Below are 50,972 nucleotides of genomic sequence, written 5' to 3'. Positions count from 1 at the left end.
CGCCCCGATAAGCAGAGCCTATGCTTCGGGCGCTACCACCCCACGCGATTTTACACGAATATTTCCAACCCTGACTTTAAGCCGCCGACCGGAAAAAAATGCAGCCGGCTAACGATTTCAATGTTCAATAGCTCTCAGAAAATAGGGCATAGGATCATCAAACCACTGCTAGAGTGTTCACAGACAGCGGCCCCGAGAAGCAGAGCCTATGCTTCGGGCGCTACGACCCCCTGCGATTTTACACGAATATTTCCAACCTGACTTTAAGCCGCCGATCGGAAAAAAATGCAGCCGGCTAACGCTTTCAAAGTTCAATAGCTCCCAGACAATACGGCCTAGGACCATCAAACCACTGCTAGAGTGTTCACAGACAGCGGCCCCGAGAAGCAGAGCCTATGTTTCGGGCGCTACCACCCAGCGCGATTTTACACGAATATTTCCAACCGTGACTTTAAGCCGCCGACCGGAAAAAAAGGCACCCGGCTAACGCTTTCAAAGTTCAATAGCTCCCAGACAAAAGAGCCTAGGACCATCAAACCACTGCTAGAGTGTTCACAGACAGCGGCCCCGAGAAACAGAGCCTATGTTTCGGGCGCTACGACCCTGTGCGATTTTACACGAATATTTACAACCCTGACTTTAAGCCGCCGACCGGAAAAAAATGCAGCCGGCTAACGCTTTCAATGTTCAATAGCTCCCAGACAATAGGGCCTAGGACCATCAAACCACTGCTAGGGTGTTCACAGACAGCGGCCCCGAGAAGCAGAGCCTATGCTTCGGGCGCTACGATCCCGTGCGATTTTACACGAATATTTCCAAACCTGACTTTAAGCCGCCGATCGGAAAAAAATGCAGCCGGCTAACGCTTTCAAAGTTCAATAGCTCCCAGACAATAGGGCCTAGGACCATCAAACCACTGCTAGAGTGTTCACAGACAGCGGCCCCGAGAAGCAGAGCCTATGTTTCGGGCGCTACACCCGGCGCGATTTTACACGAATATTTCCAACCCTGACTTTAAGCCGCCGACCGGAAAAAAATGCAGCCGGCTAACGCTTTCAAAGTTCAATAGCTCCCAGACAATAAGGCCTAGGACCATCAAACCACTGCTAGAGTGTTCACAGACAGCGGCCCCGAGAAGCAGAGCCTATGTTTCGGGCGCTACCACCCCGTGCAATTTTACACGAATATTTCCAACCCTGACTTTAAGCCGCCGACCGGAAAAAAATGCAGCCGGCTAACGCTTTCAAAGTTCAATAGCTCCCAGACAATAGGGCCTAGAACCATCAAACCACAGCTAGAGTGTTCACTGACAGCGGCCCCGAGAAGCAGAGCCTATGCTTCGGGCGCTACGACCCCGTGCGATTTTACACGAATATTTCCAAACCTGACTTTAAGCCGCCGATTGGAAAAAAAATGCAGCCGGCTAACGCTTTCAAAGTTCAATAGCTCCAAGACAATAGGGCCTAGGAACATCAAACCACTGCTAGAGTGTTCACAGACAGCGGCCCCGAGAAGCAGAGCCTATGTTTCGGGCGCTACCACCCCGCGCGATTTTACACGAATATTTCCAACCCTGACTTTAAGCCGCCGACCGGAAAAAAATGCACGCGGCTAACGCTTTCAAAGTTCACTAGCTCCCAGACAATAGGGCCTAGGACCATCAAACCACTCCTAGAGTGTTCACAGACAGCGGCCCCGAGAAGCAGAGCCAATTTTTCGGGCGCTACCACCCCGCGCGATGTTACACGAATATTTCCAACCCTGACTTTAAGCCGCCGACCGGACAAAAATGCAGCCAGCTAACGCTATCAATGTTCAATAGCTCCCAGACAATAGGGCCTAGGATCATCAAACCACTGCTAGAGTGTTCACAGACAGCGGCCCCGATAAGCAGAGCCTATGCTTCGGGCGCTACCACCCCGCGCGATTTTACACGAATATTTCCAACCCTGACTTTAAGCCGCCGACCGGAAAAAAATGCAGCCGGCTAACGCTTTCAATGTTCAATAGCTCCCAGACAATAGGGCCTAGGACCATCAAACTACTGCTAGAGTGTTCACAGACAGCGGCCCAGAGAAGCAGAGCCTATGCTTCGGGCGCTACGATCCCGTGCGATTTTACACGAATATTTCCAAACCTGACTTTAAGCCGCTGATCGGAAAAAAATGCAGCCGGCTAACGCTTTCAAAGTTCAATAGCTCCCAGATAATAGGGCCTAGGACCATCAAAGCACTGCTAGAGTGTTCACAGACAGCGGCCCCGAGAAGCAGAGCCTATGTTTCGGGCGCTTCCACCCCGCGCGATTGTACACGAATATTTCCAACCCTGACTTTAAGCCGCCGACCGGAAAAAAATGCAGCCGGCTAACGCTTTCAATGTTCAATAGCTCCCAGACAATAGGGCCTAGGACCATCAAACCACTGCTAGAGTGTTCACAGACAGCGGCCCCGATAAGCAGAGCCTATGCTTCGGGCGCTACCACCCCGCGCGATTTTACACGAACATTTCCAACCCTGACTTTAAGCCGCCGACCGGAAAAAAATGCAGCCGGGTAACGCTTTCAATGTTCAATAGCTCCCAGACAATAGGGCCTAGGACCATCAAACCACTGCTAGAGTGTTCACAGACAGCGGCCCCGAGAAGCAGAGCCTATGCTTCGGGCGCTACGATCCCGTGCGATTTTACACAAATATTTCCAAACCTGACTTTAAGCCGCCGATCGGAAAAAAATGCAGCCAGCTAACGCTTTCAAAGTTCAATAGCTCCCAGATAATAGGGCCTAGGACCATCAAAACACTGCTAGAGTGTTCACAGACAGCGGCCCCGAGAAGCAGAGCCTATGATTCGGGCGCTTCCACCCCGCGCGATTTTACACGAATATTTCCAACCCTGACTTTAAGCCACCGACCGGAAAAAAATGCAGCCGGCTAACGCTTTCAATGTTCAATAGCTCCCAGACAATAGGGCCTAGGACCATCAAACCACTGCTAGAGTGTTCACAGACAGCGGCCCCGATAAGCAGAGCCTATGCTTCGGGCGCTACCACCCCTGCGATTTTACACGAATATTTCCAACCCTGACTTTAAGCCGCCGACCGGAAAAAAATGCAGCCGGCTAACGCTTTCAATGTTCAATAGCTCCCAGACAATAGGGCCTAGGACCATCAAACCACTGCTAGAGTGTTCACAGACAGCGGCCCCGAGAAGCAGAGCCAATGTTTCGGGCGCTACCACCCCGCGCGATTTTACACGAATATTTCCAACCCTGACTTTAAGCCGCCGAACGGAAAAAAATTCAGCCGGCTAACGCTTTCAATGTTCAATAGCTCCCAGAAAATAGGGCATAGGATCATCAAACTACTGCTAGAGTGTTCACAGACAGCGGCCCCGATAAGCAGAGCCTATGCTTCGGGCGCTACCACCCCGCGCGATTTTACACGAATATTTCCAACCCTGACTTTAAGCCGCCGACCGGAAAAAAATGCAGCCGGCTAACGCTTTCAATGTTCAATAGCTCCCAGACAATAGGGCCTAGGACCATCAAACCACTGCTAGAGTGTTCACAGACAGCGGCCCCGAGAAGCAGAGCCTATGCTTCGGGCGCTACGATCCCGTGCGATTTTACACGAATATTTCCAAACCTGACTTTAAGCCACCAATCGAAAAAAAATGGAGCCGGCTAACGCATTCAAAGTAAAATAGCTCCCAGACAATAGGGCCTAGGACCATCAAACCACTGCTAGACTTTTCACAGACAGCGGCCCCGAGAAGCAGAGCCTATGCTTCGGGCGCTACCACCCCGCGCGATTTTACACAAATATTTCCAACCCTGACTTTTAGCCGCCGACCGGAAAAAAATTCAGCTGGCTAACGCATTCAAAGTAAAATAGCTCCCAGACAATAGGGCCTAGGACCATCAAACCACTGCTAGAGTGTTCACAGACAGCGGCCCCGATAAGCAGAGCCTATGCTTCGGGCGCTACCACCCCTGCGATTTTACACGAATATTTCCAACCCTGACTTTAAGCCGCCGACCGGAAAAAAATGCAGCCGGCTAACGCTTTCAATGTTCAATAGCTCCCAGACAATAGGGCCTAGGACCATCAAACCACTGCTAGAGTGTTCACAGACAGCGGCCCCGAGAAGCAGAGCCTATGTTTCGGGCGCTACCACCCCGTGCAATTTTACACGAATATTTCCAACCCTGACTTTAAGCCGCCGACCGGAAAAAAATGCAGCCGGCTAACGCTTTCAAAGTTCAATAGCTCCCAGACAATAGGGCCTAGAACCATCAAACCACAGCTAGAGTGTTCACTGACAGCGGCCCCGAGAAGCAGAGCCTATGCTTCGGGCGCTACGACCCCGTGCGATTTTACACGAATATTTCCAAACCTGACTTTAAGCCGCCGATTGGAAAAAAATGCAGCCGGCTAACGCTTTCAAAGTTCAATAGCTCCCAGATAATAGGGCCTAGGACCATCAAAGCACTGCTAGAGTGTTCACAGACAGCGGCCCCGAGAAGCAGAGCCTATGCTTCGGGCGCTACGACCCCGTGCGATTTTACACGAATATTTCCAAACCTGACTTTAAGCCGCCGATCGGAAAAAAATGCAGCCGGCTAACGCTTTCAAAGTTCAATAGCTCCCAGACGATAGGGCCTAGGACCATCAAACCACTGCTAGAGTGTTCACAGACAGCGGCCCCGAGAAGCAGAGCCAATGTTTCGGGCGCTACCACCCCGCGCGATTTTACACGAATATTTCCAACCCTGACTTTAAGCCGCCGACCGGAAAAAAATGCAGCCGGCTAACGCTATCAATGTTCAATAGCTCCCAGACAATAGGGCCTAGGATCATCAAACCACTGCTAGAGTGTTCACAGACAGCGGCCCCGATAAGCAGAGCCTATGTTTCGGGCGCTACCACCCCGCGCGATTTTACACGAATATTTCCAATCCTGACTTTAAGCCGCCGATCGGAAAAAAATGCAGCCGGCTAACGCTTTCAATGTTCAATGTGTGTAAATACCAAACATTAACAATCATAGGAGTCTACACACAGACACATACACACACATGCGCGCGTGCACACACAAACACACACACACGCTCCTCTTAACGAAATAATGTGCAGTGCTAAATCACTGATCTTCTTTATCTTCATAATATAATATAATATAATATAATATAATATAATATAATATAATATAATATATACTGTATATGTAGGTTAAGTATAATCTGTGAGGTATCATGAAAGGTATTTCAACTATGGCAAATTCAATATTTTCTGCAGTATGATCTATATTAAATAAAAAGTCCTTCATCTTCAGAAATTCATACATGTGACGTGACAGCTCCAGAAAAGCAGCTTCTGTCTGCTAATTTGAATAAGGAGACTTTTCAACACAAACCCAACTGAAAAATGAATAACAGAACAAGCATATCAAAAGCAACAGAACGTGTCCTTTTCGAGCCACAAGCAGCTGCCACTTTGAGCACAAATGAATATATCTATGCAGTTTCCACAATAAGCCTGCAACCTAAATGATGATTCACACGAGCCTCTTTCACTGAAAACATGTGTGACCTTTCAAGGTCAGAGTGATGCACAGCCCTCTCTGGGCTGAGTTCAAAGAGGAACTGTTTTCACAACTTACTATCGGACTGATTTACTTAATCCCTCATTATTTCTAGCGAGTTATTTTTACTCTAGTTTTTCTTCATGTATGACACTTTCATACTATTTGATCTTCATGTGAAACAATGTCCACAATGTTAAAACAAATTCAACAAAAATGTATGGTCACCATTCATCATCATATTTTCCAAACCATTCTTTGTATGACCAAAAGCCACCATTTATTGTGAATTTTTCATACATAAAATGGAAAGCTGATGTATTTCTCATTTATTCTCATGACATTCCCAATGGCATTTATATTTTTTTCTGAACAATGCATTTTATGATAAATTAGATTAAAATTCATTTTTGGTAAGGGAATGTCAAAAATGTTTGTTTTCCTTCAACTAACACACAATTATATAATTAGGAGCATTAAGCCATACATCAGTTTTAAACAAAAATATAAATTAAAAAACTGTTTGCATGAAAAAGTAATAATTGTATTTATAAGTGAAAGTTGTTCCAAACAGTGCTTTGAAATCAAATGCTGATGGAAGGCAGAATTGTGTCTCTCTCAGTAATGTATTAATTTATAGAGAAATGATGAAATGAGAGAAAAAAAACTCTTTATTTCAGCTTAATTCTATAAATGAAATGTTGATCACTGTGTTACATAGAAACAGACCCTTGCATTTCTTTAAAAAAATCTCTTAACAATTAGAGGAATCACGCAATGGAGGTGGTGCTAGAATTTGTCTTTGGACTGTCCAGTGACAGTAAATGGTAGTTAATAGAGCTACAAAGTGACATATGTGGGCTGAGGATGCTGTAACCACGGGAACAGCTGGAGAGTCAGGTGTGGCCAGTGGACGGAACACTCTAAAACGTTGCCAATGTCCATTTATGGTTAAGCTGGAGTAGTGGGATTAGGGACAGGCACGTTGGCAGGGATGAATGATCGGCTGAGGCATTCAGTGTAATTTCCCCGATTAAACATTTAAATGCTTCCTGCTTTCATATGGGCAGCCGATATTAGACCATTCTGTTCTTTATTTCTGTTGTTCTACTGTGATTTTTCCACAGTCACTTAAGTGATTGCAGGTACATCCCCAATGTTGCACTCGGTTTCCACCTTCTGTATCATGTTATTTTTTAAAAAGGATCTGATTACACAACAGTCACCCAGTCGGTGCTGTTAATGGCCTGTTTCCACAAGGTTAAAGCACATTATCACTCCGACTTCACCATGCATTTCAGTCGTGTGTGTGGTGGGGGGGGGGGGGGGGGGGGGGGGCATTGCTGTGGATGTTACGAAAGCCCACTAGTAGGTAGATGTCAATAAGGGCATTAGTAGGACTCAAAAAAAATGCATTTCTCTGCATTAATAATCTCAATCGTCCCCCACAGACTAACATCATGGAGCCAGGAGGAGTGGAAATGAGGTATGAGACCTGTGGATCAGCCTCTCCTTTACGAGATCTTCGCTGTTTTAATTCACACTATGCACGTGTCCAACCATCTACCACAGTAAGGAATCCATTAGCATGGCTCTGTCTCCCACTAGAACAGGAACGAGGAACCGTGCACGTTGTCATCCTTACCAAGATCTCACCCGCTACAAACCGGCTCTGATCCCTCAGACACAGAGCTCACAGTTTCTCATACATCCTGCTTCACTCTTTACTCACTTAGGTGCACTCAAACAGGGAAGACAGGAAACCTACTGGCGACTGAAGATATAGCGCTCATTATGTGAAAGCGATGCATGAGCTGTACATCTCACTTCAATCAGAAGTGAAGCGTACATGGGAAAACATGTCTACTTCATGAGCATGTTAGCTGTCATGAGCACACAGTCATACGCTGGTTTTTGTCTGAAATATTGGGGAGGTATCACTTAAAATTGCTCCAGTATTCAGGGGGAGAGAAGAATTTGTTTAGAAGTACATAAATTACACATGTACATATGTATGTATATCATGCAAAGGGGTCAGCCGCTTACAGGAGTTGGGTTTGAGTGATTGGCAAAGGCACCAAACACTGATGCTAAATTACATCCACCATAGAAACCAGCTTAATAATTACCCCGTGTACATTTTCTGGCAAATGTAACATTAGCTTGTTGATCTATGTTGCAGGCCAACACAAATGTCAAAAAGGCCAAGCAGCAAGTGTCAACGTGCCTCAGTCAAGGCTGTTGTTGGCTATTAATAGCAGTCAGAGGACAATCAGCTAATGGGTCCAAAGGTTGGGGAAAACACATTTCCCTGAAAGTGCATTGTGAAATCTTCTGCACTCAAGAGCATCAGTGGGGGTCTAACATTGTGCGCAGGGTCACATTTTCCACATTACCGCACCTCAAGGTGACAGGCACAGCATTGTTCCATTTCCGTTAACTTCAACCCAAAGGGCATGGCTGCAAGGTTTCTTCTGGGCAGACCAACTCTCTTCTGGGAGGAGAAATTTTGGAGAGCATGTTAGGATTTCACATAAACACACCGCACTCTGGCAGAGAGCACTTATGGACCCATTTTGCTTTTTTATGCGTGATGCACCTGGAAGGGCATATGTCAGTTTCCATTGGCCTGTCTCAGGGCTCATGGTCACAGCTGGTCCTCTGGACATCTCTGTGAAATGGCTTCAGTTGGTTGAAAATATGCAGTTCATTATTCTAATATATTGTTAGTGTTTCACCATCAACATAGTGTGTTAAACAGTGGTGAAAAAGGACAAATCAATTGTGTTATAATAGATAAATACAGTTAAACCGCCTGTTCACATAGCATAGCATTTCACAAAAACAAGTAGCTGTTGGAAACAGGAAGAACCCGGATTTGCTAGTTACCCGGCCACAGTTTAAAGCTGAAAAATATATTTCATACACAGTCGGCACCAATGAATCACTTCTCACGAGTGCTGAGAAACTTTCATCTAAAATGAGGCAGACTGAGCGTTGGCATTTTATGTGTGGCCAGCAGATGGTGATATGGAGCTGTGGAAATTTCCACTACGCTCCCTTCCTGCTCCACTTGTCTTGATTGCTTCCTGTTGGATGTAAATCTTCAAAATGGGCATAATTATAGCCAACACTTGGCACTGCCATAAGCTTGCTGTGAATGGTGCTGTAAAAGCTTCTATAACATTACAATAATGCTGTGTTTCTTAGAATACCCTGTGCTGGCTGGATGAACCTTTGTGCACTCATTCAAACACAACAAATATTTAAATGACACCATATCACTGCAAATGCCTGGAATTTTAAGACCCTGAATACAGCACTTTAAACTTTCTTAAATCAAACACTTTTCCCATTTTTTTCTCAAAAAGCTCATGAACAGGCCTTATTTCATTACAGTTTACAGTGGCCAATATTTATACAGGGAAATATCTTACCCGAGTATTAATGACCTATTTATTCAAGTGTCTGCCTCTCTATGTGGGGGCAACCTACTCCAGTATGGAGATTCCAGGGGGTCACAGTCACTTTCCTAATATATCCTACTGCCATGGCAAGCAGGAAGCCCAGTCTGGAAAGGCAGATTGGGCTGTGTATGTGTGTGTGTGTGTGCTTCTCTGCCTCGTGGTTTGTGGATTCTGGATCTTTCTCTGCCCTAGACTGACACAATGATGAGGGAAGACTCTTTAGAGGAGACCCAGATCAAATTGGATGACGTGGAGATTCCCCTGGAGGACGATGTGGTCTCCACACAGAGCGACACCAGGCCACTGCTCAATGAGAGAGACCCTCGCGGAGTCAATGAGTGCCTCAAGGTAACTCAAAACGCATAGCACACACTGGAATAAAGCGCATGTTCATTACTTGTACTGGGACAGCTTTGTTATATACATGAATAACACAAATGCTCTTTGGTGACATGAGAGGATGGAATCATTGCTATAGTCACTTCAATGAAAATATGCTATGCCATGAAACCAACACATACCAGTTTTGTCAAATCATTTTGGTTTTTTCAAAGCATAAAATTATTTTAGTGAGCATACGTGGCTTGTGGTTTTGCTGCTCCCTTGTGGCAATGTTGAAAAGTGCAGCACTTTATGTGCTATATGACACCTGTTCACATTTGTATTTTGTGTCTGTGTGTGTGTGCGTGTGAGTTGTGGTCTGGGGTGCATTCCATTACACCCCATCTGTTGCTATAAGAAGTAAGAAGTATATCAAAATCTTCATTAAACACCATATTAAAAAATTTAGACTGCATTGATTTACTTTCAGAAACCGGAAGCCAATATGGGTATGTATTCAGTTTAAAAACATGCTTCAGAACATCTTTCCATAATTTAAATTTTTTTAATTTTTACTTCATATTTTGGAATGTGTAGTTGTGCAGTCTGTAGATGCACCCCTAGTCAGGGCAGCACAAATTTGGGCTCTGAAACACATGATGCCAGCTGCTGCTTTTTTTCACCTCTCATATGTCCGGCCCACTGGGCACAAGTAGGGCACTATTTACAAAGTGGGTGCGGGCAGATTGGCAGGGGCCTGATTAATCAGAGGGGGCACACTTGATGAGGTGGGGGCTATCCTGCCCTCCCAAACCCGTCCCTAAGGGACACTAGGGTCAGTCACATGCTGAGAGCTCTGTCAGTACCGCACAATAAGGATGTGTGGACCATTCAGCTCATCACTGCACTGAGAATGAAACCTTCCGCTGGATGTGCTAACTTTTGTGTTTCTCTAAAACAGATGACAGCATATTAACCACCTCAGTCCAAAAGCTAATATTTCATTTATTTAATGGAAAAGGTCAACCGACACACATATCACCCACGTGAAAAAGTAATTGCCCCCCTACATTTAAAAACTGGTTATCAACACCTTCAGCAGTAATAACTGCAACCACACTTCCTATAATTTTATGTCAGTCTTTCACATCGCAGTGCAGGAAATTTAGCCCGCTCTTCTTTGCCAAATTGCTTTAATTCAGACAAACTGGTAGGCTTTCAAGCTTGAACTGCTTGTTTCAGGTCCTGCCAGAGCATTGCTATTCGGTTCAAATCAGGACCTGACTAGGCCACTCCAAAACTTTTAATTTTGTTTCTTTTCAGCCATTCAGATGTGCACTTGCTTTTGTGTTTTGGATCACTGTTTTGCTGCATAACCCAATTATGCTTCAGCTTCAGTTCATGAACAGATGACCAAATATTCTCTTTAAAAGTTTTCTGGTACAAAGCAGAATTCATGGCTTCAATAATAGCAAGATGTCCAGGTCCCGAGGCAGCAAAGAAAACCCCATGCCATCACACTACCACCATTTTTGACTGTTGCTATGATGTTCTTACATAATGCACCTGTGTCATCCAAAAAGTTCCACTTTTGACTCATCTGTCAATAGAGCATTATACTAAAAGGCTTGGGGATCATTCAGGTGCTGTTTTGCAAATGTGAGATGAGCACTGATGTTTCTTTTGGCTGGCATTGGCTTCCCCTACTCTCCCATGAATCCCTTTTTTGCCCAGTCTCTTTCTTATTGTGGCAGCATGAACACTGACCTTAGCTGAGGCTAGAGAGGTCTGCAGTTATTTGGGTGTTCTTCTGGGATCTGCCTTATCGACACCTGGAAATAAGCGACAACGTTACTATATAATATAATTGTCAACATGATCATCATAATTTTTATAATAGCAATTCACCTGGTAAATCAACATGCACAAACTAGCTAGCCAGCCTCATACACCACTGACTGCTCGACAGACTCCCCCGGTTGCCCGGTGCTGTTCTGGACTTACTTCTGAATGAATCGTCACCACACATAATATCTTCACTTTTAACACTCAGTCAAAATGAACCACACCTTGAAACTGAAAATGGGAACCAACTGTCTCTCCTAAAGCCCACCCCAAGCCAAGGTCAAAAATTTGATGAAATTTGGTTGAAGTTGAAATTGAAGATTTGAAACTGAAAAAGTAAGATTTCAAACTGAAAAAAACAACAACATTGTAAGTGAAAGGAGAAGGTTAGAAACAGAAAACAAGATATTTGATCAAAGAAAATTCCACAGTAAATACATTTATTCTGACGTGATGTTCAAATTGTACTAATTTTCATGCAGTGTTCTTGATTTTGTTCATAAATTTCTTTTCAATTTCGAGGAGTATTTCAGTTTCAACATTTTTCATTTTCAGTTACGTTTCTTTGTTTTAAGTTGCAAAATTTTTTGACCCTACACTGGCTCCACAGACAGCAGCCAAATGAGTTTAATTTCCAAGAATATTAGGCCACATTCCTCAAAGGTCTAATTTGCACATCAAGGGACATTACAGTATGTGGCAGTGCAGAATTGCAGGCTCAGTCTGTCCTATGTAGATGAAGATGACTTTAGATTCAGTACTAAACAGCTAAGAAGTTGGGGCCTCCTCCTAGTCTGGAGTCTGTCATTTAAAACAGCAGGAAAACCTTCTGAACTCTCAAAATCTGACTCTGAAGGCCTAAAAAGCCGAAACATAAACACAGTCCCTAACTGTTTCAGATCTGTCTCCATTAATGTTTGGAGTTAGAAATACTTTTCAATACACACAACAGACTTTGTGCATAGACAGTTTCAAAGTGTTCTGCTCTTCAAAGCCACTGAGACAGTACTTCTGGGCATAGGGACCAGAGCTGAAGAGTCCTGACGGACTGTGACGCAGGCACTGTGATCTCTCGCTGATCCACCAACCCATTGTAAAATAGAAAGACAGGTTAAAGTCATCCACTTTAAGTCAAGCAATTATCTGGATCAGCACCATTGTAGCACTGTTGCTCTCCAGAATGAGGGTGGGGAACCTGATCTAAAACCTTCATGTGTAGGTAATAGGTTCTGGATCATCTGTCTCCATCTCCAGGTCTCCTTTGAGGATGTGATTGCTGAGCCACAGTCAGTGCGGAGCACTGACAAGGTTTGGATCTGCAGCCATACCCTGTTTGAAGTCTCCAGGGTGTGGCTCTACAGGATCTTTACCACCTTGCTTGCTGTGCCTGTATCTCTGATCAGTGGCATACTCTTTGCCATCCTGACCTGCCTCCATATATGGTATGTCTGGCAAAGAGCCAGTTCACAATAGGAATGGGAGCATGAAGCTAGCTATTATTATTATTAGTCTATCTATCCTCTTGATATGAACGCATGCTCTTTGCATTGAGCAGTGCACTTCCTGAGTCCCTGCTTCGCCGGTGGTACATATTTTCCTGTTTCCCCTCCAGGCTCATCATGCCATGTGTGCAGATCCTCCTCCTGAACACGCGGTGCCCGCGCACCCTGTGGAACAGCGTGCTGGAGGTGTTCATCTCACCACTCTTCAGGAGCATAGGGAAGTGCTGCTCAGCCGTCGGCATCCACCTGACGCGGAAGTGACCGCAATCCACCGGATGAGGGGCGGGGCCTTCCTGAGGAAAAGGGCGGGGTTCAGCAGCCTGTGGCTGCAAGTGTGGGAACTTGGAACTGCCTCTATACTGAGTATAGCACAAACACCTAAGGATGAACCCGTCAAACTGAAGCTGAAAAGCTGAGAACGGAAACGTTGAAATGCCTTAATTGACTGAATGTTTCACAAACTGAAGGTTTCTCCATGGAAATAGGTGGGGAGATTATTTGTATGCACTGGTATGAATTACTGGTTGACAGCTATCATGGTAAATTGTTTGGTATCATGCAATCATTGATTAAGCTCTTTTCTATTAAGTAAAGTAAAGGTGCCCCAGCAGGAGATTGCTGATCAGAGAACGACATCTACTAATTGGCATTGACACAATAGTATATTTTAATTTTATTCAGACATTGAATGAAAGACTGAGGACGTGAAGATGGGGTCTTCAAAAGCACCCTGACACTGTAATGGGGGTTTCTGCCTGCTTGGTATGAGAGTGAGCACTGCCCCATACTGGCTCACCCACACCACTTCCAGCAGAAACCTTTTTCCCACAAGGCTTTATATCCAAATGCTAATCATGTTTCACATTAACCACCATGGATTGAACAATTAGGTGAACTTTTCCTTATACAATCTTGAAAAGAAAGATGCTTTACAGATACATTAATATGTTAGCATAAGTGAATGGGTGGATTTGTCAGGTCTTTGTTTTTATTTATTTATTTTTTCCGGCCATTAGTAATTTCATTGTTTGAATAAAATGGATAAAAGGAACTCGTAATTGAGAATGGCCAAGATATAATTTAATAAGTTCAAATGTCTGAAAGTTATTTTAATCAGTTAATTAAATCCGTCGTTTTAATTAGCATGAGAAAGCATATTTTAGAGTAAGTCTAAGTTTAAGAAATGGCCTTCATTCTCTAAATGAATTCATCACAATGAGTCTGTCCCTGTTTTTTTGTCTGTCTGCACTGATATGAGTGGGCTCAGTTTAAAGCATGGATTTAAATGGGACTCGTGGCTATGTCTGACATGTCTTGCTATTTCTATCTTCCCACAGGACTAAGAGCCCATCCCTTCTGTGAATACTCTGTGAATGCTTCTCTAATTAGTTTGGTCCACACCCACCCACATGCACTTTGACCCCAGCCCACTACTCTCTACAGGCAAACCACTGTTCATTACCATACCAAGCTATTTTGGGGGTGGCTACTATATAAAACAGCCCTGGGTCACTAATCTTACTGTCTATATGCCATGGAGATACACCCTGTGATCTTTGTAAAGGGAGTGTATGAATAAGTGGGTTGTATTTTTGGTCAGGATCATGTTTTAGAGGAGTGAAATATATCAACAGGCATTGTATTTCATCATGATACATTGATCTTCTTCCACATTATAAAAATGGAAGGCTTGCTTGACACAGGATATGCAGTGTCATACAGATGGCTAAACATGATTCACGGTCTTGTTTTCCTTTCCATACAAAAAAAATCCTTATTATCTCAAACCATTTATCATCACTGAAATGAATTCATTTGTGCAGTGAATGGATTTGATTTGAATGGATTTCACTTAAAAAATTAATGAGAGAATGCAACAACCCTCCCAGTAAACCTCTTTGCTTCTCACCATATGTGAAACCAAATGTTTCACAACTGGCCACCTCTACACAAACTTATTTCTCTCCTTCACACTGAAGACGAAACTGTAGTTTTCTTGCCAAAACGTCCTTTTGAAAAACTTAATTTGAACATCCGTTTTGTCAGCTTGGTGTAATGATGTTCATTTTGATGTAAATGTGCAAAAGAAAAGAAAACTAAAACTGACCCACAGGAAAGAGAGAGAGGGATATGACATGGTAGGCATATTTCCAGACCTCTACATCTAGCAGGCAGCACTGCTGTAAGCTGTGAAAGGGGGAATCTGCAAAAATAGCTTTCTGAGGTCAAGTGCCATTTCAGACTTCAATGCTGTCACGAAATATAACAATGGAGACTGCAGCGGTTCAAAGGGCAGAAACAAATATGCTTAGACTTATGAAAATATGGGGAGAGGATATGATGCAGGAAGTTTATGGAGCTCAGGTCCCAATGGGGCAAAATGCCGAGAGGGTGGAAGAAATGATTCGGCTGAATTATTAACAGTGCGCTGTCAACAGCAGTGGCATACCTAGGATTTATCATTTTGGAGGCACAGCTCACTGAACAAACATACACATTTCAGACCTACACATTTGATTATCTGCACATTGCTGTCTATAACATGGGCTAATACTGGATGACCTAGCTTATGTTTATGTTCTATGGACCACACAAACAATCAAATATTTTCCTGCTTTTCTCCTCCGTGATATTTGTTGATACCAAAAACGTAATCCTCTGTTTACACTGCATAAGGGCAGATAGCTAGTTTGTTTAGTATGTTGCCTTGGCAACAACCTTTTTATATCAGAGACACCAGCATTTGGGATGAGGATGGCATCTCACAACTGTTATAACCTCCCATTATCTGTCCCAGCGCTTCGTCAGGGGAAGTGCACTGAATGCTTCAGTCAGTTACACAGCCCAGGCATTGGATCTCTGCATAGCTCATATTTTTTTATGGATTACCTTACTATTACATATACTGCACATAGCCTACATTATAGACACCGTTTCAGATTACTCCCACTTGCTACATTTGCAGAAAACTGAAATATGATAAACGGAGGAAAGCATGGTGCTCCACTAGAGTATTATAACTATATTTGTTTCACTAATATTAATATATAGTGTACCAAATGTTACTCAGATGAAAATATAAATGAATGCATGTATGAGGGTACATTTATAAGTAAATACACTGTCTATTTAATGTTTTAGGAATACAGAAAAACTGATGCCTATTCATGATTCCAAAATCATTTGAAGAGTAAATGGTAATTTTGTGATAAATTAGTAGAGGAAACATTGTATTACATATTCAATTACAAGTTCACTGTTTTAGGATGCCTATGTAGGCCACATACCATACTATTTGCACTGTCAATATGCCACTTTCAGTCAGGGGTGCCATAAGCGGGGGTTAAGATGATTACAAGGGCCCTCAAAAAATATTAGAAATTACTGTAGGAGTTCCTGGGGTGGTGGGGCCCAATGTGGGGTCTTTTTATGGGGCCCAAAATCCCTAGTGGAGCCTCTGCTTCCAGTAATGTGTTACTGTTAGAAATATATTTATGCCAACTGCTTTTTTTGTAATGAAATTCAATATCAATTGTATGTAATGTACTGTAAGTAATATTCTCCATCATTGTGTGTCATATCTTTCTTTGATCCTGTTTGCATGCTCCAGTAGAATTTACAAACTTCTAGGGTGGAAACTGAACCCTGTGTTTTGAGGGCAAATTCTCTGTCTGTAAGGTCGCCTAGGTGGTGCCGAACTTTACACCTAACAAATCCAGTTTTTCTCTGTAAACATTTATGTGTGTGTGAAAGCCATAAGTCCTGCTTTTCTGGCTGTATGTGTAACCAGTAGAAATGCTTCATGTGAACCTGTCACCAACTGAAATCTCCAGATAATTATCCAAAACTCCAATATAATTATTCTATAATGCCTTCAGCATAAATATACATTTACATTGGGACAGTTATATAACTGCCACACCTAAATGAATTTCAAATAAATCCATACAATAGCATCGTTGACCTAAGCCAAATACAATTTGCTGTTAAATTTTGGAGGAATAGACATGTGAAGATATAACGTATTTCCTGCTCCAGAAACCCCTATATTAAGGTAATAGAATGAGCTTACTATTAACATGAGGTTGTTAATAGTAAGCTCATTCCACTGCCTTAGCTAGTCTTTGACTTGACATGAGTAGCACACTGCTGCAGTGCAGTTCTGGTTGTGCAGTATGGACAGCAATGTGCAGACTGTCTATGGGAGTGCCCATTCTGAATGGCATGTAGACCCTTTGTAGGGCGAAGAAAACTCCTGCAATTACAGTTGGGTGACCTAGCACCTCTGTATGAAATGTAACACAGCCTGGTTTCCTCTTCAAGAGACACTTTTGGTCTCTGTGTGAGTTATGAGTAGTGCATGGGAGGACCTAGTGGAGCAGGGTGGGGCAGGGAATATGTGTGTGTGTGTGTGTGTGTGTCTGTAGTGTGTGTGGTGTGTGCGTGAGTGTGTGTGTATGTGTGTGTCCTTGTATGTTTGTGTGCATGTGAGTGCATGTGTGTACGTGCATGGATGTGTGTGTGTAAGCACGTGTGTTCATGTGTATGTGTGCTTGTGTGTGTTTGTGTGTGTGTCTGTAGTGTGTGTGGTGTGTGTGTGTGTCTGTAGTGTGTGTGGTGTGTGTGTGTGTATGTGTGCCTGTGTGTGTTTGTGTGTGTGTGTGCGTGTGGAGGGAGGGGAGGACAGGGAGGGGTACACTATCTGGCCGTGCCCACTTTCGACAGGAGGGCTCCGGCTGTCGGCTGTGGCAGCTGTCTGCCGGCATTCCAGGAGTGACATCACTCACGACAGGCTCTCAGAACCCCGCGACAGCAGCACAGAGTCCCACACCTTATTCTGTCCCGGCTCCGCTGCAGCTCCCCTGCCCTGCCTCACACCGCCAGCGCTGTGCTCCAGACCGGGACCCCAGTACCGCCATGGCGGACCAGTACAACACCAACGAGGAGAAGATCCTGAGGGACAGCCACAACAAGGAGATTGATCTGATCAACAGGGACCCCAAGCAGATCAACGAGGACGTGGTCAAGGTACAGTCCTCCACTGCACAGATCTACTAATACAGCAGGCTCTCTCCGTGCATGTCCAAAGACGGGGCCCACGGACCCTGTCCTTCATCCTTTACATTGCAGTGTGCGTTGTGTCCTGTTGCAAGGTTCCCAAAATAGTCATAGGCCAACACTGCTATGCCACAGCAAGAGATACATTTTTGGAAGAGGGCCGAGGGCGTGACTGGTAAAGTTTAGAAAGTGCTTACTTGGTTTCCTGGGTGTTGCTAAGCCTTAAAAATGTAAATGTTTTGTATTCTATTTCAAAATCATTGTGGGAATAAAATCAATTATTTGATAGACTGCAGTGCTAAATGTACTGTTATGGGATCATTATCTGATTGGCTGAAGACCAAAGTTGAATGACTAATGCTTTAAGTATTGCTGGCAATACAATTTGGGAGCATACTGAACATATATATGTATTAAATGTATAAAAAATAAGAAGATTTTTTAATATAGTTTACAGTTACACAAAGGTCAGCAATCTAAGACTTTAAATACATTTACAAAAGTCATTTTAGTATGTCATTTTCTGGAGGCCTTCCACTGAATTACATGCAAAACCACATATGACTAGACACACAATATGATTAATGTATTTTCTGAACATTTAATATGATGCAATATAACTTGTAATATGTTTTAAATCGGTATACAGTACAAACAAAATAAATCAGTTTATAATTCATGCTTATAGAGTCATCTAGTTACTGACTGAGATGCTACAGCACATAACTGTATTTGATATTCAAATCACTTATCACTCACAACAATTAAGGAATGTTGCTTCCTGACAAATGACTGTATTTTTTATATTCAATCCCGACATGGTGGCTGAGTGTTATATGTGCAATAATTAAAGTACCATATACCTCATGTTTACCATAATCATTATGTTCTAAGTCTTGAAATGGAATGGCAAGTGATTTATTTTTGTTGAACATTTCTATTATTGTTTCTGTTAATCAGTTTCATTCATACACTAGATGATGCAGCCAACAATTCATCATATCCACATTATCTTAATTTAGTAGCATTTGTTTTCTAACAAAGAATGCCTTAGTGGTAAGGGAAACAGCATTTGAGTAACACTTCAGAAATCACCAGTCGGAATTTGAATCTTTATGCTTGCAATATATGCAATTCATAATGAAATTTGAAGCCAAAATTTTGGAATTACCTTGTTAACAAGTAATTTAAATGTGAAATATAACATAAAAATTCATACAAGGAATATAATAAATTAGTTTAGTTGAATGCATGTCCTTTTATGCACACATTGAACACATATTTTGTAGAACATATAGCATTGTAAAAAATAAGTATAAGAGTTGAACTCTTCGTACGGATGACTAATTAGCTCAACTTCACTTGGACAGTCACATGATGGCAGCACAGTAACATTTCAGAGCTGACCATTATTTGAAGTTGTAGCCTCCAAAAACTGGTCTCCCTACTCCCTATAATGTGATTTTACCTTGGAATACTATAGAATAACTCCCAACAAAAATGTGTTGCTACATTGAAAAAGCGCTAAGGGGTATGTGTTGACCTTTGTTCTGAAAAACTCATATAACTTATAGCTATGAACAGCAATCTTTCTTCAAAACTACCTCTAATGAACGGAAATACCAGATGGTTGACAGAATGATGAGGAATCATATTTATACATTGTATGCTTATCTGATTTTTATCTGAAGATTGAGGGATTATGGTTTTTTGTGTGATTTATTGGCAGAGCCGGCTCTAGGATTTTGCTGGCCCTCAACAAGAATGTTTGGTGATGAACCGATGGCGGTGCAGTTAAATTAATCGATTAAGCGACTGCTATTCAAATGAACTTAAACTTTGTGGCCCAGAAATGGTTGTGGCCCTAAATGACTGCATACAGCGTTTATGCCAGCAGCTGGCTCTGTTTACTGGTCTCAGTAACAAAATCAATATTCATATGATATATGATTTATGGACAAACTCAGTCTTTATGCGTACCGCACTTAATCAGGTGAATAGTCATTCCGTTTTCATAAGAATATTTTTGATAATTGTTCTAGTCCGTTGATGGGTTTTAATGACAGTTTTGATAAATTATATGTATGCATGCCGCCTGCTGATTTGGTTCCTACCCTTTGTAGGTGGATTTCGAGGATGTGATTGCAGAGCCGGACGGGACCCACAGCCTGGATGGGGTGTGGAAGGCCAGCTACACCACCTTCACCGTCTCCAAGTACTGGTGCTACCGCATACTGTCAGCCATCTTCGGCATCCCCGTCGCCCTGCTGTGGGGCTTCCTGTTCGCCTGCATCTCCTTCTGCCACATCTGGGCCGTCATGCCCTGCATCAAGAGCTACCTGATCGAGACGCAGTGCCTGAGCCGAATCTACTCCCTCTGCATCCACACCTTCTGCGACCCCTTCTTTGAGGCTCTGGGCAAGATCTTCAGCAGCATTCGGGTGGCCCTGCGCAAAGAGGTGTAGATCTACGGGGCGCGGCCCGGTTCTGTCCTGTCATACTCCCCATCTGACACGTACCCTCATATAACCCTCCCTGCCCAGACCTGCACCTACTTATCGACAGCCCTGGAACTTTCCGTACGGCTGGGAGCTTCAGTGCCTCTTCTCAACTAAAGAGCGTTAACAGCTTGATCCAGTAGCAGGCTTGACTTGGCCCTGCCCAGTATTTTACTAAATGAAGCGCTGAAGGCGGTGGCAGTGGCTGCTATGTGTCACCGTGCCTCCATATGACATCAGTAAAAGGCGGGCAGGTCTCAGTACATGGCCTTGCGAGTCAGCTCTACATGTGTAAACCAAGAGTAACAATGAGTTAGCTTCAGAGGAATCTGAATTTAGAAGATACAAGATTTATATTTATGTTCAGAATATGCCCAACTTAGATTTTTTTAAAGTCCATTTTAAACTTTTCTTGAAATAAATATGTAAAAATATAGGAACAATTTACAGAATGTGATGTTTCATATTTCATAATAGAAATAATAGTATTTAATTTTTAGAATAATTAAACCCTTATCAAGTGTGTGGATAACAGTCTGGGATTTTATTCACTGTACTACAATTAATTATCTGTGTCACTAAAGTCAGATCAGCTAAATAACCTACAAATGAAAGGATGACATAGAAACCTCCCAGAATTAGCAACAGTAAGTGTTTGGAAGAAAACACTGGCTAAAACATCAGCTTAGAAAGATCAATGCAAATCAAACAATCAAACAATCAAATCCATTAGTATTCAACCAACTACTGAACTCCACTCTACTGTATGTAAAACTGCGTATTCATTTTATTTCATTCCAAATCTGATTTTAAAAAAGCAGCATAACAAGCAGCCCTAGTCAAGAGATAGGGATTTTGGAGCCATATCTGTTTGTGAAGCAAAGTCAATATTTCACCCTGCCACCATGGTGCTACTTTAGTCCACTAGAGGCTGACAAGAGTCATTAGAATGCTGCTGTTTTGAAAGCCGTCCAATTCCAACACCTAGTCTGGCAGCAAGTAATAAACCAGCTTGTGCAGCAAATGCCACTCTCCTGAAATCTCAGACATGTTCTATGGACAGACACAGACAAGCACACACACACACACACACACACGCACACACACCCACACACATGCACACACACACATGCACACACGCACACACACGCACGCACACAGACAGATATTATTTGTGAAAATAGTTACTACTGGCACACTTCAGAGAACACAATTCATTTTAATAAATAGGTCTTAAATTTCATGTGAAATATATCCCAGTAAATGAAAAAGATATTTATTTACAGAACTGAGTTTCAGAACTGCACAGATACAATACAAACCACAACAAAATCAGCAAAATAGCCATAATTCTTAAAGTTGCCAGGTATTACAATCATCAAACAAAATAATTCATTTAAATGGATTACAGAGTTAAAAGTAAATTCCATTCTAAAAACAACTGCGAAATGTTTACCTTTGCGGTAATTTAATTTAGGCCATGGGAATACCCCAAAGATGCTGTTCTGTTCAAAGAGAATCCACTGGGGGAAAAGTATATAAACGCATGATCATTATCTCTTAATAAATCTACTGCGGCTGAAAAGTTCTTCTTACGCATCTACATGCATGGCTGGCTGCGATAATGTCATTGTGGAATTTCATTCTGGAAGTGAAAGGCTAAACCACAGGGAATCTGTTCAGTGTCGAGAAAGCGGAAACAGATAGACATATTTCACCTAAATTGCATTACGATTGGTATTTTAAAAGCAAACAAATCCAAGGGCCTGTAAATCCCTTCCAAGTGAGACGAATAGGGCAAGGGTTTTGGTTGTCTACACAAATCAGCGAAATGTTCGTTTGTATAAAAATATTTTACCAGTACTTTGTAGAGCAGATTTATTTCGCATGCGCAAGCATTAAAATTGTCTTATGTACTGCAATGCAAGAATTTAAAGAAAGAAGAACACTCGGGTAATTAGGAATGAGAAATTGCATGTGCACAATAGGGACACACATAAATTACAATCAAATCAAGAGCTTTATCCACATTTTCTGTTGAGCAATACTACTTAGTATGGTGTCCTTGCGCACGCAGGGTAATAAACCCTGTACATTGGACAAGGTAATTACAAATCACATGATGTATGAACTGTGAAGCAGGGTGCTCTGATAAGAAGTATTAAGACCCAGCTCTATGCACACTCAGCATTGCCATTCTGTCAACTCAAATCTCATGAGCATTCATAGCACCTTTGCAATGCTACTCCACTGTTTGAAATATTAAGAAATCTATATACATGAAACTGTAAAAATCATCAATCTGCTTTACATCACATTATTACAGTAGGTAAAAGGAAAAAATGCTATTTATGTATGCATCACATGAAATGGCATATATATATATATATATATATATATATATATATATATACACAACATGTCATTTGTAATTTATGTTCAATTCTACTATTTGTGAAGAAATATATCAAAAGAAATGCAATAGTCTTTAGTGAGCCCGGCTGACCTCACGTGGTGGAGGTCTGTGTGATGCTCTTTTGGCTGCTGGTGCTCTTGATGACATAGGTGGAGGAGTTGCTCTTGCGGCTGGACTGGCGCTCACACTTGGACTGAGAAGACTTCAGGTAGCGTGTAGAGCAGCAGACAAAACGCTGCATGAGGTCATGGAACAGGTGCCCCGCAAAGAACATGTAGATCCAGGGGTTGCAGCAGCTGTTCAGACTGGCCAGCAGCATTGCAATGATGAAGGCCATTGCTGAGAGAGAGAGAGAGAGAGAGAGAGAGAGAGAGAGAGAGAGCATAAGGGTTGTAAGTACCATATAACAATGCCCATAGTATACAGTAAAATGTCCAGTGTTAATTCAGCTCTGACAGATAATATTTGGTTCCACTCTCGAATAACAGTGGTTGCTTTATGCAGTCGGGGGGTCAATATTTTGCTCCCAACATCCTGCAGTTTCTTTCACACTAGTTAATGATCACCATTTGTCAAAATGATTGCTATAACCAGGCACTCACTTCACTCACAATCATTGCATTATTCTCAGAACAGAATTATGAGGAAATTATTTCCATCCATAATTATTGTGTTCATCTGCACAGACAAGAATTAAAAATTGACAAAAGCTACCCTTCAATTATCTCTGATTTTTTACTGCACCACATGCACACAACACACACACACACACATAATGAAAAATCTAAAGGGTACAGTGGGGAGACCAGGATGTATGTAAGTAGACCACATTGTATTATTCTGAGGGTCTGACATTTAGCCTCCAGTGGCAAACCGGCATTTTGTAAATTAATTGAAGATTAATAGAATTGGCTCACATGCTATATTCAACATCTCAGCACAGATAGAGATTCTGTTGACTCGCACTGTGGATTGGCTTATATAAGCATGAACCAAACAGTACCTCTCAGCATTTAAAGTGAGATAAGTGCAAGAGAAAGGAATTATCAATTTTTCAGTTCTGGGCCTTTGAGGACACGTATGCTTTAGAGAGGGACAATGGACATTGGGATTAAAGGTAGAGCAAAGGTCGTATTCTTGGCATTTATTCTCCCTGTGTGGCTGAACATTCCTTATACGTTATCTTCCTTGATGAAAAAGGGAAATATACAGACAAAGTATAGTGCACTGCAAGATTAGGTGATGCTGATGATCATCACATCACAATTTACAATTTAATCATTTAATATACGTATGCTTTTAGCCAAAAAGCATTATAAAGGTGCATTTCACATAGTAAGAAACACCAAAAGGATATGATTATAACTTTGAGATAAGTTCCAATCATATAAGCACCACTGTGAAGGTGCATGCCTCAGGACCTATTCAAAGGGGACAGCCAGAGAATCTACCTTTCTGCATGTTTGAAGAAGGACATTTCCCAGCCAGAGAGCAGAGAAGAGCAGTGGCTGCCAGGCGCTCAAAGAGATGGGACAGCCTGCTTAACGGGTCCTGACAGGATGCTGTACAGACAGGGCTGGCTGGAGTGCATGGTGCGCTAACTGTCTGAGCATAGCAAGGGACATTACCATTTTCAGCTTGTTATGCCAGTGCGCGATTTCAACTGAATGTGGGCAGCAGCCATTAGCCAGTGAAGGGTGTTTAGAATCAATATGGCATGTGTGAATTCGGGCAGGTTGAAGACCAGGTGGGCATATTCTGGATATGTTGAAGGGCCTGGAGGCACAGGTTGGTAGACAAGGGTTCAGACCAGAGAGTCCAAGGGCTTGTATAGCCGCTGTGTTGACTCTTGGGTAAGAAAGGAGGTGATTCTTCTGATGTTCTGAAGGAAAAACCTGGAGTGCTACAACAAGAAGTGTATTTATACTTGTGAGGACAGTGTTTTCAGAAGAAAAAAAAAAACATACTGAGGAACTACCAGATAAGGTCTAGATTGGAATTTAAAATAGTTTTGGATTTTATTGTCTTCAATGTGGTTTTCAGTTCTTATTTTCCGTATATAGTAAATTTGGGATCATTTCACATTTCAAATCTAGTGAATACATTTTCTTTCAACAGCTTGGATAATCGCCTACAAAAATAAGGACTAAATTTGAGCATTGTATGTTCAGTTGCAGTTACAGAGTCATAATGTCATCCAACTAATTTTACAAGCATTTGACAAGCATGTGAAAGGAAATTAACTTTGCCTTCAAACCGACCATAACATGCAAATACATTTAATTATGGGAACAGAAAATAGAAAAGGGCAGGATTAATTATGAGCTATTAACCCAAAACAATGACATCATAAGATAATTCCCTTTACATCCATCCTTTGCCAACAAAATATAATTAAGATTTACTGAAACCTTATCTGAAAAGCAAACATCTCTGCATTGCAATTCACAGAGTTTGTGATTTTGTTAATTTTATCTCACTGCACACCAGATGAGCTAAAACACATTTTGTAATGGCTTAATAAGTCTGTTGTTTTTTCCACCCTTCAGTGACCTTTAGTGCTCGCTGTACGGAACACGGTGTTAAATACATGTATATATCGCTGCTGAAAAACATCATTCAGATTTAGGATGCCTGGAAGTTAAATTTACAATTGTGTTGGTTTTCCCTCCTGTGGGCCAGAGATTTACTGACCAGGGCTATCTGGTTTCACTCTGGTAAAGTGAAACAGAATTCTGGAGCAGTGCCATTAAGCAGAATGTTAATCTACAACCATTCTCTGCAATGTTATTTCACTGGTAGAGTGAAATAAAGTTCAGCAGCAGTACCATTAAGCAGACTGTTAATCCACAACCATTCTCTGCAATATTCAAAAGGGTATTGATTTTATCCTTGATTTAGCACAGCCACGGTTTTTAGGCTGGATCCTTTCTTTTATTTCAAGGTCTAGGCCAAACTGAGAATTTTAAATTATCAATGAATCAATGAAACTGAAACATCACTAAGGTAACACAAACTATGCTTTGATTGCATTGTTGCAGAAAATTTATCTTGGTACACTACCAGCTATATAAACAATTCTTATATCGGCATAATAAACTTGCATAAATTCACTTGTAGCTACAGCTAAAAATTAGGATGTATGTGAGGTCCTCACTTTAAATTAGCTATAGAAATTGGGTTTGCTCCCATTCACCTCACTCTGGCCATCAAGTTCCAAGCCAATGTAAATATATTTGATTACACTTTTGATGAATGATCCTTCATAAGAGCAATATAGCTCTTTCACAGCACCTTCATAAGCAGTACACTGACATTTATTGCTGCATCAGTGGTGGAACAACACACCAAATACCTATTTGTGGTTATTGACATAAATTCTGTATTTCTTAATATTTTCATTATTCTTATGAAGGTGATAAGCATTGTTCATTAAAGAGCTATAGTGCTCTCATGAATGAGTATTAATAGAAAGTATGACCACATATTGAACAGCAGGATCTCAAGACCTACAGCATAGGAGGAGGTGGGAGGAAAATAACCTTTGCAGGATTAGCTCATAGCATCACTGCGCAGTTGGGAGTATAAATCACATTAAAATGAAAGAATAATGTCCAGTGTTCTGCACATGAATAAATCAAGGGGCCATCATGAATTACACTGACAAATCGATCCAGTCTGACAAGGACCGTAGCATTGTTTGCAATTAATTGAGGCAGAAAACATAATTTAAATGGTTCAGGGAAAGGGGGGAGTGTGGTGGAGGAATGGAAATTCAATGATAACATAGGCTACTCTTCAGAAGAAATGGGAAGAATCTTCTTTTATTGGCAGTGGGTTGACTTATATTCCGACATGGGGGGAAGGGTGGCATGTGGCTTGAGTCTCAGCTGTCTGAAAAACCCTTTGAATGCTGTCTCACCAATTTTTTTCCACTACAGATGATGTCATGCCCTGTGCCATATGTGGAATGGAAATTGCTCAAGCCACAAATCCAAATCCTCTGCACCAGTTCCACCTTCAATTAATCAGACACCTACTGTTTCAGTTTCTTTCTGACAGGGCCCTCACTGCAATCACACCTCTTGTCTTATCAAGGGAACCTGCAGCTGACTGAATGGATTGGTTCGGCGCATGTAAAAGGGAGGCCGTCAGCAGACACGGGGCTGGTGTTACGCCCTGTCGATGTGACCGTAGCTTGGGAACATGGACAGAAATATACACCTCTCTGAAACCACAGAGCAGGGTTTCATGCAAACCTCCAAGCCCTGAGCAAGGCACTTTCTCTACATCACTTCATTGCCTGCAAATAATAGCTTGAGGCTATTAGTATCAATGGCTAAATTGCTCTCCTTCTTGAGATGTGGGTTTTGAGGAATGTTGTTGATGTTACCCTGACTTTAAATGCCTCAAGGTGTTACTGATAATGCTGATATCGACAGGAAAACATTTTTTTGGGTTGGTAAAAATGTTCCGTTTTTTTCTCCAGATTTGGAATGGCTAGTTGTATTGGTAATCCATGCTCAATGTTGCATACTGCTCTGTCAAACTAGGACAGACCAGATTCGATACCAGACCGCGGGGCCCATCTACGCCTTGGAACATTGCCTTAACAGAATGCCTACTCAACAGCCCCCAGTGAGTCAGATTTTACCAAACATATTGCACTGGCTCAATTTTGTGTAAGCTAATAATTAAAAATGACACAAGAATACAGCATCCATTATCGAAAATGACAGCAGAATGATCTCTTTCCCTTTCTGTTTATATCACTGTAATAAAGAACAGATGAGTGTAGTGCTGTGCACATATAAATAAGGGAATTAAGTTCTTTGGAGCTCCCCAGAGAGGTGCCAGCTGGTCTCTCTTGCCCAACATCTTTAGTGCTGTTTAGTTCAGTGAAGACAGCAGGGCTATGTCACGTGTCATTAACATCATTGACAAGTTTAATGGAGACACTCTTAGCGTGAAGCAAACCAGTCATAGAGCATTCTTAGGGTACCATTTGAGATGACCGGCAACCTTCTGGCCATAGCATCAGGCGTATCTTCTCTGCCCTACTTTGCTACCCACACCAGACACTCAGAAAAGCAGGGTTTAAAAGAGGACAGAAAGTGAGAAAGGATTGTCATCAGGGCCAGGTTTCTTTCAAAGCAGGGCGAGGATCGCCAGTCAGAGCTCTGAATCTTCTCAGACCAGCACACCAGGTGGAGGTAGGGTTCCTACATTAGCTATCCCAAAATGTTATTGCAACCTTTTACAATGTTGCATCTATAAGTAAATGTGTTCAGATCACACGCCCACTTTTTTTCTTCAAGAAAATGCTTTAAAGATGTTTTTGCAACCTGGCAAAATCACATGATGACATTGTTTACATAAAAAAACCTTGAGTGTTTTAAAAGGTTGGTGCGATGCTGTTGTTCACCACAACCTTTCTACAATGTTGTGAATAGTTGCAACATTTGTACTAGTTGGGATAAACTTACAGTTTCAACTTCATTTAGTTTTTTCTGCTTTAGTTTTTAGCTGCTTTCGATGAGCTCATTCCATTTTAGTGGAAGCAACAGAAACCGATAACTTTTCCAGTTTTTTCCTGGCTGGCTGTTTAAATGATGGGAAGAGTGAAAAATAACACTCTTCCCCTTTCATCTGGGAAAAACTCAAGAGACACGAGACTAATAAATAAAAAACTAAAAGTAGTTTTCTAGGAAAATGTAGCATTAACAGGCTTTGGACTGCTACAGTCAATACTGAATTTGATACAGTTCACAAAATTTAGAAGATCTTTCTGTAGCTGCTGCATGGTGTAAGATAAGCAGGAATTGACAGGTGTTTAAATTGATTCACGGGACAGGACTTAAACCAAACTCTCAGCCTGAACAATACACTCCTGTCTGGCCAACTCACTGAATATCAGCATGAAGAAAAATATGGGATAACGGAAGGAGACGTTCAATTATTTCCCTTTCTATGAAAATGTAATGTTTGGCAATCTTTTGAAAACTACAGCTCAGATAAAGTGACTCCATAAATTACTGTAATCAAGCACCAGTGACATGGATTTCATTGTTACAATATCACAATCCATAAAACTTGAAAGCAAACTGTTCTCAGCCTTGAATCGCGATTGTAAACATTTAGTACTTATCATCATCGCTAACACAAATAGTTTATGTTTGCTAAAATTCAGAGAGATTGTGGATAATGTAAAACTTTTGTCTTATTGTGCTTTTTTCTGATAGCAAATGACTCCAATTTTGACAATGATGAAGATGATAGTTGTTATTTAATTATATATTTAACAGCACTTATAATCTAGCAGTAAGTATTTCAGCATTAGGAAGATTTTACTGCATCAGTCCAACAGATGTATTTCTGAATATTTAATTGAATTTTTAAAATCCTCACAGCAGCAAAATGATAACTATGGCCACGCACAGTTTGAACCTGCTGCAAAACCTCCGACAAAGCTTCCATTAGTGTGCCCTGATGTTCCATCAGCAGAATAAGGTCCATGTAAATCACGGGGGTTGCTGTGTTAACATCCCCCCTCGCTAACATCTCTTCCAGACAGCATCAATATTCCCAGCGCACCGCACGTGATGCTAATGCTCACTTTATCTATATAGCACTACAGCTGACTGTGAGGGAATCAAGACAAACATTCGCTAAGTAGCATTGCTCAGACAGCACATCATGTGCACACAGTCACCAATGTTGGAACGGGCACAATGCACACGCATGATGTAACGGACAGCCAACATTTAGCCTTACCAGACTTAATATACAAATACGCATAATTCACCACACTAATCAAAATGGAGACAGTAAATTGCCCATACGAATAACCCTGACCAAAATACAACAAATGAACTGGGGCGTTAGACCATACAAGTGCTTTCAGGAACAGTGTTTTACAAAAACAGTGGCAGCGGAGGCGCAAATACAACAGGAGTAGCCTATCCTATGTAACAATCACACGTTTCATTGCTATGGCAGTCTGCCTGCCTGGCAACAACAATGCCACTCTGTAATCAGCAGTCACAAACAATTTAAAGAATGATAAACTCAAAACCGTCAATAGTTGCCTGATTGGGTCCGAGATAAAAATAAAATAAAATAAATTTTAAAAAAAAGGTTCGTGCCAAAGCTTGTCTTTGCTGTCTGCCTCAAGCGGACAACTTCCTCATGAGGAAGTGAGCATGCAATTATGGATGAGCTGGGTTTAGGAGCAATGTGCCGACCAACAGGAAGGGAACAGGAACGTTCGCTATCGTCACCATGTATCACATAGGCTGTGTGTTGATGTGCTGTGACTTCCAACTTTTTTTTTGCTGCGACCACAGCTCTATAGCTCTGTCGGTCGGTCCACAAAAGTGTCCCACCCCGTAGCGGCCACAGTTTTCGCCCCAGGAGGCTGAAATTGGCCTATCACAAAAAGGCGCATAACTCCCGAATGGATTCACATATTTGCACAAGATTTTGTGGAAAGGTTGATCATGCGCCAAAGAACAGGTCACGTGTTTGTGTGAGGGGGTGTGTGTGTGTGTGTGTGGATGCATGCACACATGGATGCATGCGCGTGTGCGGTCGCAGCTATTGCGGATTCGCGCTTGTTATTTTCTGGCCCTCGTCCACTTTTGTCTGGATCTTTCATCACATTTCTTGATCACGCAAAGGTGGTAAATATGCAATGAACGTAGCTGAGTTGGCACCACAACTAGTAGGGCGCTCCTTGCTTTGTATCAGTAGCAACAGATTACTTTCCAACGCATATCCTTCCGACGCGCAGACATACATTGGGAGTTGCATTAACTTCTTCATGTGCGCATTACTGCAGGTGTTCTCTCTTTGTCCTTGGAAAGAAATGGTCGCATAGTAATTCTTTAATAGTGATCTGTGTCATGCTCTGGAGGCTGTGGTGTTGAATTCGAGTTAGTGCCAGCTATGGCTGCTTTTTGCACAGAACAGCAAACATGACACTTTGCATCTGTTGTCATTTTAGTTTGAGATGCTCGTTTATTAACACGTCCGTATATATCCCCTGTTAATATTTATTCAAATAGGCCTGAGTATTTTACACCAAAAACTGGGCAGGGACATTCGCCTTGGTTATTAATGCTCCCATGAGTCACTGAAATTATTCATTCATAAGCACTTTAAACATTAGAATCTTTGTTCCACGTTTGATGTGTTTATGTACAATCACACAGTAAAGTCTTGCTCTTCAAACCTTGTTGCTACGACACTGAGGTCACGATTTATTTAAACCAAGCACTGAATACTTTTCATATATTTGAAGAACAATTTGGTATAAAATTTTAAAAGATCATTAACTAAAACGTAGGTATTACAATTATTTCTAAATGGAAAGTCGCAGTAAATGCTTGTTTTACCCATCGAACGGGTTTCCAGAATTAAAAAATATGAATCGGCTACTGTCATTTTGATTCCGTTTCATCCCAGCCTTCTTTCGTTATCGCGAGGTTAAGCTGTATTTATAAAGCACAGAATGTACTGCGGATAATATTCAAGATTTTCACGTAAAAATTGTATGATTCATTCATTTTCAAATTTCCAGTATGTAGCTAGGCAGACGTGCGACACACTCGTCCATTTGAAAAGAATGTTTTTGTGGGGATTTTCTTCTCAAAATTCAGTGTTCGAGAAGTCCATTGGTTTCAATTACCTGTAGTGATTATTACATCAGCATTAATGTTCAATTAATAACATGTTAATCACATAGCCTATCTGTGATCTTACACTTTTAAAGACTAAGTCAACACTTTATAACTTTATAAAGTAACAATAGCTTGTAACCAAGAAGCTAGATTCATGCAATTGCTTTCAATCCACTTCATACTGTGCCACAATTACGCAGCGTAAAAAGTGTCCAAAATAACGAATTCCACTGCTAAGCAAATATACGTTCAGATGAAGAACTTTGGAAGTTACATTTTGAAAAAGTTTATAAATCAAGCTCTCTCAGTGACTGCCATGAGACAGAGATGCCATAAAACATAAAATATATATTTGATTTTTGGTCCCCAAAAATTAATTAATTAAAAGCAATGTGGTCAAAATAACCCAAATGTATCTTACTGATTCTAATCCATATCATGCCTTGTTTATAACAATCAATTTTACTACATTTTCTTTAGAGGTGCACGCGAATAATCCTTTTAACAAGCTCGTGTTATACAGAACATGTGACATAGGAGTGTGAATTCGTCACAAGAAAAGTTTACCTTCTCTGGGCGCCGCTGGGTCCCAAGCCGACCACATCTGTACGGAGAAAAAGGGCGTCCAGCACACGATATATGCAACGACTATGACAAAAGTCATTTTAACCGTCCTGATCTTTGCTTTGGAAATTAGCCTTACGCTGCTCACGCGAGAAAGCGCAGCACCTTTGCATGGCTTCGGGGTAAGAGTTATACATTGGTCCCTCCTTGTTTTCAGTTTAAAGTTTTGCCATATTTTAAAACTTATAAGTCCGTAGCAAATACTTAGAATGGCAACAGGTATGATATAGATGGTCAGAGTAATCCACGTCACGTACGCTTTGGCACCCCAAGGCTGCACGAAGTCTCCCCAGCAGTCATAGACTCCGTTTCCCACTTCTTTCAGGGAGAAGATATACACTTGTGGGATGCTGAACAATAGGCTAAGCATCCAAGAAACAATTACGTAGAAACGGTCTTTTTTTCGGTGTAAAGAGCGCAGTGGCTGGCATATCGCTAAGCATCTGTCAATGGACATCAAAACAAGCATATATGTGGAGGCAAACATTCCGACGACCTGCAGGTATTTCACCAGCCTGCACAAAAAATCGGGCCCGTAAAATCGAAACGTAATGTCCCAAATTAGTTGTGGCAGGACCTGAAAGATCGCCACCACTAGATCCGCAATACTGAGATGTTTCATAAAATAGTACATACGAGAATGGCTGTGCTTGGCCGTGTGAATGGCTAGCAGGACGCACAGGTTTCCAGCAAGGGCAAGCAATAAGACCAGGACAAGTACAGTCACTTCCACTTTGGCCACTTCTTCGTTCCGCTTCAAGGGGTTCACCGTCTGGTTTGCTCCTTCAGTTTCGTTGCCGAGACTCGTATTCCTCCAGGACAAATTCATTCCCCAAAAATCTTGCTCCTTGAAAAGACTCTCCATCTCGCTACGTTGTATGTCGGTGGTCTCTCTATTTGAAAAAGGCACTTTAGCCGCTACTTGTCACCCACTCGTTATCATTGGTGAGTATTTGCATGCGTTTTATACTTTGCTTGATTTTAAAGACATTGACGTTTACATCTTGGGTTGTCAATCGACGAGTCAATTTCGTTAATACAGGAGTGTCTCCCTTTGTCCACCAGGCTTAATCACAGAGAAGAGCTAAACGAAATTAAACGACATACAATAATTATTATGTATGCTTCATAGATGACATCATTAAGACGAAGCAAAAATCATTATGTAAAATTTTAAAGTAAATCTATATTCAAATACAATTTAAAAATAGCAAAGGTAACAATAGCTAACGAATGCATTTATTGCCACTAAATAATTTAATTGTGTGAAAAAAACATGAAATCAAGATAAAATGAACAACCTCATCATCATTATCATCAACAACAATAATATAATAATATAAACATACCTGCAAATTCGCTGAGAAAAAAATCTATTCCATATTTTTATTTGTAAAATCATACATAAACTGTTTTCCCAGATGCAACGGAATCGTTCTGTAGATTGTGCTGCGTCTAAACCTCTTAGGTGGCGTTTAGGTTCAAGTCCAGGAAGTTAAAGAAACCACCAGCCTCTCTCTCTCTCTGTATATACCCAGCATCTTGATATTTATACCGGTTGTACGTCTTCATGGAATATCGGGAAGGAGCATGTGTTATACATTTCTACCACTCGGTGGCCCTGTGCGCTACAGTATACTGCAATTACTCGCACGTACGGAAGTCTTACTGAAACAATGTAACTGTAGGGAAAATGAGTCTCGTTTCAAACTGAAACGCACAGCTGCTTATTTATTTAACCAGTAATTTCGCAGACCCCATGCAACTATCAAATGTTGCATTTACTTACATTTCAGTAGAAGCCATATTATGCATATCATAAATTTTCATATTGCACCAGTAACAGGAAAATATTGTTTAAACATAACATTAAAAACAACGTATAAAATAGCCTATCAGCATGAGTTTGAAAACACTTACGGTCCTAACTGAATGCACGTGGTACATCCACGAGAGAGGCAAATCTCATAGCCTATTTATTGACATGCTCAGAAATACACTATGCATGACAATATACATATATGCAATGCAAATCTACGAAATAAGTTTCGGAAACCAATTAACATGAAAATGTTGTGGATCAGAACTGTTGCCGATGAAACCCAAGGCATGATTTTCGCAAGAGACACATGAGCAGTGACGCAGCATTGTGATTTGCTGAGATGATTTTGCACTTAAATTCTTTTTTTGTTCACGTATCTTCCCGTAGCCGTCTAGGTATTTGGTATCGGTAAATCATGGCCGATTATCACTGCGTTCTTTAAATGTGGAAAATTACAAGACAAGAAGAGCTGAGAGGGTCTTGCACAATGCGATCCACAACTTATACGTAACATTAAAGCTTATCTTATTAATTATTGGTAGCTGTTTCCGTCGGCAACGATACGCAAAGAAAATAATAATGACAAAGCGAACAAAAAACAATATTTTAAGCGCAAAATTAGTTGCTATTAAGGACACACCCAACTGGTAAAAGGATCGAAATATTTTATTGCGAGCAATAAGCACTTCCCAGCGAAGAAACTGATTTGTATGCCCTTGTGGAGCCACTACCCGGCTTCTCGTGCTGAATGCTAGAGAAGGGATATGAGTCAGTGTCTCAGCAGACGGTGCGCTTTGTCAAGAGCAGATAAAATGGCTTGGAAGTCAATAAGCACACCCTAAAAATAGCATCTATTACCACCTGAAAGAACACAACAGATAGAGTATTATTTAAGTTCTGTATTGTAGGTTGCAAAAAAAAAATGTGTCAGTCATGCTGTTTGTGCCAACTAATCTATGTCCATCATCAGCTTTCAGTATCATTTTTATACCTTACTATTTCGAAAATGAGAAGCAAATACAGTTAAATGGACTACGATCTTGACACCGGGGGAAAAATAGGGTTTCCTGCGCACTCAGGTGAAGAATAAAAATGAAGAATTTGTTGATAAAACCGACACAACACAAGGTGGCTTCATCAGGGATACACATACAAGAGGCAAAGTAGGCCTACTTCTTATAACCTATCCAATCATATAATAATTGCGTGGATACGCTATAATTAAAAAAAAAACAAAAACAACCAATAACAATCTTATAGACTTTAATCCAACCGTCTTAGAGACATCACAAGGTGGGAGGGTAACCAATACGGGGTAACAGGCTGCTAATGGAATTATTATAAAGTGCACCTGATCTGGCTAGCTGATTGGTTTGTTTGGAAGAAAGATAAAGTTCCACAAATAGCATACACAGTATAAAGCAAGAATCAAAAGACAAACTTTTTAAAGGACAAACATTTAAAAGAAACTGGAAAGTCTTCATTCATGCCTTTAGGAAATACATTTTGACAATTATGAATCCAGAAAGTCTCTTTTCATTTTCTCAAATGGTTCATGTCACCCCCTCTGTGGCTGGTTTTAATTTGTTCACTGCCAAAGAAAGTAGTGGGAAAAGGACGGTGTTTAACCTCTTTGAAGTGTCTGACCACAGAATTTTTCATATCATTTCTTTTGATTGAATTTTTGCACTCAGAAATATTGTGTTTTTAAAGATCTGGCAGTTTCACTGACACATTTTAGTACACAGGCCTTGGATTACATGAGCCAACATTTTCAGTGTTACATGTAGCAAAACCTTCAATATTGAGTTGTTCCAAACTCACAATTTGCACAATGACTGAATGAACAGCCTAAAATCAGCAGGCTCTAACGATCCAATTCCTTTTATTTCTAGCCCTTTCAAAAATAATGAGTGATGAATTTTTAAAGACATCATTTAGAGATGGGTCATTCTGAAGTATATGTCACTAGGTTCTTAATATTGCTTGTTTCAGGAGGAAAGGCAGTGCAATAATTCAACCCTGGAGGCGATTTCCCCCATAGTTTTCTGTAAGCAAGGATTTTGAGTTTTTTTTTTTGTTCCAACCTTAGTTCAGGAAAAAAATCACCCAAAATCAGAATTCACAATATAATTTGATCAACACCTCAGAAAACATGTCAGTGAAAGTATCATGCCAAATATGGGAAGTTCTCTTTTCCATTTGGACGCTTGTATGAGGAGGATGTATTGATGTTTGGGACACACTGTGGGTTGAGCAAATGGGAAGTAGAATTAAAGTTGATCTGCTGCGAATCAAAGCTCATTCTCCTCAGCCACAGTTGAACATATTATTTAAACTTTAACACAGGGAAAGATCTGGACCCACTAACAAGGCTGTATTAGGCTTCACACAGCTGCATTGTACGGTTGTTAGCTCAGTCTTCCTCAAAGGCAATTTTTTTGTCTCTTTCAGTACATTTATGAATGCACACCTATAGTAATACATTCAGTCCTCTCCCTGCTTCAGGCACCTGCCTGGAGCTGTAGCCACAAGATTGACCAAGCACCCCGCTCCTGGCTCTGTGGGTTCAGCTCCAGCACCACACCCGTCATCTGCCTGACACGGTCACCCATTGGGCTACCAGCCCGTCACATGACCAGAGTCATCCTTGCCCGGCTCCAAGGACATTCTGTACTGCCATTTTCTTTGTTCTGCGTATTATGTAATTAGCCCTTTTAAATTAACAGGTGCCAGCCAGTGGCAGATGGCCTGAACCAAGTCAGGTTCTGCTCAAAGTTTCTTCATATTGCTAGCCAGGGTGTTTTTACTTTCTGCGGTCACCCTAGGCTTGCTCTCAGGGTATTTAGGCCTTTTCAGGTACATTCCTGATAAATTCTGTACTCTGCAGTTCACCAGTGGCCAGGCCTCATTGAGCCTCGTGTTCTGGAAAATGGAGTCTTTCAGCAGGACGTTGTACACCTTCTCTACTCTGTGCGCTCTATTTATATTTTTCTCTTTCAAGTCCACTTGAGGTGAGCTGTAGTATATGACACAGGTTTGCCTGAGGAGCTATCTTAAATATGTGGTTTTTCTATTAAGATGAAGAAGATGAATTAATGAATTAAGATGAAAAACATTGTAAATATAATCAAATAAATAGAATTATGTGTAGGTAGTCATTTAAGATAATATAAAATGACTAATCCTTGCAATAATCATGACCATACCTCCAAAAATATAACTTGCCAGAACACTAACATTACTGCATTCCTAACACAAACAACAACTAGCAAGAGGTGAATAAAGCAGTCATTGTATATGTGATTATTTTTTTATCATTAAAATGGGTGATAAACTAAATGCCCTGCAAACAATGAACCTTTTTACAAGGAAATGTGATTGAAGTAATTTATTATGAAAAATGTCATTTCACTGAAACAAATAGTGAAAAAAGGGGGGAAAAGTTATCTATCAAAAAAAGAAAAAAGTTAAAAATAACCCTATGGAGAGCTGCTGATCATTCCCTAAATCATGTATTAAATTCACTTAATTAATAACCATAACCCTAGTATCAGCCATATTAATATAAACATGCAGAAATGCAAGTAATTATTTCATGAAAAGCATAACCAGCCACTCATTTGGTAATTAAATATTAGCTAATTTGAGGTTTCTCTCTGAACTGTTTGAAGAAAGATACTGAGGGAAAAGATGCATGTCTAAAGATGAACAGACAAGAGAACAATTTAAATTTCTCTTTTAAAAGTCACTTTGGTTGAAACATTCCTTTGCTTTGTTTGAATTTACAAAAGATTCCTTCTTCAAATCTGCATCTGAAGGGCACCGCTTCATTTGAATTGGCACTCAAAGCTGTATAGTGAGGCAGGTGTGTTATAGGTCAGACAATGCTACGGAGCTGTCTGAGGACTTAGCAGAGGAATGGAGGATTAGCAGCCTTCTCAATGAGGCTTTCATCCGCAAGAACACTTGACAAATCATGACATTTTAAGTGAGTGTTAATTATACCACAGGCCCCACAAAGGGGCTGAATCCATAGATGCCAGTTTACCAAACACAAGACCAGAGCAGACTGGCACAAATGAGCTCTCCATAATTTCCAGAGTTGCTGCCAGATCATTGGACTGGTAGAAGTCCAGTTGCAATGAACACTTTGATGAATGCATTTCACCCAGTGCCAATTCACACAATCCATCTTATTTTATTTTGAGAGGGGGAATTTTTGGAAAATAAGTGGCAGGTTTAAGCTATGCCTTTAAAACAAGGGCTAGGATAAATTCATTTTGAGTGTGAGCTAAACATGCTGTAAATGACTGGCACACATAGCTCCGCCATGATGTATTATATATGCCACTGGCACCATTTATACACATTACAATGTATGGCTCTTTTGAGTGGCACAAAGGTGTGGAGGGGCTTCACCGAACCCAGAGGGTGTAAGGTCAAGTCCTAGGTAAGCAATTGTGACTGCAGATTTGACCAATTTGACCAACATATTTAACCAGAAGTGTTTCAGTAAATAAGCAGATGTATGAATAGATAAAAGTAAAACATGCAGCTGTTTAAGTTGCTCTGGCTAAGTGAGTCTTCCAAATAAAAAACTGAAGGAAAGTTATGCTCAGTACGTTGTAAAAAATCCTCTGTAGGATTTACCTGTTGAACAGCAGTAAAATAGCAATTAATAGCTTTGCTGTTGTTACAAAGTGGAATCATAGCAGGTGTGCAATTACAATGAATGTCAACCTGCTTGGAATAACAGTGGCCTTTTATGTAGAGTAAAACAAAAGTCTTCAAAATTTTAGGTTAAATGATAACTGAGCCAGATTATGCATTGTGACTGGGGATGGGCACACATGAATTCTACCTTATTCCTGTAGCACTTTAATATTACACATGTACCGCCATCCAGAACTTATATTGCATTTGTATTGTTATCTTGATGTTGTAGCTCGTTAACATGCCTGCTAGTTGAGCTTAACATTACTTTCAGACCTAGCCTATGCTTACTGTGTGAACTGGACTTACTGTGTTCATGGCTATGAATTACTGTTATATAATGCGTATTGTACCTTATCGGACATGTGTTTTGTAGTTGTTCCAATAACCTTCGGTATGCACTTATTGTATTTCGCTTTGGATAAAAGCGTCTGGCAAATAAATGTAATGTAATGTAGTGAGCTAAGAAGTCTGGCGTTAGTTTTTTGCAGGATTCCGAGACATTTTTCATTGGTTCTTACAATTACTGTCTGTTAGAATCATCTTTTGGTTGCATGAATAAGATTATGAACAAAAGTCAACCAAGAGTACATGAAACAATATTTTATTTATTAAAACAATATTATTAATTTTATTACTGGTACTTTTCTTTCCGTAAGTTAAGACGCTATGGCTATTTTTAGAATGTTCAACTCATTAACAAAACAGGGAACTGTCGGCATGAATAATTTTTGTTCATATTCTTAAGGGTACAACGTCTCCAGATCCCTTCTATTTTCACTATTTACATAACAAGCAGTCACTGTTTCCCCTCCTGTTGCCAGGTGCTTAATTGATATAAATACTGGGCAAAGACAGGACTGTGAAGCCTTGCATTCATTTGTGAAACAGAAATAACCACAAAAACCTACAACCTTTGGATTAATACACTTGGGACTTTTCACAGGCATCATTTTATCTTGCAGTGATATAAAAGAGCATATAAACTAACATTTTTCTCTTATTTATATTAATGTGGTAGGATCATTACGTAAGTGTCCAAGCTATGATCTGCGAAGCACAAACCAATTATTTACCAGATGTAAATGCAAGTAATGAAGGTACATTAAAAACGTTAATATTTAAGTAGCTACTATCACATTCCTCGCACTCTCAAGTGTAAAAATGGGAAATAAAAAATGCGCAGGCAAGGCAGATTTAGCCAGTATTATTAATAAAGGCACATTCTAATGTTGGGGCAAAGTATCTGTGGAAGGGATCTCATGTGGAATGCAGTGTAGCGCATAGACAGGAAAATGGTAATGACTGACTGCAGTGCTTCAGCTCTCATGCAGTTAGCATAATAAAACGTGATGAGGAAATATTAAGGATAATGAGGATATTAGAGGAACATACTGTATATTCTACCTTATAACTTGCAGAGGTAAAAAAATACCATTTACATGTTCTGTTTTTAGGGCATGCAATATGACATTTAATGAGCCATACACAAAGCTACCATGACATGCACAGTTATCTGTAGAGAATCTAATCAGTGTTACAGAGTAAGGGATCAGAACAAAACATGGTCATTAATGGAGAGTTAAAGATGATATAACAAAATATCATTTTTTAAAATAGAAAATAACATTAAAATAGGACAGACTTTGTTTTTGTGTACAGTACAGGTTTATATTTCTGTGTTAAATTGTGTGTAGCACTGGCCCTAGTAAAATGCCATACCACTATTCAAATAACACATAATTATCCATATTTATTTGATTTGTATACTTTGTGATTCTCATTACCCTCCCTCTGGCAAACATTCTGAAAGCATCAGTTCAAAAAAAGTAAAATGTTCAAAAACATGGCCATCATTTAATATGACCAATATGCAGCTCTTGAACAAGCAACAAATAAATCTAAATGCCAGAAAATCAGGAGCAGGTGGAACTTTAACTGTAGTTACAGTGTGGTGAGGACACAGACTGTAGTTAGCTTTGGCCTGGAGAATACTGACCAATCAGATGGGATGTTAAAAGGTGGCCATTACTGAAAATATAGCCAAAGGACATTTTGTTTTTGCCAATCTTTTGATAAATCATTCATGACAGTGAGCTAAGCAATGAAATCTCATGCGGAATCAACCAATCAACATTCCCACCATTGTCTGGCTCATGAACATATGGTGAAATGAGCCTGTCCAGGTTAAAACTGAAGTGAGATACTGTATGTTCGCCAAACATCTGGGAGATGCACTTTGCTAATAAACAAGTGATCTGTTACTTCCTTTGAGTAATCATGATCTTGTATAAGTGGGGTTCCAATCAGAGGCAGTGTCTCAGGCAACTCAGACATTAACCTTCTGTACAACACAACACTGCTGCTGACACTTACTAGAACCAAACAGAAAACCAAGCTCAAAAACTGTAGCTTCCCTTCCCGGGTGCTATAGAGTCTGAGGTTGAGGCAAGCAAAGCCCTGCACTCCCAAAACAAACCAGCCAAGCACTAAATTTAAAACAAAAAAATGTATAAATATCTCAGCTAGACAGCTTCATCATGAAACGATTATGAGTGGGACCCAACTGAGGTGGAGGACCCAATCTAAGGCCATGGGCTTTTGAAGAGACTGCTTACCAAACATGTCAACAGTATTTTCACATCTTACGTTTTGCTTGTTTACTGGTGAAGTGTTGGATTTATTTCTGCTGATGGTTTAGGTGTTGGCCACACAGTTTGTGTGTTCTCCCACTTTTCCATTCCCTGCTTGTGCAAAACCTCACAACCCTAACCACAGTGGAAAGGTGTTGTTTGTCTGGAAGCCATCGACTGTTTACATGGATTAAATGGCAGAGCTTTTCTCCTGAGTGGATACCATTGATAGCTTATGTGGTTGTCACAGTAACTCTTGTCATCATCTGCAGAAGATGTGATAGAGAAAGAGCATGTGACCATAAAGAACATGTTGTCCTGTAGTACGCCTGTGCACACAATCTGTAAAACGCACATTTGACGCAGACCAGACAGATTAGTGCGCACCATTTGTTTCTGCTTTATAGAGCAAGGATTACACAACGATCAATGTGCACGTTTAAAAACGTCACTGTTGCTTGTATCTTTTCTAATTGCTGCCCTCTCATATGTTTGGTCACTTTAGTCTTTGTAGAATTTACCCTAAATTTCAAATCCGTTTCCACTTCTAATCTTTACAAGGGGCCGATTTTCTGAAGAATGCAAGCGGGTAAACGAGCATGGTTTGCAGCTGCACTCCGCTTACGTTCAGTCGTTGATTTTTGAAAGTGGCGAAATATCCACTTAATATTCACCGAGTGAATATGGTTATGTTGTATTGTTACATTTTAAATGCAGATGATTCCCCCATGTTTTGTTGGACCTAGGCAATGGGTGGTGTCGCTTTTAACTCAGACAGGAAAACCAACAGTACACAATCAAAAACAGCATGTGCACATTCAATACTAAGCAATTTTCTGAGCAATGAATACATGAAATACAATGAATACAAGTAAAGAATAAGGCCACACACTATGCGGCATAGTGTGCAGGTGCAACAGAGTGTGTGGGTTTAAAAGATTTCTTTTATTAGGAAATTCTTTTCTTCAATGATGTGAAAATGATTTATCCTCTCTACCATGTATTTTCTTTTGTTGGCATTTTTTCTACTTGCAATTTATGATTCATAAATGTGAATCGGACATTTTCAATTTAATTAATATTTCTGTTTGCACGGGCATTACATACTCCAAGATTACTGTTGTCCCTCCTCAGCTAAGTCACTCACACTTAAATTCTAATTCGAATGTGTGTTATTTGTTTAATGCAAATAAGTCACACGAATACAAACATTTCCTGGTTGTACCTGGCATAGGTATATTTATAGGTTGCCATAATAACCTAATTGGTACTTCAGTGATGTTGAGCCTGTGCCTAAGTGTTCTCAGAGCCTGTGTCATTGTTGCTCCTAACTCAACTGGAAGCACCACTTGTTGTCTGACCCATTGTGCATAAATCTCTGGATAAGAGCATCCCCTAAACAAATGTATCCACTGTGACCACTGGCAAGCTCTATTATACTCAATGAGTCAAAACCCAGGTGAACAACAAGTGCATAATTTTGGTGCATTTATTGCACTTTCTTCTGAAAATAAACTCCTGTACTTGCTCGTTTCAAAGCCTTGCTCTCCGGAATGCAGGTATTTTAAGCAGTGAGATTACGGGACTGAACGTGCTAACTGTTGCCGTGAAATAAATAGAATTTCTCTGCAGAAAACAGACCTTCGGAACACAAACACGTCAGTGATTAACGTAGGCCAGATTGATTTCGGCTGTCCATTCTCTCTGCAAACATGCCGCAGCTCTGTGCTGAATGCTAAATACTGCTAGGACGGGGTGGTGTAACAGCCTCTGATGTAAAGCAGATGGCCTTCAAATCTTCGCGGATCTCAATGCGAACCTTGCTCCGGGTACACAGCTGTATGCGCTCCGTTTCCCGCTAATGTCAGAAACCTCACGCGGAGAGCCTACCGAAAGAGATCAGGTGCACACACAGGACGTGAGATATGAAGTGGAATGCCAGGCTGAGTTGGTTCAATCTCTGCGTGTTAATGGCACAGGAGTGAGATGTGTGCTGACGTGTATCTCCAACTGGGTCCTGTGATGAAGAAGAGAAACATGCTGCAATACAACAGATGCACAGAATAAGTCTGTATCCAGGTTAGCTGTGGTGCTTTTTCTATTACCTCATTTTAGAGGTTGGAATAAAAGTGTAATAAAAACACACTCATTAAGGAGAAAATCTGAAACGATGCAAGACTAATAACTTACTATTTTGAACAATATAAACCTGCAAGAGGTTTTTCAAAAGTATATGGAGCAGTGAACGCAAAAGCACAATGAGAAACAATCTGGGAAAATCATAGACTGCACTTAATAAAATAAAAAATAAAAAGTAAATCATTAAAAAAATAATGTTTGTGTGCTGCTTGAATGTCTAACATCATATTGCATTCCTCCTAGAGTTCTTGCTGAAGACCAATGCATATGCAGTACTTGTCATTAGCTACATTTTTTGGATAACACAGCTTGTGCTAAATCTGCTTTATGTCTCGAGAGATCTGTAACAGAGCAGTAAGTCATTTGCCTGTTTTACTGTGCCCCACCGGCCCGGCAGTTTTGAGTGGAGACTGGTAATGAGGGATGGGGGAGATTTCTATGACATCACTCCTCCCTTCTGAGCTCTGTCATATATTACAGGCCTGTTCTCATCTCTAATATAGTGAGGCTTTTTCCTGTTAAACCAATGGCATTGTTTCATTCATTCTAGGAAATCCCATTAGGAAATCCATTTTTTCTGCTGAAATGTAATTTAAGCAAAAAAAAAAAAAAAAAAAAAAAACCTCGTGAATACGTAAACCTGTGACACTGATTTTTGAAAATATCTCCAGGGCTTATGGGAAGGTGAGGGACACCTTGCACTTTCCCTTTGCTCTGTTATAGTTGAGATGAGTTACATTTCAGTTAGTCACTCATACAGACTGACTCCTGACACCTTCTTTCATGGATGACTAAAGATCAGAGTCTGTCATCATGGACATTATCACCTGTTCTTTCTTCAGACGTAATAAAGTCAGAAAGTCTCCTATTGAGTGACACACACAATGTCTCAATGTTTCCTGCTTGCACATGATGAGCTATTATCTTGTCTAAATTTTAACCGATTAATTGAAATTTCTGTAGGCCTTTGGTAAGAAGCAGAGAGGTAGAAGTCCTTGGTCATATGCAATTAAAAGCTTCGGATATTTGATGAGTACCAATAAATGTCCCTGAAGTACAGTTCACTATCAAAGAGTGCTAAAAATAAGTTAAAAAAAAAAAAAATTAGAAATAAGATCTGTAGTGATACACGTTAGTGGACAATGCACGGCACTCATAATTTCCTGTCTTGTTTTTTAATCAAATATTTATTCATTTTCAGGGAAAAGGCTACAAGGCCGAGTAGAAAAAAGGAATCACATTAGACAAAAAAAACTTGGGATAATGAATGGCTGTTCTGCACTACCTAAGGAATAAATAGATCCAGCGGGGGCAGACAGAGGAACGTGGTGGCTGCTGACTTATTGGGCCTGCTGGCATCTAGCTGTCACCTCAGCCCTCATAACTGTAGCTTTGCTGCAGTGTTATGACTGATGAAGGGTAGTCATTCAGGTTCAATACCACGGGGGAACAAGGTATGTCAGGATGTAAAAACACCACCTTCAAAGTGACACACCTGCAGTATCTATAAAAATGAAGACTTTGCCCATAAAACTTTGGGCATGTATCACCTCAGTGTCCACTGAGAACAAAAGTCACACAGAAAAGCACACAGTAAAATAAGCAGTGTTAAACTATGATAGGATACATTCTATCAATTTTGGACTTATTTAAACTGTTAAGAATTTAATTACCATTAACATAATTACTGTACATGGCACGGGCTTCATTAAATTCAATAACTACTGACAGCAGTACCCTCGGGTATTATGACCATGGAAAGTTGCTCTAATACTGTGCATCTGCACATATTTGCAGGCGAGTATGATGCAAATTTGTTGAAAATGATGATTTCTGAATCTAGCAGTTTTAACCATTATGCCCATATTTAATGCCTGGCACGGAGCACAAGCAGCATTAAGCGCAAACACGCCTCATTTATCCAATATGTAAAATATATTTTTATTTGATTTAATTTGTTAATTACCATCAAGGATGATCTAGGCCACTTAATAAAACAGCTTTTCAAAGATTAAAATAATCCTCTCCAGATGGAGACACCAAATATTGCTAGGCTGGTTTTCGGGAGAGATAAGATTGATTAGTAATTTTATTTATAAGGTGTAGGAGTGTGAGGTTTCCCAGGGAATTGCTGAAGCCACCTCTATCCCCCTGGACACACACACGCACGCACGCACGCACGCATGCGCACACACACACATTTTACACAGCATGCATTGTCATATACAGAACAGCTATACACCAGATCTGGGCTAAGATAGGTTCCTAGAGCCCAGAACAGGTGATGTCTCCATGGACAGGGCCATGTACAGTATAGCTATCCTGGCAATACCATGCCATTGTTGGTGATGGCTATTGTAGGTATCGCTCTTTGAAGAAAGAGATACCTACAATACTAAAGCTGTTGTGTAAGGACAGTGCAGAAGCCAAATACCTATTGTAGTTTCCTCTATCTAGTACTGCAACGTAGTGATGGGTGACAATTTAAAGCAAAACCTGAATAAATGAGTGGTGAAACATAATGAATGCAGATGCAATTAAGGAATTAACATCCTATCATGCTCTGCGGCCTGTAAAAAAATGCTGAGCAGGCCCAGCTGACCTCGCTTTTGGATCAAGATGGTAAGAAAAAAAGATCTACAGTAAGTGACTTTGAAAGAGGGTTCATTATTATGGCATGGTTGGCAGGAGCTTCAGTCATAAAGACTGCTCAACAGGCTAGTGTTTCAACAGACACAGTGACTAAAGTGGCATCTGCATTTAGATGTATGGGAAAGGCATCAGTAAATACAATCGGAAATTGTGGTCGAAAACGTATATTCGATGACCGTGATGCTCGGGCATTAGTGCAATATGTAAAGACAAACAGAAGAGCACCTCTTCCTCACCTTAATGACTTTGGTTAATTTAATACATATATTTAAGTCCTTCCTTTATTTTGTAATTAAACCAATTTGAACACAGTTCAGGTTTGGACCATTTTCATTTAATTTGTATCTGACTGCTTCGTTTTTCCCAAATGGTCTGATTAAAAGTATTTCAATGAATATATAATATTCATTCTTGATAACAAGAACATTTGCTTCTGGCATAATGCGTATTTAAAAGGGTAAATTCTCAGACATTAAAACTGTTAAATTAACTAACCAATTAATAGCCCGTTATACTTCAGGAATTGCAATTAAGGTTGGAACAAAAACCAGTGTATGCAGAGGGAGTCCAGGACCAAGGATGGGAACCCCAGCAGAATGGAACTCGGTGAGGGCAGCATAATTATAATTTTGCTGTAAGAGTATTTTGAAGAGAAAAGAATTTAAAGTGCTAAGGCATAATTTGTATGGCTCTCAGGTTATTGCCAGATAGATGATGACTTGTAATCTTTACGTCTATGATACATTTTGCTCGGTGGGACACAGGGGAAATAAAAGACCAGGATTCAGCAAAGATGAAAGTAATCACGAAACAAAAGAGAAAAAAAAGCAAGGATTGAAATGATAAGTTTCTCATTTCCATTTTCCCTTCTCCATTCACATGTTGCCACTGTAGTTTTCAAGTATAAACTACTGAAAAAGCCACTTGTGCATGGATTGGAAGGATCAACATTATCAGCATAAGAAGCTATCACTCACCACATTTCCATTAATGTCTTAAACTTTTCCCATTCACAATGTTTTGCAACTGCCTAAAGAAAACCCCATGCAAGAAAAAATTGACAATTTTCACCATAATTCATTAAGATGTCCTGTAAGCAGCATGAGGCCACTTTATTCATGCAATGCAAATGTGACTGCCTCCCAGCAATTGTTTGTAACACTCCAAGTTAAATTAGTTTTATTGAAAGTAATGGGCATGTGCTGCAATGGTGCTCTGCAGGAGAGTCACATAAGAGAGTGCAAAAGAGGGAATCCCAGGGGGTGCTTCAAGGCATGGAAATTAAGCAGAAGTGTGACTACTTGAGTGATGTACCATTGCACAGGGATTAGGATACTATAGGATACAGGGATTAGGGTGATCATGCCAATAAACTCCAAAGTAATCCCATTTTATATCAACAGCCTTTCAGTATACATAAGAAGAGTGAACATCTCTGGTGCCATAAATGAGGTGGAGTTAGTGAAGAAGATGATGGCATAAATTAAGTAGGTGTGTGTGTGTGTGTGTGTCCATCTGTGTGTCTGTGAGATGTGTGAGAGAGAAATGATACTATGTAACCCAATCCTCAGATTACTTCAAAAAAATAAAACCCACTATTCTGTCACATATTGCACTGGAATCGTCTGCAGAACAACAGAACATCGGTAAGGAAAAAAGTAACAGAGTCTACAGCATTTTCCTTAATGGTTATAAACGGTGCAGAATAGGCCAGATATAAATCTGCCCAATGCAGCTGATAACTGTAACTGATTGCTGGACATGTTGGCCAGACTGCAAAACAGTTCCAAAAGCAGAAAAACCTCAAGCAAACACATTGTCAAGCTGTGTGCACACATGAACTGGTTCCAATTGGTTTTCTACTCAATACAAGTCTTTGCATAAGTTACTCTACCATCTGCACTGCCAAACTATTGAGTGCACTATCTACTGTTAATGAATATACTGCGTCCCCTACTAGTGTCTCATCAATGAAACCAGTGTAGTAGGTGGCAAGCAGCACAGCTACTAATCTGCAATTTATTTCAGTCTATTTAAAATCACATACAAGTAAGTTGTTTAAATCAACCTAAATGCAGCGCAGTTTCATCAACAAGGGGACAAGTGTAAATGGGAATGATTGAATAATTTTGAAAACAAGTCTGTACAATGCCATCACATGCCATCTGAGCAGCTTTCTGTAGGAAAAAGTACTTTTCTGCCCTTTGACCTCATCTAAACCTTGAGGGGCCACTTTGTTATAAACTCTAAATTTGGGTTTAAAAACTGTAAAGCTATTCACAACCACCAGAACTGCAAGGGAAGATTATGCAACGATCTTGCTCTGAGGGTAAATCGAGACCCTTGTTGTTAATACACTTGAGGTGTCAGATTGTTCAGTTTATTTCTTGATCAAACAAGTGGATGTTGGAGCACAGCTCACTGGAATAATGCACGATCATAAGACGACGAACCATGGGGTCCATTTTTTATGTTAGAAAAATTAAGTTTCAAATTTACTGGGAAAAAGAACAACGTTTACTTAATACAGAAGTATGTGCCAAAAACGATAAGCTTGTACAGTTCAAAAATAGGGCTAAGGCTGGTTTAACCTGTACTCTAATAAAATTCACGAAAACAGTCGATGTGATTCAGCTGGACGTGGCTCTCTCCTGGCTATAATAGGTGCACCCTGCTAAAGACAGATATATAAAAGCTACTGACTGCAGTGAGTGCACACACTAAATGCTAAATGTGCTTCCCCATATGGGGCACATCACTGTCACATATATCAGCCAATCAAATATCATCAAAATCCAGCAGTTGCATGTGAATGACAGTAGGCAGTCCTGAAAGTAACTTACTGTGCCTTAACCTCATAAGCTAAAGATAAGCTACACAGAAAACACTATTGAATGAAAAGAACACAGGAACAAAGTATCCACTTACTCTCAACATTCCAGTGTGTTCTACTTGCTTGCTACCATCGTGATTCATCCCCCTTTTTTAAACAAAAAGGCCCAAGCTAGAAAATGTCTGAAGACTAACACTGAACAGTCAGGTGATTACATCAGTCAATCCTCCACTGGGGATCGCTATCAGGTTCCTTTGAGCTGGCCACAGCTTGATAAAGATGTTCTATTTACACTGTTTATCTGTTGACTACAACGAAAAGAAAAATGTCATCAGCGTTGTTCAACACAACCAGACAAGATTTATGCTACATTTTAAAGGGAAAAACACGACCGATTATTCCCCCCTCCCCCGACTGCCTGATAGGAACTAACAAATATACGTTTTTGTGAGGGCAGGTTGTGTCAGATAATCGGCATTTCTCGACTCTTCCAAAGAGTGAGGGATGAGTTGCAGTTTTGCTGAGTATCAAGTATTAAATACCACTGCAATGTTTTATAATATTGAATATTTTCAGCAGCTATGTTTTATAATATTGAATACTTTCAGTCAATTGACATCTATTAAACTTTTAATAACCAAATCCACGATGACTGCTGGCCATTCTTGTACTAAAAGATCACAGGATAAGCCATCTGTTTCATTTCCCTCACTTTAAAAAATGTATAATCCTCTTATTTCTTGAAATCTAGAAAACCATTTGCCTGCTACTAAGCCTTCAGCAGCAGATCAAAAATGAAAGAAAAGAAACCCATAGATCAGTTTTCATGCTTTGATTTACTCCTAATGACCTTCATGCTAATTTACCCTCTCATTACAAGCTCTAATAATATTCCTATTTAGCATAAGAATAAATATGCATAACTAATAACTGTCGCAAACACACATTCCACTAATTCATGAATAGAGACAGCAAATCTGCAAAGTTAATTAAGGACTTGTGAGGACTATGACAATCAATACGGTGTTCATGAAGAATCTCAATATGAAGAAATGTGCATCAATATATGATCGGAAACTGAGGCAAGTAAAAGTGTTTTAAATTGCATATGTAGTTCAGAACAATTTTGTCATTTCTTTTTATTTTCACACATTTACTCTACATATATTGCTGAATATATAAATATGTTGCAATATATTCCACAACAAAATTCAGCTATATTAGACAAAAAACATATGCATACAATGTAAATCAAACTATATTTTTTCTTTTGAAATATACTCCCACTGTTTTGTACTGTATACTGTAACACAAAGTACCCTTTATAATGAGTCTCTATAGCACAGGACAGCTTTCTCAACTTGTAGTAAACTTTTCATACGAGTATTCTCAATTAACACAGCATTGTTCCCCGATCAAATTACACAAGAATGTTTTTAACTGAATGTCATTTATAAGTCAGCCTAATGTACTGTGTACTTTGGATGTCCAATTTAACACATTAAAGGCCTGAGTTTTCACCAGGGATTGTGTAGGGGGTCCATGTTCACCTCAAACACACCTCTCCCCACCCCTTACGTCTGCAATCGTTTCCCTGATGGGCTAAATGTTAAAGCCGCATATGAAAGGTCTTCCTCTGACTCCACTCTATGTGAGCTTCAAAGCCACATGTGAAAGATCTTCCTCTGACTCCACTCTATGTGAGCTTTAAAGCCACATATGAAAGATCTTCCTCTGACTCCACTCTATGTGAGCTTCAAAGCCACATATGAAAGATCTTCCTCTGACTCCACTCTATTGGAGCTTCAAAGCCGCATATGAAAGGTCTTCCTCTGACTCCACTCTATTGGAGCTTTAAAGCCACATATGAAAGATCTTCCTCTGACTCCACTCTATGTGAGCTTTAAAGCCACATATGAAAGATCTTCCTCTGACTCCACTCTATGTGAACTTCAAAGCTGCATATGAAAGATCTTCCTCTGACTCCACTCTATGTGAACTTCAAAGCTGCATATGAAAGATCTTCCTCTGACTCCACTCCATGTGAGCTTTAAAGCCGCATATGAAAGATCTTCCTCTGACTCCACTCTATGTGAGCTCAGCTGTGGCCTGCGATGTTAAAAGAAGAAGATGGGAAACATATCCCAGGGGACATATTAAAATATTTTTGACATTTCCAGAAGCCA

At 40.5% G+C, this 50,972-nt stretch overlaps 3 protein-coding genes across 4 annotated transcripts; 2 read left to right on the top strand and 1 right to left on the bottom strand.

Annotated features, from left to right (window-relative positions):
• Window positions 1-9,140: 9,140 nt before the first annotated feature.
• On the top strand, window positions 9,141-14,498 carry LOC118208364 (caveolin-2-like). The gene is made up of 3 exons (XM_035382962.1): window positions 9,141-9,394; window positions 12,467-12,654; window positions 12,825-14,498. Exons 1-3 carry the CDS (start codon window positions 9,248-9,250, stop codon window positions 12,973-12,975), a joined length of 486 nt encoding a protein of 161 aa, XP_035238853.1. The 5' UTR covers window positions 9,141-9,247; the 3' UTR covers window positions 12,976-14,498.
• A 2,907-nt stretch (window positions 14,499-17,405) lies between these two features.
• On the top strand, window positions 17,406-20,240 carry LOC118208108 (caveolin-3-like). Its single transcript, XM_035382413.1, has 2 exons — window positions 17,406-17,742; window positions 19,896-20,240. The coding sequence occupies exons 1-2, from the start codon at window positions 17,632-17,634 to the stop codon at window positions 20,235-20,237; spliced, it is 453 nt and encodes a 150-aa protein (XP_035238304.1). The 5' UTR covers window positions 17,406-17,631; the 3' UTR covers window positions 20,238-20,240.
• Window positions 20,241-21,469: 1,229 nt separating this feature from the next.
• On the bottom strand, window positions 21,470-34,117 carry oxtrl (oxytocin receptor like). 2 transcript variants are annotated; one of them, XM_035382412.1, is made up of 4 exons: window positions 33,341-34,117; window positions 32,993-33,075; window positions 31,935-32,882; window positions 21,470-23,025 (listed from the first exon to the last, which is right to left on the bottom strand). In XM_035382412.1, the coding sequence occupies exons 3-4, from the start codon at window positions 32,854-32,856 to the stop codon at window positions 22,778-22,780; spliced, it is 1,170 nt and encodes a 389-aa protein (XP_035238303.1). In that variant the 5' UTR covers window positions 32,857-32,882; window positions 32,993-33,075; window positions 33,341-34,117; the 3' UTR covers window positions 21,470-22,777. The 2 variants fall into 2 exon arrangements, with proteins under 2 accessions (XP_035238303.1, XP_035238302.1); XM_035382411.1 differs by having other exon boundaries at window positions 31,935-33,075; window positions 33,341-34,116.
• Window positions 34,118-50,972: the final 16,855 nt, after the last annotated feature.

Source organism: Anguilla anguilla, chromosome 11 (assembly GCF_013347855.1).
Source record: "Anguilla anguilla isolate fAngAng1 chromosome 11, fAngAng1.pri, whole genome shotgun sequence".
NCBI lineage: Eukaryota > Metazoa > Chordata > Actinopteri > Anguilliformes > Anguillidae > Anguilla > Anguilla anguilla.
This window is presented reverse-complemented; position numbering and strand designations above follow the sequence as displayed.

What these genes read in the sequence shown, in the direction of transcription:
- LOC118208364 (XM_035382962.1), top strand. Translation starts at nt 9,248, where the DNA reads ATGATGAGGGAAGACTCTTTAGAGGAGACCCAGATCAAATTGGATGAC. An exon ending in GAGTCAATGAGTGCCTCAAG is followed by an intron (nt 9,395 to 12,466) that starts GTAACTCAAAAC and finishes CTCCATCTCCAG; the next exon opens with GTCTCCTTTGAGGATGTGAT. An exon ending in CTGACCTGCCTCCATATATG is followed by an intron (nt 12,655 to 12,824) that starts GTATGTCTGGCA and finishes TTTCCCCTCCAG; the next exon opens with GCTCATCATGCCATGTGTGC.
- LOC118208108 (XM_035382413.1), top strand. Translation starts at nt 17,632, where the DNA reads ATGGCGGACCAGTACAACACCAACGAGGAGAAGATCCTGAGGGACAGC. An exon ending in TCAACGAGGACGTGGTCAAG is followed by an intron (nt 17,743 to 19,895) that starts GTACAGTCCTCC and finishes TACCCTTTGTAG; the next exon opens with GTGGATTTCGAGGATGTGAT.
- oxtrl (XM_035382412.1), bottom strand. Translation starts at nt 32,856, where the DNA reads ATGGAGAGTCTTTTCAAGGAGCAAGATTTTTGGGGAATGAATTTGTCC. An exon ending in CCCAGCGGCGCCCAGAGAAG is followed by an intron (nt 23,026 to 31,934) that starts GTAAACTTTTCT and finishes TCTCTCTCTCAG; the next exon opens with CAATGGCCTTCATCATTGCA.